Genomic DNA, 72,089 nt, shown 5'->3' with positions numbered 1-72,089 from the left:
AATAAAGGTGTAGGTGTTATTTAATAAAGTGCACGCTAGACACAAGATCACAGTGTATATGAAACACCACAGGCCTATATTTACAGCTGGCCTACTGTCACCTGTTGAAAATGTTTACATGCTAAAACAAGAATAAATGATTGAAATACACAGAGGTGTTCTCCGCAGATTGTGCATCATGTGAACAGTGAGATGATGAAATCATGATAGACGCTGATCTGATCTGTGGTCAGCCTGTCCTTCACTGCAAACATTTGATTAAACAAATCCAACTGTTAAAGATATCAACAGACCAGTGTTATTTATCACAAATAAATCCACATTCTAAAGTAAACACACACAAAAATACACTAGACTAGACTTTTCCTTTTCAGGTCAGTAAATCAAATCTAAAATCACCAATAAACACTAAACACTTCTGTGATGTCACAACAAACAGTGCGAGTTACATGACATGCATGAGTTGCCTGGCAACATTAAAAACATTATTTTCTCTGGAAATATAACAGGATCAGGGGTTCCTGTCAGTATGATGAGGGTCATATGGGACAGAAATCGAATAAAGAACAAAAGCTGGAGATAATTAAACCATATGCATGTGTGTAATGTGCTTTAAAGATCAACACAGACAGACAAACAGAAGAACAGGAACGGACGACGTTTCTCAGTTGAAACATTCCACGTAGTTGGCGGGAAGCATGCCAGATTTTCCCGTCCGCTGAACGGTTCCAAACATCCATCCCTCATCGATGGGCTGAGCGTTAATGATCACGTCACCGTCACGAAATGAAACTTCATCATGATCTTGTGCAGAGTAATCGTACAGCGCTCGATACACCCTCTGTGTGACAGACACACACACACTGTTACATCCTAAAACATCAGCATTCGATTCAGCTCTATTCTGTTCTGTCCTATTCAGGAAAGAGTTTATTGAAGCATGATCAGAGTCAGTGGTGATGAATCAGTTATCAGATTATCTTGTTTGAGCTGTGTATATAAAAAAAAGTCAAATATTGTAGAAAACGTAAGAATAGAAGTTACAGATGACACGATCCCAAGTGTTCATTATTAACACACTGTTTTGCTTTTTAACAGGTTGTGTTTATTTATTTTGTATTTAACAAACAATAGTAACAACACCAGTTGAGTTAAAAGTAAGAAAACACAGAAATGTGGATCTTCAGAAAAAAACAATCATGAAGTGATTTGATGATAACTGATGTTCTCTCACCATGTTGCTTGAGTGGGGAGATGACTGAACGCTTCGGGGGGGCTGCATGTGTCCGTATCCCTGCACATGATGCTGATAGACACCTGTCATGACAAACACACACATCACTCACTCCATCAACACAGAGAATGAATGAAGATCTGTAGACTTCAGGTGAGGTGATGAGGATGAAACGCAGGCAGCGCACATTCAGACTCAGTGCTGCTTTCTTTACTCTCACAAACACGAGTGTTTATTATCAAAGCTGTTAGAAAGAAATCTCTGAGTGTTTTCACCGCAGGGGTGAAATCCGAAACAATCGGCCCAGTTTGTGAGTTTTCACATGCAGACGTGAGGTTACTGCAGACGGATTCTCCGACAGACAGCGGAACACATCTTGCCTGAAGCCAAACGTTCGTGCAGAACAGAAGCACTGCTGCTGCACACCGAGCCACTCCGATCCGCCCAGAACTCAGATCCCAGAGAACTGCACACCGACTGCGCACGAGACGACACCGACTGCGCACACTGCTGCCTCGACTGACGACAAACACGCTCTTGTGCGCAAACACACACACAAACACGTCCAGATCAGGGATCGACACAAACACACACACACATGTGCTAATGATGATCAGAGATCAGATCAGAGAGATTGCATGACCGCCGTCTGTTCCATCAGACATAACCATCAGCTCACACATGCAGATCAAGTCTAAATATTTATTTGTTTGTTTGTGGTACCCGTCATTCTGCGCAGACTTATAGACTGAATATCATCCTCAAGTGGATCAAAATCAAAGATGGATCCTGGATCAGTTCTCCAAACCTTCAGCTCTTCAGCAAAACACAAGTGTATCAAAGACACATGAACACAACAGACATGAAGAATCTATGTACAGTTTATCAACAGAATCTGACGTTATTCACAGCCAGCAGAGAGCTGAAAGAAGAACATGAACTGACCTGTAGCTGCAGATCTGTGGTCAGTGTCCAGCACCTGCGGCTGGATGCCACGGTAACCCTCACTGCCGCCCATCTGATGGTCTCCTTGGAGACGTGTCATGTGCTGCTCATGGAGGGTGTGAGCGGCACCTCTTCCTCGTGTGCGTTCAAACTCCTCATGATACTTGACCTGTGTGACAGAGAGAGAGAGCATAAAACACACACGCATGCGCGCACACATGCACACACACCCTCACGCGCACATACAGTACACACACACGAGCAGCAGGTGAGTGTGTTAAGGTGCACTCTGGTCACTGATGAACACACACAGGAGGTTCTCTTAGCACACGCGTGTTAAACTCCACTCTCATGTTAATGCCGTGACGTCACATGCGGACGAGGAGCCACAGCTCCGCTACCATGGAAACGGAGTCCTGTGATTTCCGCACACGCCTCATTTCAGGCGTATCTAACTCAGAGCAGGAGTGACCTTTGACCTCCTGTAAACCCCGCTGATACTGCACCTGTGACACACACACAATAACAACATGAGTCAGAAGCATCATCATCTCAACTCTGGAGAGCTGCTGAAGTGTGTGTGTCGTGCCGAGCTGATGTTCTGTTGATTCTGTTTGATCCGCTCCAGCTCTGGTGTCACACCCACACTCACTGGATCAACTGCTTTCTTATACTTCACCTGTGGAACAACACACACACATAGATCAGGTATATGTGGCGTGTGGTTTTGTTGAGGTTCTGACGAACAGATGATCAGATCTGATGTACATCACTGATGTTTTCTTGGTTTCTGCGAACTCGTTCCATCTCAGGTGTGTGTGTTACTGCTGTGCCCGACCCCACACTCTCTCTGTACTGCACCTGAAGACACAAAAGGATTTACATGATGTTACTGTGATCCAGCTGTGTGTGTGTGTGTGTGTGTGTGTGTGTGAGACTCACGTCACTGATGTTTTTGGTGTTTTCTCGGGCCAGTTTGATCTCTGGAGTCTCATTGATCGCTGATGTCAGACCTCTCAACAGTTTAGAATCCCACGTGTACAACAGCTACACAACACACACACACACATATTACACTTCACAACAACGGTGTGTGAATCCTGTGAAGTTCTCAAGCATGCTGCTGAAGTGTGTGTTTTGAGTTCTTGGTACATAATACAGCAGTGGTATTTTTGGTGGGGGTTCATCTCGAGAATATACAATTTATACAAAATACACAATATATTTGATCATAATATGCATAACTACTGTATATACAATTTATTCAAAACAGGCTTACATAAAAGAACAGGATTATACTCTATTCTGGATCAAATCAATGCAGTCTTGTTGAACAGAAATGACTTTTGAACAGTAGTTTATATCCAACAGATTTATTCTAGCATAATTTACCAATGTAGTATTTACTATTATTTACTATGATGATTGACACTTTCCAAAAGATTTGTTTAAATGCAAGAAACCAGTTTATTAGATATTAAAATTACAAACTGTGACAAGAAGATCGGCTGTCAGTCAGTGTGTTAGTGTTGTGGGGAAATTTTCAAGGATTTTAGTGCAGTTTACATAGTTATCTCCAATAGGTAACAGCAAGGGACCGTTATGAGTGAGTCTGTCAGTCCAGAAGTCTGCTTTATTCACAAACTAACTATGGGTATCAATGTCAATCATAGATTTTCAAGAGTGAATCTCTGCGCTTGGGTTCTCCTTCCAATCCCTGACAGAACGAACGAGCCATTTCTGAACCCAGCAGGCAGCATGGACACAGAGGACCGTGCTAGGGAGACGCACCATCTCTTTGGCCTCCACCAGAAAGACTCGGAGACGTTTGGGTGTTCGCCCACAAGTTTCTGGTCACAGCCAAGCCACGCTGCTTCCGTGAGGAGGAGTTGAAGGTGATCTTTAACAGCTGCCTCACAGAGCCGCTCTACCGATCGGAGATGATGCTGAGGCCCCTGGGTCTTACTGATCTGGTCCGTTACGCCAGTAACCGGGATCCGCCCGGGGTCTCAGCACACCTCAACCCCACGGCTCCATTGGACCCGATTCCAGGGGGTCAAGCCCTGCAGATTGGGGTTGTGGGCATCGCCACCTCCTCCGCCTCACCTCCTATAAACTCCTCCCCACCCGCAGTCAGCCTTGGTGGCAAGCGAGGAAGACGAGAGTCCTGGGGGTCCTCTTCGGAGGCCTCCAATCCGGAGCCTGACCTGCCCTTCGTCTCCTTCCTGCAACCAACTACAGGGCGAGCGGCAAGGTTGATGAGAAAGAGGCAACGGAAGAGGGCACTGAATCAAGCCCAGCCGGTGCTGCAGCCGATGTCCAGTGCAGTGTCCAGCCCCGTGTCCGTTATGGTGCAGCAACCGGAGTCCAGTCCCGTGTCCATTCCGGTGCAGCAGCCGGAGTCCAGTCCTGTGTCCGTTCCGGTGCAGCAGCCGGAGTCCAGTCCCGTGTCCGTTCCGGTGCAGCAGCCGGAGTCCAGTCCATGTTTCCGTTCCGGTGCAGCAGCCAGTGTCCAGTTCCATGTCCAGTCCCAGTCCTGCACAGCCGCAGGCGACCAAATCCTATACCCAGTCCTGCCCAGCCGGTGTCTCAGCCGGCCTTCCAGTCAGCGCTGTCAGCCTGCCTCCCGGCCGGGGACTCAACAGTTGGATCCTACCAAGTTCCCCAGGATCCTACGCTTTCTTGAACTTTGTCCCCCACCCGTTGTACTTGTAACTCGCGTCAAGTTTAGTGTTTCGGTTCCTGTACCTGTACGTGTTTCCATGCCTTGTTCCTCAGTCGTGTCCTGCCTTGCTGTATATTACCTTCCCCTGGTTTTGATGTATTTTGTGACGTTGCGTCGTGTCTGTAGTTAGTTTATTTTTGCCCCCCATTTGGGAAGTGTTTGGTTTCTGTTTTGTATTTTAGTTTTGTCAGTGTTTTCCCCCATCGTGGGTGTTTGTTTTGTTATGTGTTATTAAAGTCTTGTTTAACCGTTTCATCGCTGCCTGAGCTTGGGTTCTCCTTCCAATCCCTGACACACAGGACCAGTTATGTCAACGATGTCCTGTGCTCTTTAGACGTGGGGCAGGGCGTTTCAAATTTAAAGTGACATGACAGCCAGCACATAAACAAACTTAATATAAATTATTGGAAATAATTAGTTCACGAAATTTACCAAATCCATTGCATGAATTTAATCACATTTGTCAATATCATTATCATTTTTACTCAAATAAAAATATCTGAGGGACCCCAAGTCTATTTTTTACATCTTATTTACTCCCTAATGCCTAATGGGGGGTCCCGGATGCCCCCAGCCCCTTTCAATTTGAGCACTGGAGTACAGTTTATACAGTATACAATCATGATATCTGTAGAATGTGTGAGTGTGCTGTCTCACTCGACTGATGTTACGCTGGTTGTTTTTCACTCTCTGGATGTCTGGGGTGTCCGACACAACAGCATATGAACCCTTCTGCCTCTCAGCATCATCACAATATTTCTTCTGTAAACACACAGACAGATAAATACTAATAAATAACATTACAAACACAGTTACAGACAGACCAGACAAGAAGTGATACAGACAGGCAGTGAGTGAGGCAGACAGACAGACAGTGAGACAGACAGAAAGGCAGTGAGACAGACAGTGAGTGAGACAGACAGACAAGCAGTGAGAGAGTGAGTGAGACAGACAGACACACAGTGAGGCAGACAGACAGGCAGTGAGACAGACAGAAAGGCAGTGAGACAGACAGTGAGTGAGACAGACAGACAAGCAGTGAGAGAGTGAGTGAGACAGACAGACACACAGTGAGGCAGACAGACAGGCAGTGAGACAGACAGAAAGGCAGTGAGACAGACAGCATTTACATTTAGTCATTTAGCAGAAGCTTTTATCCAAAGCAACTTACAGATGAGGAAACATTGGAAGCAATTATAACAACATAGGCAACAAAATACATAAGTGCATCAAACTAGTCCATTAAAGCCTAGCACAGTATAAAAAGCTAAGAATAGTGTATACTAAGAATAGACAGACAGACAGACAGTGAGACAGGCAGACCGGTGTTTGGTATGACCTGACTGTAGATGTCTTTGAGATATGCTGCGTGCAGCAGTGATGGAGTATCTGTCACTGTACCATATGAAGTTTCTCTCAGCTGAGACGACTGTCTGTACAACACCTGGACACACACGCACGCACGCACGCACGCACGCACACACACACACACACACACGTGATCTCTCCAAATTCCTGCATCTTAACATGATTGACAGATGAAGAAATTCTTACATCACTGTTGATCTCAGACGCTTTCTTTGCTCTCTGGATGTCCAGACTGTCTGATGTGAGGTCTGATCTTTTACCTCTCATCTCTTGCTCCAGATCTTTACGATATTCCTTCTGTAAACACACAAACACACTTTAGACTCAAAAGATTTATTCTTCAAACTGTGTGTGTGTGTGTGTTTGTGTTTGTGTGTACCTCACTGAGAATGTGTCCGGCGTGTCTCACTCGCTGGAGCTCTAGAGTTTCTTCAAGACCTGTGAGACCTTTACCCTTCACCTCCTGCTCCAGATCCTTACGATACTCCTTCTGTACACACACACACACACACAAACACACACACAAACGTGTGATACTTCAGCACACCTGTGTGTATTAAGTAACATTTCATGTGTGTCGTCTGTATGCTCATGAAATTCAAATCTGTTGCATGTCAATCACATGAATATGATCATGATGTCATGTGATGATCACCTGATTCATGAGAGTGCTGGCGTTACGAGCGTTGAGATACACGGGCGTCTGATCCGCCTCCAGAAAAACCTTCCCTTTCATACTGCACTCATACTCCTTACGATACTCCTTCTGTTTCAACACATCAAACAACACACACTTATCAGAACACACACGCCCGTGCGTGCGCGCACACACACACACACACACACGCCAAAATGTGGCAGCTCGAGTTCTTACACGTACAAAAAAGTATGAGCATATTAGCCCCGTTCTGTCAACCTTGCACTGGTTACCTATAAAGCATCGTATTAACTTTAAAATCTTGCTTATTACCTATAAAGCCTTGCATGGTTTAGCTCCTCACTACTTGAGAGAACTTCTAACTTTGGAACAGTCTTTCCTGCACTGTCCGGGAGTCAGACCCACTCTGTCAGTTTAAATCTAGACTAAAGACGCATCTTTTTAATCTCGCATACACTACACTATCATAATATATATATTCCGAAGGTTTAGGCTGCACTAGTTAGATCAACCGGAACCAGGAACACTTCCAATAACAACTGATGCATTTGTTGCATCAAAGAGTGCAGAACAGTACTCTACTCTCAGCCAGTCTTGTCTCATTGTTCCAAGGTTACAAGAGCGGGCAGGATGCAGTCCAAGGTTACCAGAGCGGGCAGGACGCAGTCCATACCCAGACCTGACAAATGCTGTGATGATAAAGCTGGACGAAGGATGTGGCGACTCTACAAAACTTCTGCCATTAGATTATTAATGATAATTTTAAATCTAACTTTTTTTATTTTGCCTTGTTGTGCAGCCCTGTCAAGCTTGTGCAGAGGCAGCAGTTTTTGCCAGAGGGGAACTGGAATCCCCTGGTTAGGCCTGGTTCCCTTTCTGTCGGTCTCTCGACATTGTGTCGACAGAATGGGGTTTGACTTGAGAACCTACCTTCTCTGACTGACTTGAACAGGCCAATGAAAATTGGCGAATGAAATTTGCATGCCGGACTCCGCCCCCGGATATCCGGGTATAAAAGGGAGCCGGCGTGCCGCATTCATTCACCTTTTGTTCTTCGGAGCCTTCGCATCCTGATGCTGACGACTCTGCAGATATTATCTACGTGTTGCTGGTCTTACGACGTGGTGCAGCGGACTGTCCCTTTCCCTGTGACTTCCCCTGGGCGTCTCGGCAACCTCCAAGGCATCTCTCTAAAGAGCGAGCCCTTTTCAGGGCTTAGAGTTTTTCCAGAAAGGCATGTCCCGCTGTGCTCATGGGTGCGGCGCACTCATCGAGGAAGGGGACGGACACGATGTCTGCCTCGTGTGTCTGGGACTCCAGCACGCTGAGGCAGCGTTTGTGGATACATCTTGCCCGCACTGCGGGCGGATGGTAATTCAGACGTTGCGTTCACGGATAGCTGCGTTCTTCCGAGAATCAGCCGCCACCTCGAGTGCTTCCCGTTCTGCGGCAGCAGTGGCATCAGCCCTACCGCCCGCTTCGGCGAGCACCGAGGGTGATCGGGGAATTACCGTGAGCCTCAATCCGTCAGCCATCGGCTCGCGGACCGTTCACACCCCGCCTCGCTCGTCTGACCGTCCCGGAAAAGGCGGTACGCCGCCTTGTTCCTCCGTAACGTACTCGGACACGGGGCGTGACGACGATGAGATGTCGCTCGCAGCATCGGAGGGCGACCTCTTGGCATCCGACCCCGACGAGTCCTTAGAGCTTCCCCCTCCGGGGGGTCGAGCTCAGGATGAAGCGGACGTCGAGATGTCAACCATGCTTTCCCGGGCCGCCGCGAGTATTGGGCTGCAGTGCACCGCACCGCCTCTTCCCCAACGCTCGCGGTTGGACACGTGGTATCTGGGGACCGGCCGTGACTCTAAGCCACGGTCGGCGCCGGTACCATTCTTCCCGGGAAGTGCATGAGGAGCTCAGTCGGACCTGGAACGCCCCCTTCTCGGCGCTTGCACGTCAGACTAGCTCGGTCGCCCTGACTTCCCTCGATGACGGGGCGGCTAAGGGCTACGTCGACATCCCTCAGGTGGAACGTGCAGTCGCGGTGCACCTGTGCCCGCAGACAGCTGCCACCTGGAGAGATCGACCAAGGCTCCCTTCCAAGGCTTGTAAGTTTTCGGCATCGCTGGTGTCGAGGGCTTACAACGCTGCGGGTCAAGCTGCCTCGGCTCTTCACGCCAAGGCGTTGAAAGAGTTGCACGAGGGAAAGTCCGACCCCGGGCTTATGCAGGTCCGCACTGCCACTGACCTCGCTCTTCGGGCGACGAAGGTGACGGCGCGAGCCCTGGGTCGTACGATGTCCACACTAGTGGTCCAGGAGAGACACCTTGGGTTTAACCTTGCGCAGATGCGGGACGCTGAGAAGGTTCGCTTTCTCGACGCTCCCATCGCGCAGGGTGGGGTGTTTGGTGATACGGTCGAGGGCAGCTGTTCTCGACTGTAAAGAAGCAGACGGAGGCGTATCCTGCCCTGCCGCGACCCGGCCGCCTATCGTCCGTCGAGGTCCCGCGCGGCGCCTGCTCCCCAGCAGCCCCGCCCCTCGCCGACTCAGACTCCGGCTCCAGCGCCCCCTGCACAGGCGGCCTCCCAGAGAAGGACGTCGACGAGGAGAGCACCATCCCGTCACCGACCTCCGCAGAAGCGTTCCTGACGGGGTGAACCCAGGGAGATCGAGTTCACCGGGCCCGACCCTGGCAACTACATCGCTAGAGGGTCGGACTGGGACGGTGCCTGCCCCGTCCCAGCAACACCAGCCGGGCCCTTTCCAGGGCCTGGTGCCCGCATTCTCACAAAGAGAGCTTTCTCTCTACCTGGGTCTTTCTCACAGCCGCTCTCACCCTCCGCAGGACGGTGTTCGGCAACCCCACGTTGTGTTCCGGCGAGACACACGCTTGGGTATAACTCTCAGTGGCCACCAGCACCCTCAGTCAGACGGTGCGGTATGCCGCGATGTCGCCCGGCAGGCACCTCGGCAGAGCCGCTCTCCTCCCCGGGGTCCCCCCCGCGTCGAGGGAGCCATACTGCCAGCCATCGAACCACCACCCACGGGGGCAATGAATCAGATCGAACCTTTGGTCCCCCTGTCTCGGTCCCTGGGAGCCTGGTTGGCTCTTCCCAGACCAGCACGGTGGCTAGAGAGAACGATCCGTCTCGGCTATGCGATTCAGTTCGCCAAGCGCCCACCCAAGTTTTCGGGGCATCCTCTTCACATCAGTGGGAGTAGATGCTCCCGTGCTCCGGGCCGAGGTCGCTACCCTTCTGGCGAAGGGGGTGGTCGAGCTCGTCCCTCTGGCCGAGATGTACTCCGGGTTTTACAGCCCGTATTTCATTGTCCCCAAGAAAAGTGGCGGGTTGCGCCCCATCTTGGACCTGCGTACCCTGAAAAGCACCTACACAAGCTGCCGTTCAGGATGCTAACGCAGAAGCGCGTCCGTCAGGCGTCAGGATTGGTTCATGGCGATCGACCTGAAGGACGCGTACTTCCATGTGTCCATCCTCCCTCGTCACCGGCCGTTCCTACGGTTCGCTTTCGAGGGACAGGCATATCAGTACCGCGTCCTCCCATTTGGTCTGTCCCTGTCTCCTCGAGTCTTTACGAAGGTCGTGGAGGCCGCCCTCACTCCCCTCAGGGAGCAGGTAATGCGCATACTCAACTATCTCGACGACTGGCTCATCTTGGCGCACTCGCGAGATCTGTTGTGTACACACAGGGACCTGGTGCTCCGGCACCTAGACCATTGGGGGTTACAGGTCAACCGAGAGAAGAGCAAGCACTCCCCTGTGCAGAGCATCCTTTTCCTCGGTATGGAACTCGACTCTGTCTCCATGATGGCACGTCTTTCTTCCGAGCGTGCCCAGTCGGTGCTGACCTGCCTGAGGAGCTTCAGGCAGCAGCCAGCGGTCCCCCTGAAACGTTTTCAGAGGCTCCTGGGACACATGGCGTCCTCGGCGGGGGTGGTCCCCCTCGGGTTGATGCACATGAGACCGCTACAGCACTGGCTACAGAGCAGAGTTCCTTGGAGTGCGAGGCACACCGGCAACAGGCGCGTCCCGATCACGCCCTTCTGCCGGCGCACCTTAACCCCAGGGTCTTCAATGACCTTTTTGCGGCAGGTTGCGAGGCGCGTCGTGGTGACGACAGACGGCTCCCTGCAGGGTTGGGGTGCTGTGCGCAACGGGCACGCAGTGTCGGGTCTCTGGACGGGCCCCCGCCTGCGCTGGCATATCAATTGCCTAGAGTTGTTGGCGGTGCGGCTTGCACTGAGGAGGTTCCTTCCCCTCGTGCAGGACGAGCACGTGCTGGTCCGGTCGGACAGCACGACTGCTGTGGCGTATATCAACCGACAGGGTGGTATTTGTTCACGGCAGCTATCGCAACTCGCCCGACGCCTCCTCCTGTGGAGCCAGCAGGTGACGAAGTCTCTGTAAGCCACTCACATCCCGGGCGACCTGAACCAGACAGCCGATGCGCTCTCTCGTCAGTCGACGCCCCGCGGAGAGTGGCAGCTCCACCCCCGCGCAGTCCAGCTCATTTTGGGTGCACCCTCCCTGGACACCACCCATTGCCCGCTTTGGTACTCCCTGACCGAGGGCCCCCTCGGCACGGATGCCTTGGCGCACAGCTGGCCGCGGGACAAGCGGATGTACGCCTTCCCCCCAGTGAGCCTCATTGCACACGTCTTGTGCAAAGTCAGGGAAGAGGAGCATCAAGTGCTACTAGTTGCGCCTTACTGGCCCAACCGGACTTGGTTCTCGGAGCTAATGCTCCTGACGACAACTCCCCCCTGGCCGATTCCCCTGACGAAGGACCTTCGTTCTCAGGGGAAGGGCACGTTGTGGCATCCGAGACCAGACCTCTGGAACCTCCATGTCTGGCTCCTGGACGGGACGAGGAGATCCTGAGTGGTCTACCCCCAGCGGTGGTGGATACCATTGTTCAGGCTAGGGCCCCGGCCACGAGGCGGTTATACGCATTGAAGTGGCGCCTCTTCTCGTCCTGGTGTTCTTCTCGTGGAGAAGACCCGCGGATATGCTCGATCGGGAGCGTGCGGTCCTTCCTGCAGTCGAGACTCGAGAGCAATCTCTCCCCTTCCACGCTGAAGGTGTATGTAGCCGCTATTGCCGCTCATCACGGACCAGTTAGTGGGAAGTCTCTGGGACAGCACGACCTGGTCATTAGGTTCCTGAGGGGCGCGAGGAGGCTGAATTCAGCCCGTCCGCGCTCCGTTCCCTCTTGGGACCTCAATGTGGTCCTGGCGGGCCTCCAGAGGCCCCCCGTCGAGCCCCTCGGAGATGCCGCTCTTTCTCATCTCTCGATGAAGACGGCTCTCCTAGTGGCGCTCGCCAAGAGGGTAGGGGACCTACATGCATTTTTTGTGGCCACGGATTGCCTAGAGTTCGGGCCTGGTCAATCTCACGTTATCCTGAGACCCCGGCCTGGCTACGTGCCCAAAGTTCCCACCACTCCCTTTCGGGACCAGGTGGTGAACCTGCAGGCGCTCCCTTCTGGGGAGGAAGACCCAACCCCTTCCGTGTTGTGTCCAGTGCGCGCGCTGCGCCTCTGCCTGGACCGCACGCAGAGCTTCTGAAGCTCTGAGCAGCTTTTTTGTCTGTTTTGGGAGATCAGCACAAGGGGAGGGCTGTCTCCAAACAGAGGTTGGCGCACTGGATCGTGGACGCCATCAATGGCTTACCGATTACAGGATCTCCCGTGCCCGCTTGCAGTGAGGGCACACTCCACCAGGGGTGTGGCCTCCTCGTGGGCACTGGCTCAGGTGTACTTCACCTGCTCGCGACACCATCTCGTGTCTGCATGTCTCCCACGTGCTCTCCCCTATCCGTGGAGACCGTGTGTGAGTCTCCACTAAAGCTCCTCCCTGCGGTAGGAAGTGGTCTCCGTAGCGCGTTCCCTCAGGGGGGAATGACGCTTCCCAGTGGCCTTACGGTGCCGGGCGGCTTCTCGCTGTTAAGAGAACTAGGCCGCCGTCCGTGACGGCCGGTGGAAGGGGCTCCCATCTTTTTTGAAAGCTCTGGACTCCTTCCCTTCCGCTGGAAGGTTGCAATTCATGCTAAGCGCTCACGTCTGACACGCCCAGGCCAGTCAGCGTCGCTTCGCGAGGAATTGTGACGCGGCACAGCGCTGTGGCGTTTTCCGAGGAACCCCATTCTGTCGACACAACGTCGAGAGACCGACAGAAAGGGAACGTCTCGGTTACGTATGTAACCTCCGTTCCCTGATGGAGGGAACGAGACGTTGTGTCCTTCATGCCACAACGCTGGCCGCCCGCTGCAGCAGTCGGGGCAAGATCCTCAGGCTCCCCAGCACAAAAGGTGAATGAATGCGGCACGCCGGCTCCCTTTTATACCCGGATATCCGGGGGCGGAGTCCAGCATTCAAATTTCATTCCCCAATTTTCATTGGCCTGTTCAGTCAGAGAAGGTAGGTTCTCAAGTCAAACCCCATTCTGTCGACACAACGTCTCGTTCCCTCCATCAGGGAACGGAGGTTACATACGTAACCGAGACGTTTCCCTCTGAGGTTTTTTTTCTCCTCTAATGGAGTTTTGGGTTCCTCGCCACCATTTGCATACTGTTTTTCACTGTTTGCCTGGCCGAGGGGGCTGCTAGAATTTTATAGTCTTATTTAATTAACACTGCATATAGGAATTTATAGTCTGTCTGATATTTGACCTGTGTTTTGAATTCCATAACCTTTTATGTTTTACTTATAGTCAATGTTTTCTTGTACAGCTGCATGGTAACGATGAAAATTGTAAAAAGCGCTATATAAATAAAGCTGACTTGACTTGACACACATACACACACACACACACACACACACACACACACACACACACACACACACACACACAGACACACACAGACACACACAGACACACACACACACACACACACAATGAGACCTTGCTCTGGATCTTCTGAGCTTCTTTGGACACCTTATAAGACTGTGTGTCCACAAACTCTAGCTGTGTTCTGCCTTTATTCTTCTCATGTTCTTCTTTATATTTCACCTGCACACACACGCACACACACACTGATGATGTGTCTGATTTAAAGCACAAATCCTTTTCTTCGGCTTATTTATGAGATTTATGAGAGACCTGACTGTGAAGTAGAGCGTTCTCCTTATGGTGGCGCTGTTCTGCTGTGTCTGCAGTGAAGTGATAGCGGCCTTTAGACTCCTCATACTTCCTCCTGTACTCCACCTGACAGACAGAGAGCTCAGCCAATCAGAACACAGCAGAACACATGACAGGATTGAGTGAGAGGAGTGAAGATGGTGTGTGTACGTTGCTCTGGAGTTTGCTGGCGTGAAGCGTGTGACCCAGATGAAGCAGGTTCGGTAAATCTCTGACCGTCTCAAACGTATTCTGCCTGTATTTTACCTGGAACACACACCCGAGGGATGTCACATTACTACACAACACGCTAAATGTGTGTTTGACTGTAGTGTGACACATCACACACAACAGTGTCAGCTTGTGTTTGTGTGTGATTTCTCACCTGACTGGCCAGCTCAGATGCCGTTTGTGTATGTTTGAAGCTCACACACTCTTTAGGGTTGTATTGATGCTTCTGTTCTTTAATCTCTTTTTCAAACTTCTGCTTGTAGTTCACCTGCACAAACACAAACCCCTTATATTTGAGATATTTATGATACATTTTTTGTCTGTATTATTTGTAAGACAGTGCACTGTGATCAGGCATGAGACAGGATCTTTATATGTGTAATGTACATTTGCACTGCACCACAACTTTGACCAAGAACACACAATACTGTCACTTCACTTCAACATGACTCCTCTCTCTGACTGGACTGATATATTTAGAAGAACTTCACATTATCAATGAAACGTCATGTTTCAAGGCCAGTTGTGAGTGTGTGTGTGTGTGTGTGTGTGTCTGTGTGTGTATGACTCACACCACTAGCCAGTTTTGCAGCTTGTTTTGCGTGTTGGATATCGGGTCTCTCCAGTAGCATTCGCTGGTTGAATGTGTCACATTTGCTTGTGTTCCTGTACAGCACCTGTGATGTGCATTAATAATACACACACACACACACAACGTCGGGACAGTCCATAGGCGTAATGAGTCGTATACCATACAAAAAAAATATATTTGATCCCCAACCCCTGAACCTAAAGATCGTAAAAAAACTTTACGTGCCGGTGGGGACGTAAATGTTTGTCGCCATGAGTTTGTGTATATTCAGGTTTAGGTCCCCACTTACATATAAAAACCAAGTCCATACACACACAATGAAATACACTATAGACATATGTTCATAAGATACATGTGTGTTTGATTATCATGAATGTGATGAGACTTGTTTATATTAATTCTGCCGCACCACAGCTGTCACCTGTCTATAACGTTAATCTGCGTGTGTGTGTCTCTTACAGTGTGTACAGTCAGTGTTGTGTGTGTGACTCACGTCACTGGCGAGTTTAGTGGCCCGTGTGGCATTCAGAATGTCTGGTCTGTCTGTCACTTCACTGTATTTATGAAGTTCTTCTTTCCCCTTGCGATACATCACCTATAACAACAACATTATCAAGATTATAATCTTGATTTCTATGGTGTTTGTTGACCTGTGTGTGTGTGATTCCTTTCATCACTCTGGTGTTTGTTGACCTGTGTGTGTGTGTGTGATTTCTTTCATCACTCTGGTGTTTGTTGACCTGTGTGTGTGTGTGATTTCTTTCATCACTCTGGTGTTTGTTGAGCTGTGTGTGTGTGATTTCTTTCATCACTCTGGTGTTTGTTGACCTGTGTGTGTGAGTGTGTGTGATTTCTTTCATCACTCTGGTGTTTGTTGACCTGTGTGTGTGTGTGTGTGTGTGTGTGTGTGTGTGTGTGATTTCTTTCATCACTCTGGTGTTTGTTGACCTGTGTGTGTGTGATTTCTTTCATCACTCTGGTGTTTGTTGACCTGTGTGTGTGTGATTTCTTTCATCACTCTGGTGTTTGTTGACCTGTGTGTGTGTGTGTGTGATTTCTTTCATCACTCTGGTGTTTGTTGACCTGTGTGTGTGTGTGTGATTTCTTTCATCACTCTGGTGTTTGTTGACCTGTGTGTGTGTGATTTCTTTCATCACTCTGGTGTTTGTTGACCTGTGTGTGTGTGTGTGTGATTTCTTTCATCACTCTGGTGTTTGTTGACCTGTGTGTGTGTGTGTGAGTTCTTTTATCACTCTGGTGTTTGTTGACCTGTGTGTGTGTGTGTGTGATTTCTTTCATCAATCTAGTGTTTGTTGACCTGTGTGTGTGTGATTTCTTTCATCACTCTGGTGTTTGTTGACCTGTGTGTGTGTGATTTCTTTCATCACTCTGGTGTTTGTTGACCTGTGTGTGTGTGTGATTTCTTTAATCAATCTGGTGTTTGTTGACCTGTGTGTGTGTGATTTCTTTCATCACTCTGGTGTTTGTTGACCTGTGTGTGTGTGTGTGTGATTTCTTTCATCACTCTGGTGTTTGTTGAGCTGTGTGTGTGTGATTTCTTTCATCACTCTGGTGTTTGTTGACCTGTGTGTGTGAGTGTGTGTGATTTCTTTCATCACTCTGGTGTTTGTTGACCTGTGTGTGTGTGTGTGTGTGTGTGATTTCTTTCATCACTCTGGTGTTTGTTGACCTGTGTGTGTGTGATTTCTTTCATCACTCTGGTGTTTGTTGACCTGTGTGTGTGTGATTTATTTCATCACTCTGGTGTTTGTTGACCTGTGTGTGTGTGTGTGTGTGTGATTTCTTTCATCACTCTGGTGTTTGTTGACCTGTGTGTGTGTGATTTCTTTCATCACTCTGGTGTTTGTTGACCTGTGTGTGTGTGATTTATTTCATCACTCTGGTGTTTGTTGACCTGTGTGTGTGTGATTTCTTTCATCACTCTGGTGTTTGTTGACCTGTGTGTGTGTGTGTGTGATTTCTTTCATCACTCTGGTGTTTGTTGACCTGTGTGTGTGTGTGATTTCTTTCATCAATCTAGTGTTTGTTGACCTGTGTGTGTGTGATTTCTTTCATCACTCTGGTGTTTGTTGACCTGTGTGTGTGTGATTTCTTTCATCACTCTGGTGTTTGTTGACCTGTGTGTGTGTGTGATTTCTTTAATCAATCTGGTGTTTGTTGACCTGTGTGTGTGTGATTTCTTACATCACTCTGGTGTTTGTTGACCTGTGTGTGCGTGTGTGATTTCATTCATCACTCTGGTGTTTGTTGACCTGTGCGTGTGTGATTTCTTTCATCACTCTTGTGTTTGTTGACCTGTGTGTGTGTGATTTCTTTCATCACTCTGGTGTTTGTTGACCTGTGTGTGTGTGTGATTTCTTACATCACTCTGGTGTTTGTTGACCTGTGTGTGTGTGTGTGATATCTTACATCACTCTGGTGTTTGTTGACCTGTGTGTGATTTCATTCATCACTCTGGTGTTTGTTGACCTGTGTGTGTGTGTTTGATTTCATTCATCACTCTGGTGTTTGTTGACCTGTGTGTGTGTGATTTCTTTCATCACTCTGGTGTTTGTTGACCTGTGTGTGTGTGATTTCTTTAATCAATCTAGTGTTTGTTGACCTGTGTGTGTGTGATTTCTTTCATCACTCTGGTGTTTGTTGACCTGTGTGTGTGATTTCTTACATCACTCTGGTGTTTGTTGACCTGTGTGTGTGTGTGATTTCTTTAATCAATCTAGTGTTTGTTGACCTGTGTGTGTGTGTGTGTGATTTCTTTCACCAATCTAGTGTTTGTTGACCTGTGTGTGTGTGATTTCTTTCATCACTCTGGTGTTTGTTGACCTGTGTGTGTGTGATTTCTTTCATCACTCTGGTGTTTGTTGACCTGTGTGTGTGTGTGTGTGATTTCTTTCATCACTCTGGTGTTTGTTGACCTGTGTGTGTGTGTGTGTGATTTCTTTCATCACTCTGGTGTTTGTTGACCTGTGTGTGTGTGTGATTTCTTTCATCACTATGGTGTTTGTTGACCTGTGTGTGCGTGTGTGATTTCATTCATCACTCTGGTGTTTGTTGACCTGTGTGTGTGTGTGTGATTTCTTTCATCACTCTGGTGTTTGTTGACCTGTGTGTGTGTGGTTTCTTTCATCACTCTGGTGTTTGTTGACCTGTGTGTGTGTGCGATTTCTTACATCACTCTGGTGTTTGTTGACCTGTGTGTGTGTGTGTGATTTCTTACATCACTCTGGTGTTTGTTGACCTGTGTGTGCGTGTGTGATTTCTTTCATCAATCTAGTGTTTGTTGACCTGTGTATGTGTGATTTCTTTCATCACTCTGGTGTTTGTTGACCTGTGTGTGTGATTTCTTACATCACTCTGGTGTTTGTTGACCTGTGTGTGTGTGTGTGTGATTTCTTACATCACTCTGGTGTTTGTTGACCTGTGTGTGTGTGTGTGTGTGTGTGTGATTTCTTACATCACTCTGGTGTTTGTTGACCTGTGTGTATGTGTGTGTGTGTGTGATTTCTTTAATCACTCTGGTGTTTGTTGACCTGTGTGTGATTTCTTTAATCAATCTGGTGTTTGTTGACCTGTGTGTGTGTGTGATTTCTTTAATCAATCTGGTGTTTGTTGACCTGTGTGTGTGATTTCATTCATCACTCTGGTGTTTGTTGACCTGTGTGTGTGTGATTTCTTTCATCACTCTGGTGTTTGTTGACCTGTGTGTGTGATTTCTTACATCACTCTGGTGTTTGTTGACCTGTGTGTGTGTGTGTGTGTGTGTGTGATTTATTTAATCACTCTGGTGTTTGTTGACCTGTGTGTGTGTGTGTGTGATTTCTTTCATCACTCTTGTGTTTGTTGACCTGTGTGTGTGAATTCTTACATCACTCTGGTGTTTGTTGACCTGTGTGTGTGTGTGTGATTTCTTTAATCACTCTGGTGTTTGTTGACCTGTGTGTGTGTGTGTGTGATTTCTTTCATCACTCTTGTGTTTGTTGACCTGTGTGTGTGAATTCTTACATCACTCTGGTGTTTGTTGACCTGTGTGTGTGTGTGTGATTTCTTTAATCACTCTGGTGTTTGTTGACCTGTGTGTGTGTGATTTCTTTAATCAATCTGGTGTTTGTTGACCTGTATGTGTGTGATTTATTTCATCACTCTGGTGTTTGTTGACCTGTGTGTGTGATTTATTTCATCACTCTGGTGTTTGTTGACCTGTGTGTGTGTGTGTGTGTGTGTGATTTCTTTCATCACTCTTGTGTTTGTTGACCTGTGTGTGTGTGTGTGTGTGTGTGTGATTTCTTTCATCACTCTGGTGTTTGTTGACCTGTGTGTGCGTGTGTGATTTCATTCATCACTCTGGTGTTTGTTGACCTGTGTGTGTGTGTGATTTCTTTCATCACTCTGGTGTTTGTTGACCTGTGTGTGTGTGTGATTTCTTTAATCAATCTAGTGTTTGTTGACCTGTGTGTGTGTTTGATTTCTGTAATCAATCTAGTGTTTGTTGACCTGTGTGTGTGTGATTTCTTTAATCAATCTAGTGTTTGTTGACCTGTGTGTGTGTTTGATTTCTGTAATCAATCTAGTGTTTGTTGACCTGTGTGTGTGATTTCTTTAATCAATCTAGTGTTTGTTGACCTGTGTGTGTGATTGATTTCTGTAATCAATCTAGTGTTTGTTGACCTGTGTGTGTGTTTGATTTCTGTAATCAATCTAGTGTTTGTTGACCTGTGTGTGTGTGATTTCTTTAATCAATCTAGTGTTTGTTGACCTGTGTGTGTGATTTCTTTAATCAATCTAGTGTTTGTTGACCTGTGTGTGTGTGATTTCTTTCATCACTCTGGTGTTTGTTGACCTGTGTGTGTGATTTCTTTCATCACTCTGGTGTTTGTTGACCTGTGTGTGTGTGATTTCTTTCATCACTCTGGTGTTTGTTGACCTGTGTGTGTGTGATTTCTTTCATCACTCTGGTGTTTGTTGACCTGTGTGTGTGATTTCTTTCATCACTCTGGTGTTTGTTGACCTGTGTGTGTGATTTCTTACATCACTCTGGTGTTTGTTGACCTGTGTGTGTGTGTGTGATTTCTTACATCACTCTGGTGTTTGTTGACCTGTGTGTGTGTGTGTGTGTGTGTGTGTGTGATTTCTTTAATCACTCTGGTGTTTGTTGACCTGTGTGTGTGTGTGATTTCTTTAATCAATCTGGTGTTTGTTGACCTGTGTGTGTGTGATTTATTTCATCACTCTGGTGTTTGTTGACCTGTGTGTGTGTGTGTGTGTGTGTGTGTGTGTGTGTGTGATTTCTTACATCACTCTGGTGTTTGTTGACCTGTGTGTGTGTGATTTATTTAATCAATCTAGTGTTTGTTGACCTGTGTGTGTGTTTGATTTCTTACATCACTCTGGTGTTTGTTGACCTGTGTGTGTATGATTTCTTACATCACTCTGGTGTTTGTTGACCTGTGTGTGTGTGTGATTTCTTTAATCAATCTAGTGTTTGTTGACCTGTGTGTGTGTTCGATTTCTGTAATCAATCTAGTGTTTGTTGACCTGTGTGTGTGATTTCTTTAATCAATCTAGTGTTTGTTGACCTGTGTGTGTGTGTGTGATTTCTTTCATCACTCTGGTGTTTGTTGACCTGTGTGTGTGTGTGATTTCTTTCATCACTCTGGTGTTTGTTGACCTGTGTGTGTGATTTCTTTAATCAATCTAGTGTTAGTTGACCTGTGTGTGTGTGTGTGATTTCTTTCATCACTCTGGTTTTTGTTGACCTGTGTGTGTGATTTCTTACATCACTCTGGTGTTCGTTGACCTGTGTGTGTGATTTCTTACATCACTCTGGTGTTTGTTGACCTGTGTGTGTGATTTCTTACATCACTCTGGTGTTTGTTGACCTGTGTGTGTGATTTCTTTAATCAATCTAGTTTTTGTTGACCTGTGTGTGTGTGATTTCTTTAATCACTCTGGTATTTGTTGACATGTCAAGTCAAGTCAAGTTAGCTTTATTTATATAGCGCTTTTTACAATTTTCATTGTTACAAAGCAGCTGTACAAGAAAACATTGACTATAAGTAAAACATAAAAGGTTATGGAAGTCAAAACACAGGTCAAATATCAGACACACAATAAATTCCTATATGCAGTGTTAATTAAATATGTGTGTGTGTGTGATTTCTTCCACCAATCTAGTGTTTGTTGACATGTGTGTGTGTGTGATTTCTGTAATCAATCTAGTTTGTTGACCAGTTTGTGTGATTTCTTTAATCAATCTAGTGTTTGTTGACCTGTGTGTGTGTGATTTCTTTCATCACTCTGGTGTTTGTTGACCTGTGTGTGTGTGATTTCTTACATCACTCTGGTGTTTGTTGACCTGTGTGTGCGTGTGTGATTTCATTCATCACTCTGGTGTTTGTTGACCTGTGTGTGTGTGTGTGTGTGTGATTTCTTTCATCACTCTGGTGTTTGTTGACCTGTGTGTGTTTTCTTTCATCACTCTGGTGTTTGTTGACCTGTGTGTGTGTGATTTCTTACATCACTCTGGTGTTTGTTGACCTGTGTGTGTGTGATTTCTTACATCACTCTGGTGTTTGTTGACCTGTGTAGCGTGTGTCACGTCAGGCAGATTCTTCATGTGTGTGTAGTTTGATTTGCCTTTCTCAGATTCAAACTTCTCTTTATATGCTTTCTACAAAAACACAAGATTAACACAATGACTAACACAAACTCAGCCAGCTGTGTTGTTGTTGTTGTTTATGTGCGATGTTCACTCACATTGCTCTGATGTTTAGACACTTCTTTAGCAAACACCGTCTCAATGGTTTGAGGCATCTGAGTGTACAGACACGATTGTGTTTCCACTTTCCCCGTGTTTGTGTAACTCTTCTGTCATTCAAACACACATGAAACTTGTGTCATCAGCTGAATCAACGCATATGAAATGTAACGGATGAATATTTACTCAATAATCCACAGTTTTTGTTGGTAAAATTTGTTGGTGTAAATTTCCACATGAAGTTTGCACATGAGGTAACATTGAGACCCTTAGAAGTGCTTTGTACTTTTCATATTCATGACTTTGTTAATAATTTTAGTATCAAATAATTATTATCAAAACATTTACCTCTGGTTGACCCAAATTAACGTGTTGGTTACGTATGTAACCTCCGTTCCCTGATGGAATCGAATAAAATTTGCATGCTGGACTCCGCCCCCCGGATATCTGGGTATAAAAGGGAGACGGCGTGCTGCATTCATTCACCTTTAGTGCTGAGGAGCCTGAGAGCATCTCTTGACTGCTGCAGCGGGCGGCAAGTATTGTGGCATGAGGGACACAACGTGTCGTTCCCTCCATCACGGAACGGAGGTTACATACGTAACCGATGGGGTTCCTATGGAAAACGGCACAGCACTTTGCCGCGTCACAATCTCTAGCGAAGCGACGGTGACTGGCCTAGGCGTGTCAGACGCGAGTGCTAGCGCGGAATTGTAACCATCCAGTGGGTTTGGCAGGGCGTCCCAGAGCTTTGGAAAAGATGAGAGGCACCTGCCCTCGGCCACCACAGACGGAGGCCTTGTATCTCTAATGGCGAGAAGCCGTCCAGTACCGTAGGGAGGAATATAGTGGCGACACCAACATGGTCTCGCCCGCAGGGGAGAACTCATGGGAGGTAAGCGCGGACTAAGGTACCGCTAGGTGGATGTCCACCTGGAGGAGGTCATTGGTCACCACGAGGGAGACTATCTCATGAGGAAAACGTCAGACGGAACAACCCTGTTTGGGGGTTACAACATGTGGGGCACTAGGTCCGGTTAGAGCTATGTGATAACTCAGCTGATACCCGGCCATAGGAGGCAGGGCTGCTCTGCACAGTCCGCCGCCATGGAGTGCTTAGTGATGGATGGAATGCCTGTTCTTCGCCCGAGGGGAAAGAAGTGAGGCTGAATTAGCGCACTGACCCACCCGGAAAGGGGGGGAAGGTGCTTTCGCAGGCGTACACCCTACCGGCCGCCGGTCTCACGTGCTGGCACCATGCAAGACTCGGGCTGACACCAGTTCTACACGGAGGTTATAGAACCTCGCAAAGGCATAGCCCAACCTGCAGCTCTACAAATATCTGCCAGAGAGGCGCCCTGAGCCAGTGCCCATGAGGAGACCACACCCCGAGTGGAGTGTGCCCTCACTGCCGGCGGGCACGGGCAGTCCTGTGATCGGTATGCCGTCATAACAGCGTCTACGATCCAGTGCACCAAGCTCTGTTTGGAGACAGCCCTCCTATGCTGACCTCCGAAACAGATAAAGAGCTGCTCAGAGCTCTGAAGCTCTGGGTGCGGTTTAGGTAGACGCAACACGCGTGCCGGACACAACACAGACAGGGTTGGGTCTTCCTCCCCAGTGGGGAGCGCCTGCAAGTTCACCACCTGGTCGCGAAAGGGAGTGGTGGGAACATTGGGCACGTAGCCAGGCCGGGGTCTCTGGATCACGTGAGAGTTACCGGGTCCAAATTTAAGGCAATCGGTGGATACGGAAAATGCTTGTAGGTCCCCTACCCTCTTGATGGAAGCGAGCGCCAGCAGGAGGACCGTCTTCATCGAGAGGTGAGGAAGAGCGGCCTCCTAGGGGCTCGAAGGGGGGCCTCTGAAGGCCCGCCAGGACCACATTGAGGTCCCAAGAGGGAACGGAGCACGGACTGGCCGGATTCAGCCTTCTTGTGCCCCTCAGGAACCTAATGACCAGGTCATGCTGCCCCAGGGGCTTGCCAGCAACTGGTTCGTGATGAGCGGCAATTGCGGCTACATACACTTTCAGTGTGGACGGGGAGAGTTTCCTCTCCAGCCTCTCCTGTAGGAAGGACAGTACCCGATCGAGCATTTCCGTGGGTCTTCTCCGCGAGAAGAACACCAGGACGAGAAGAGGCGCCACTCGTGGCCGGGGCCCTTGCCTGTGTAATGGTCTCTACCACCGCAGGGGGCAGACCACTCAGGGTCTCCTCGTCCCATCCAGAAGCCAGACATGGAGGTCCCAGAGGTCTGGTCTCGGATGCCACAATGTACCCTTCCCCTGCAACGTCAGAGGAATCGGCCATGGGGGAGTTGTCGTCAAGAGCGAGAACCAAGTCCGGTTGGGCGAGAAAGGCGCAACTACTCAGACTTGATGCTCCTCTTCCCTGACCTTGCACAGGACCTGTGCAATGAGGCTCACTGGGGGAAGGCGTACTTCTGCTTGTCCCGCGGACACCCTGGCGGTCGCTACGGCAGTAGTACTGTCCGACCTGACCAGCACCTACTGGCCCTGCACCAGGGGCGCAAGTAGAACAGCAAACAACTCTTGGCAATTGAATGCCAGTGCAGGCGGGGGCCCGTCCACCGACCCGATACTGCGTGCCCGTTGCACACCGCACCCCAAGGGTTAGGATGAATGGCAGAGAGGCGTGATGACGATACGCCTGCTGCCTGTGTGCCACGCTCTCCAGGGAACTCGTCTCTGTAGCCAGTGCTGAAGCGGTCTCATGTGCATCAACCCGAGGGGGACCACCCCCGCTGAGGATGCCATGTGCCCCAGGAGCCTCTGAAATAATTTCAGGGGGACCGCTGGTTGCTGTTTGAGAAGGCTCAAACAGTTCAGCACTGACTGTGCGCGCTCTAGGGTGAGTCGTGCCATCATGGAGACAGAGTCGAGTTCCATACCGAGAAAAAAGGGAGCTCTGCGCACCGTCGAGGTGAGAGTGCTGAGGGCTGGCTATGTTTATACTCTGCACTGCGCGTCACCGCGACGCAATGTCGAGTCACTGAACACCGTCCGCAGAGGGTGAGAGCCGCTGTCAGAAAGACCCAGGGGGAATGAAAGCTCTTGTGAACATGTGGGCACCAGGCCCCCGAAGGAGCCCGGCAGAAACCATCCCAGTCCGACCCGGAAGCGATGGAATGGCTGGGGTCGGGCCCAATCTTGTTCTCCTTGGGTTCACCTCATCAGGAGCGCTTGTGCTTCCGCGGCGGCTGCTGATGAGACGGCGGACCTTTCCTTGACGTCTTCCTCCCCGGGGCCGCCTGAGGAGGGGGCGCCGGAACCGGGGATGACGACAAAGGCGGCCGGGGCTGTTTAGGAGCAGACCACGAACGGGACCTCGACAGCCGGAAGGCGGCAGGCCCGCGGCGGGGCTCACCAAACAGCCCACCCTGCGAGATGGGAGCATCGAGAAAGCGGACATTCTCGGCGTCCCGCATCTTGCCAAGGTTGAGCCAGAGGTGCCTCTCCCGGACCACAATCGTGGACATCGTCCGACCCAGTCACCCAGTCGGTGGTGGCGCAGAGTTCCTGCATTACCTTTGGGTCGGTCTTCCCTCGTGTAACTCTTTCACTGATGGACCTACAGGACGGCCATGGTGTGAAGAGCGGGGGCAGCCTGGTCCGCGGCACTGCAAGCTCCCGACACAAGTGCACCGCGACGGCACACGCCACCCGGAGTACGTCGACGTAGCCCCTAGCTGCCCCCCCATCGAGGGAAGAGGAAGTGCCCGCGGCAGGGTGCCTTTTTCAGAACAGCGAGACATGCTGCGCTGTAGGAATTTGCTCTTTTAGAGAGAAAAACACCTCCGGAACCGCTGAGACGCCAGGGAAGTCACTGATGACAGACAGTCCGCTGCACCACGTCGAGAAATCAGCTCTTTTAGAAGGATTGTCATCAGATGCGAAGGCTCCGAAGAACAAAACGTGAATTAATGCAGCACGCCGTGTCCCTTTTATACCCGGATATCCGGGGCGGAGTCCGGCATGCAAATTTCATTCGCCAATTTCATTGGCCTTTTCAAAATAGTCAGAAGATGATAGGTTCTCAAGTCAAACCCCATCTGTCGGTTCGACACAACGTCGAGAGACCAACAGAAAGGGAACCCATGGTATGTACACAACTGATCAATGTGTGTGCGAGTGTGTGTGTGTGCACCTGACTGTAGAGTTGTGTCATTGCTTTGGCATGTTGTGTTTCAGTAGTTTGGGGCAGTTGTGAGTACAGGCAGTTCTCCATCATCTTTTTTCCTTCTTCTTTGTATTTTATCTACACACAAACATTGGTTAAATATGATGAATAAAAACACCTAAGAGAAAACTGAGTGTTGATGATGATTACCTGACTGATGAGCGGCGTGACGTCTTTCACAAACTGTGTATGAAGTGTTCCAGGCAGCTGTGAGTACAGACAGTCTGATAATTCCTCCTGACCCTCTCTCCTGTACTCATTCTACACAACACAACACAACACAATACTGGGAATAAAGTACATCTGATCACAACAATCACATTTATTACAACGCACACACACACATACAACACTCTGGAGTTGCGTCATCTGTTTGGCAAACTTCATCTCTTGTGTGTCTGTCAGCTGTGAGTAAACACTTTTACAAATTTCTTGTTTGACCTTCTGTTTGTATTTATTCTGAAAGAAACAAATCACACAGTGAGAACACGACACAACACAACACCAGACACACACACACACACACACACAGACCTGACTGAGCTGTTCAGAGATGTTTTTGTTGTGTTGAGTCTGTGTTGTCTCGGGCAGTCGAGCGTACAGACTGTCTGAAATCTCTTTCTTCGCTTGCGCTTTATATTTACTCTGAAATCACAGTAAATGTTGATTGACATGTGTGGGATTTAAGATCAATATAGATCAATAGAAAAATACATTTGGTGATTAATGTTGTTTTAAGCAAATGTATTTTTCTATTGATCTATATTGATCTTAAATCCCACACATGACATGTTTATCATTACAAATGTGATACACACACACACACACCTCACTCAGCAGTTGTGTTATCTCTCGTGTGTGTTGTGTTTCCATCGTCTCGGGCAGCAGAGAATATAAAGCACTGGTCATCTGCTTCTTACCTGCAGCTTTATAGTTCACCTGAAACACACAAACACATGAAACATGACTGTAAGAGAGCTCTGACGTGTGTTTGTGATGTTTGTTAATGTGTGTCACTCACATAACTCTGCAGTTCAGTCATTGTCTTAACAAACTGTGTGTCTGTCGTCTCGGCCAGTTGTGAATAAACACTCGTTCTCAGTGCTTTTCTGCCCTCCTCTCTGTATTTATCCTAAGGAATATGAGGCAACACATCAGGTGTCACTGTTGACATGTGTTTTTGTGTGTATGATTTGTGTTGTTGTAATACTGTACATCACTCTGAAGCCTCGACACTGTAACAGCGAATTCAGTCTGAGGTGTTTGGGTCAGCTGTGAGTAAACACTGGACGACAGATCCATCTTTCCTTCTTTATATTTGATCTGATGAAGAGAGTGACATCATCAATCAGGTGCTCATTGAATCATTATTGATTGTTAGTGATATTACAGTTCCCTTTCTGTCGGTCTCTCGACGTTGTGTTGAACCGACAGATGGGGTTTGACTTGAGAACCTATCATCTTCTGACTAGTTTTGAAAATTCCAATGAAATTTGCATCCCGGACTCCGCCCATGGATATCCAGGTATAAAGGGGATAAGATGTGCTGCATTCAATCACCTTCGGAGCCTTTGCATCTGTTGACAATCTTCAAATTGCTGGATTCTACAACGCGTTGCAGCATAGGGAGTGACTTCCCCTGGGCGTCTCGGCAGTTCAAGAGGTGTTTTTCTAGAGGAGCTAATTTCCTCAGCATGGCATCGCCCGCTACTCTCATGGATGCAATACACTCATTGAGGACGGGGATGGACATGATGTTTGCCGCAGGTCTTCAGGGGTACAACACTCTAAGGGCAGCCTTCGTGGATACGACTTGCCCGCACTGCAGGCGGATGGCGATTCAGATGTTGCTGTCACGGGTGGCTGTGTTCTGCCAAGATCCAGCCATAACCTCATCTGCTTCCCGTTCTGGGACCGCAGTGGCTACGGCCCTGCCGTCTGCGACGGCGAGCAACAAGGGTGATATGGAGATTATGCCCTGTCTCGCTCATCTGGCCATTCCCCAAAAGACAGTCCTACGCCTTCTTGCTCCCCCCGGCCTTCTTCGGTGTCGACTCCGGTTCCGGTTCCCCTTCTTAGGTGGCCCCCCGGAAGAAGACATTGGGGAAAGGACCACCCAGAGAGATCAATACCATCGTGCCCGACCCCAGCCGTATCTTCGGTCGAACATGCATAGTCAGTGCTGAACTTTCTTAGGCAGCAGCCAGCGGTCTGCCTGAAATTTTTTTCAGAGGCTCCTGGGACACATGGCGTCCTCGACGGGGCTGGTCCCCCTCGGGTTGATGCACATGAAACCGCTCCAGCACTGGCTACAGAGACGACTTCTCTGGAGAGCGTGGCACACCGGCCACCGGGGTCCCTTGGACAGGTCTCGACATACGCCTCCCTACGGGGTTGGGGTGCTGTGTGCAACGGGTCGGGCCCCCACCTTCGCTGGCACATCAGCTGACTGGAATGGTTAGCTGTTCTACTCGCACTGAGGAGACTACGGCCTCTCGGGTAGGACCAGCACGTGCTGCAAAGTCTCTGCATGCCACATGCAAACCGGGCAATTTGAACCAGACAGCTACACGCTCTCTTGTCAGTCGACACCTCGTGGAGAGTGGCAACTCCACTCCGCGCAATCCGGCTGTTTTGGGTGCAGTTCAGGCGGGCAGAGGGGGACCTGTTCCCCTCCTGGGACACCCATTGACCACTGTGGTACTCCCTGACCGAGGTCCCCTTCGACAAGCATGACCTAGTGAACAGCTGACTGCGGGACATGTGGAAGTACGCCCCAGTGAACCTCATTGCACAGGTCCTGTGCAAGGTCTGGGAAGAGGAGCATCAAGTGCTGCTAGTTGCGCCTTACTGGCCCAACCACACTTGGTCCTCAGAACTAATGCTCCTGATGACAAGTCACGCCTGGCCGATTCCCCCGACGAAGGACCTTTTCTCGCAGGGGAAGGGCACGTTGTGGCATCCGAAACCAGACCTCTGGAACCTCCATGTCTGGCTCCTTGTGCTGTCCTGCAGCAGACTGGAAAAAATCTCTCCCCTTCCACACTGGAGTGTATAATAATAATAATAATAATAATAATTATAACTTTATCTGATATAACGCCTTTACATGCAGCATCTCAAAGCGCTTTACATAGAAAAAGGAACAAAGTAAACAGACATTCAAATAAAATAAAATTTAGGAAAACAGTAACGGAAAAACTAAATTTCATTCCGATAAGGCACCTCATACAAAAGCTACACCAAAAAAAGTTGTTTTGAGCAATGATTTAAAAATATTAAGAGACTCAGCATTTCTTATCTCGGTGGGGAGTTCAATAATTTTGGAGCAAGAGAGGAAAAAGCCTTATCCCCCATGGTTTTCAAGCGTGTTGCCTGGACATTTAGGAGACCAGCTTCAGTGGAACGGAGAGTGCGTGCTGGGGTGTAGAGTACTAAAAGGTCTGACAAATATTGAGGGGCCAAATTATTTAAGGCCTTGTAAGAGAGCATAAGGATTTTAAAATCAATACGATGAGCGCCATCGCGGCTCATCATGAACCAGTTGCTGGTAAGCCTATAGGGCAGCGTGACCTGATCATTAGGTTTCTTAGGGGCGAGAGAAGGCTAAATCCGCTTCATCCAAGACTCCGTACCCTCTTGGGACCTCGAGGTGGGCCTTCAGTGGCCCCCTTTTGAGACCCTCGGAGAGCCCACTCTTCCTCATCTTACGATAAAGATGGCTCCCCTGCTGGCGGTCGCGTCCATCCAGAGGGTGAGGTATCTGCAAGCATTTCCGTGTCCACTGATTGCCTAAATTTCGGGCCTGATGACTCTCATGTGATGCTGAGACCCCGGCCTGCATACGTGCCCAAAGTTCCTGCCACTCCCCTTCGGGGACCAGGTGGTGAACTTGCAGGCGCTCCCCACCTGGGAGGAAGACCTAACCTCGTCTGCGTTGTGTCCCGTACGCGCACTGCACCTCTACCTCAACCGCACGGAGAGCTTAAGGCGCTCTGAGCAGCTCTTTATCTCTTTCGGAGGTCAGCAAAGGGGAGGACTGTCTCCAAAAAGAGGTTGGCACACTGGATCGTGGTGGTCCCAGGCCTGTGTCCATTGGTAGTGAGGGCACACTCCACTCGGGGTATAGCCTCCTCGTGAGCGTTGGCTCAGGGCGCCTCTCTGGCAGACATCTTCAAAGTTGCGGGTTGGGCTACGGCCAACACCTTCGCGAGGTTTTACTACCTCTGCATGGAACCGGTGTAAGCTCGAGTCTTGTATGGTACCAATAGGTGAGACTGGCTGCCGGTAGGGTGTACACCTGCGAAAGCACCTTCCCCCCTTCTTAGGTGGGTCAGTGCGCTATTTCCGCCTCCCTTCTTCCCCCTTGGGTGAAGAATATGCATTCCATCCATCACTAAGCACTCGTGGCGGCCGAAGCCCTGCCTCCTCTGGCCGGGTATCAGCTGAGTTATACACGTATAGCTCTAACCAGACCTAGTGCCCCACACGTAGTAACCCCCCAACAGGGTGGTTCCGTTTGATGTATCCTCATGAGATGGTTCCCTCGTGCCAACCCATGACCTCCTCCAGGTGGACATCCAGCTTGCGGCACTTCAGTCCGCACATACCTCCCATGAGTTCTCCTCTACCGGCGAGACCATTTTGTTGTCTCCACATACGGCGGGAAGTGGTCTCCGTAGCGCACATCCCCATTGAGGGAACGGCGCTTACCCAGTGGCCCTACGGTACCGGACGGCTTCTCGCCATTAGAGAAACTATCTTTGCCAAAGCTCTGGGACACCATGCCTGTCCACTGGCTGGTTAAAATTTTGCGGTAGCGCTCATGTCTGACATGCTCAGGCCAGTCAGCATCGCTTTGCTAGAGATTGTGACGCGGTACAGTGATGTGGCGTTTTCCATAGGAGCCCCATCTGTCAGTTCGACACAACGTCGCTCATGGCACAACACTTGCCGTCCACTGCAGCAGTCGAGAGATGCTCTCAAGGTCCTCAGCACAAAAGGTGAATGAATGCAGCACGCCGTCTCCACCTTTATACCCGGATATCCAGGGGCGGAGTCCGGCATGCAAATTTAAAACCTTTTCAAAACTAGTCAGAAGATGATAGGTCCTATTAAAGGAAGACGGCGTGCTGCATTCAATCACCTTTTGTTCTTCAGAGCCTTCGCATCTGATGCTGATGACTCCATGTTCTAATACTGCTGGATTTCTATCGTTCTCCAACGATTTCTTGGAGCACCCTACCTCTGGAGGTCAAGCCCAGGAGGAAGTGGACATCAAGATGTCAGCCATGCTCTCCCGGGCCGCCGCGAGCATTGGGCTGCAGTGCACCGCACCAACTCCCAACACTTGCGGTTTGATACTTTGTTTCTTCATGGCCTCGGTGCCATTTTTCCCGGGAGTACATGAGGAGCTTAGTAAGACCTGGAGCGCCCCCTTCTTGGCACCTTCAAGGCCTGTAAGTTTTTGACATCCCTTGTGTCGAAGGCTTACACTGCTGCGAGTCAAGCTGCCTTGGCTCTGCACGTCATGGCCATCTTGGAGGTCCACCCTCCAGGTGACCAAGGTGACGGTGCGGGCCCTGGGTCGTACGGTGTCCACACTATGGACCACCATAATAGACACCTCTGGCTTAACCTTGTGCAGATGCGTGATGCCGAGAAGGTTTGTTTTCTCAACGCCCCCATCTCGCAGGGTGGGCTGTCTGGTGATACAGTCGATGACTTCTCCCAGCAGTTCTTGACGATAAAGAAGCAGACAGAGGTGATCAAGCACATCCTGCCCTGCTACTACCTGGCCGTCGAGGTCCTGTGCAGCGTCTGCTCCCCAGCAGCCCCACCCCTCTTCGACACCGACAGCATAATTTCCAGCAGCCATCAGCACTCTCAGTTCGACGATGCGATGAGCTGCACTTTCGTTGGGCAGGTTAGTCAGCAGAGCCGTTCTCCTATCGGGGGGCCTCCCCACGGTGAAGCAGATCGAACCCCTAGTCTCCCGTCTCGGTCCCTGCGAGCCTGGTTGGCAGTGTGTGATACTAGCGATTACCTCTGACATGACCAGGCCAGTCAGCGTTTCTTCGCTAGAGATTGTGACGCAGCACAGCGCCGTGGTGTTTTTGTAGGAACCCCATTCAGTCAACACAATGTTGAGAGACCGACAGAAAGGGAATGTCTCGGTTACGTATGTAATCTCCTTTCCCTGATGAGGGGAACGAGACATGGTTTCCTTCATGCCACAACTCTTATACCCGGATTTAATTCTGCAATTTCATTGGCCTTTTCTAGTCAGTCAGAGATGATAGGTTCAAGTTAAACCCCATACTGGCTACACAACATCTCGTTCCCTCCATCAGGGAACGGAGGTTACATACGTAACCGAGACGATTATTGAGGTTAAAAAGTAATCAATGCTTTCGAGTTGCAATTGAAGACGTCACCTGGCTCTGTATGTCTGAAGCATCTCGGGCGTGTTGTGTTGCTTTGGTTTCTAGCAGTGTGTGATACAAAGCCGTGCTCATCTCCTTCTTAGCCAATGCTTGATATTTGATCTAAAACATTCAAGGGTTAGAAAAAATCTGATCAATTCACACCCGAATCTACATGGAATGAGGTCTGAAACACTTGATCTAAACATCATCATTTTTAAAATGAATTTAGCAAATGCACATTTGGATTTTGTTGTAGTTTCTGTAAGATGTGTCTTTTTGTTTAATAAGAGTTCTTTGTGGCTCTGACAGACCGAATGTGATGTGTTCTCTCATAAATAAAAACGGATGAACTTCAAGACTTTACGGCACTGAGACATTAAAATAAGAAATTAAATAAGTGTGTGTGTGTGTGTGTGTAGATCACCTGACTGATGAGCGGCGTGACGTCTTTCACAAACTGTGTATGAAGTGTTTCAGGCAGCTGTGAGTACAGACAGTCTGATAATTCCTCCTGACCCTCTCTCCTGTACTCATTCTACACAACACAACACAACAGACGCCTAATTAATAACACATGAAGACATTTATCCTCACACAGAAAATGAATACATTCCTCCAAACGTTGTTCACAGAGAAGCAGACATGACAATATTTACTAGAGGCGTAGTGAGCATTACCTCACTCAGTAGTGCACACTGTTGTTTGGCATGTTGTGTGTCTGGAGTGTCGGGCATCAGAGAGTAAAGAGAAGATGAGATGTTTCTCCTCCCGTCCTCTTTATATCTGATCTGAAATCACAACTTCATCAAACACCAGTCGCTGTGCAATAATATCACGTTCTGTGTGAACTGTTTTTACTAATTTTCAAAATGAACAACAGAAATGTTTATTCATGGACTGTCCACGCTGTACAGAAGATCCTGTATTCACACAGACAAATGATAAGATGTACCTGACTGTAAAGATCAGACTTTTCTCTGGCCATTTGGGTCTCTGGTGTATCGGTCAGTCGGGAATAAAGTGATGAGGAATCTTCTTTCTGATGTCTCTCTTTATACTTCACCTACAGTAACACAACAAAGAAACACACACGTGTGAAATTTAACCTTCTCAGTTAGAATCAGGAGACTCTGGAGATGTGTCAAACAGAAAAACACAACAAACATAATGTGTGTGTTTGTGACAGATACCTGACTCTGGAGCTGTGAAGCTTCTCTCGCGTGTTGAGTTTCGAGAGTTTCAGGCAGTTGATGGTACAGAGATCTGCTCATCTGATCTTTAACACCTGATTTATATTTCACCTGAATCATCAGATTCAAACAAACATCATCACACGCGACTGTCAGAAGAGAGTGTGTACTGTATGTGTGATTTTGTGTAACTCACATCGCTCTGAAGTTCAGTCACAGTCTTCACAAACTCAATATCTGGAGTTTCAGGCAGATGTGAATAACCACACGAGCTGATGTTCTTCTGACTGTCTCTCTTATATTTCACCTGAAACCCAACAACGCAAGTCTTCAGCCGGTGCTGATGCTCTGTGTGTGTTTAAGGTGGATTATTGATACCTGACTGTGAAGTGTGTTAAGATCTTTGGCTCGCTGTATCTCTGGTGTGTTGGCCATGTGAGAATATAAAGATGAAGGCAGATCTTTCTTCACAGTCTCTCTGTACTTCAGCTGAGAGAGAAACACATGCATCAGCTCTCATGTCAGTCTGATCTCAGGTCAGTGTTGATGGATGTCTGATGTCTTACCTCACTCTGTATCTCGCTGGCGTGTTTAGCGTGTTCAGTGTCTCGTGTCTCGGGCAGATGAGCATAAAGAGACACATCTGTTCCCTGATTCTCTTTATATTTAACCTAAACACACATCAGGTGAATACACACACACACACATTTAGAGAGAGATTTTTACTCAAATTTGAAATGTTTTTACAGTCCTCTCAGACAAACAATAAAAGTCACTGACTTCACACACACACACACACAGACTCACATGACTCTGCAGCTCATACGTGTGTTTAGCGTGTTGAGTTTGAAGTGTCTCTGGCATTAGACTGTATAAATTACTCTCTGCCTCCTTCTTACCGTCCTGTTTGTACTGAAGCTGAAATCAAACAAAAACCTCTTCATCTGTATAAACACGTTCACTTATTTAACTCTCATTACACAGACAGACAGACACATGAGAGAATGAGAGAGACAGAAGCGTGTTACCGTGCTCTGGATGTCACTCATGTGTTTGGCCAGATGTATTTCTAAGGTCTCTGGCATCAGTGAATATAAGCTCTTCTGATCATCTTTCTGTCTGACCTGAGATCAGAACATCCTCATTAATAACTGTGATGAACATGAGTGACGTGTGTAACATGGGTGTAACGTGTCTACCTCTCTGTGTGTGTCAGAAATGTGTTGTTGTGTTTGCGTGTGCGGTTTATCAGACAGTTCTGTGAAGAGAGGTCTGGACAAACTCTGCTTTCCCTCCCGCTTATATTTCACCTGCAGCACACAAAATAAAACCGTGTTAAGAAACAACAGAGTATATAAAGATGGAAAAATGGAGAAGTGTGATGTTTGAATGACCTCACTGATGACATCAGTAACGTGTTTAGCATGTTGTGTGTCCATTGTCTCTGACAGGGTGGAATACAGCGTGTTGTTTGCGTTCTCAAACTTCTTATATTTCACCTGAATGAAAAAACACACAGTTCATTCACAGATTTACTGACATTTCTAAACTCAAAAGAACAATAAACAGCACAGTACCATCGTTCCTTGTGTGGTGTGTTTTTATGATGATTTGTGTTTTGTTAACCTCGCTCTGAAGTTCAGTGACGGATCTCACAAACTGAGTCTCCGGCGTCTCTGGCATCTGTGAATAAACGCTGAAAGAGAGACTTTTCTTTCCTTCCTCACGATACTCGATCTGAAAAAACATCACAACAACATACAGTAAACAACAAATCTACACTATGCTGGTGTTGTGAAGGAAGGTGAGTCTTTACCTCGCTGATAACATGTTGAACGTCCTGAACAAACTTCATCTCAACTGAATCTGGAACCGCAGTGAAGGTGGAACCCGAGAAATCGCCCTTCCTCACACCTTTATATGACAACTGTATACATCACATATACAAACATACATCAGACGATGACATCACAGCCCGACACGGTCACGTAAACAAACATCAGACGATGACATAACAGCCGGACACATTCATGTAAACATACATCATACGATGACATCAGACCCAGACATGTTCACGTAAACAAACATCATACGATGAAATCACAGCAGGACACGTTCATGTAAACATACATCAGACGATGACATCACAGCCATACACATTCATGTAAACATACATCAGACAATGACATAACAGCCGGACATGTTCATGTAAACATATATCAGACGATGACATCATCACAGCCGGACATGTTCACGTAAACATATATCAGACGATGACATCACAGCCATACACATTCATGTAAACATACATCAGACAATGACATAACAGCCGGACATGTTCACGTAAACATATATCAGACGATGACATCACAGCCGGACACATTCATGTAAACCAGCGTTTCTCAAACTGTGGGGCGCGCCCCACTGGTGGGGAATAGAGACGTGACAGGTGGGGCACGCCAAACGGGAGGAAATGTTCCTTTTTATGCCTTATATGGAAACGTGAGATCAAATCTTCCTGAATTTTGTATTCATGGTTACAAATGAAATTGTAGTGAGGTAGGCGGGGCGAGAGCCGGGATTCGAGGCCGGTGCATGAATGATTACAAGCGTCAGCTGTACGCGCATCGGTTTGGTATCACGGAGGAGATTGTGAAGCATAAGTGAGAAGCAATTTAGCAGCAGAAGCGTACAGAACTGTGTAAGTGTATTTTAATTGTGTCTTGTTGAGTTTGAGTACTGTGTTAAACTGAGAAATCGCTTTGTATTTACTTCCGCTCTGTCACGTGGTGAAACCGCGTGTAGTATCGTTCCTTCGTTCGTTCTTGGGCTAGTTTAATTTGTTTGCTTTGTGTGCGCGTGTCATACGAGGGCGGGGCCTGTTGAATTTAAGTAATTAGACGCGTATTTAAAAAGTGTCTACCCACCGCGGCATCGGTCGCGTGCAGCCCTCATCACGTGAAGACCGAAGAGAGTAAAGACATCGACTCTACCTGCGCGCGACTCCACCGAGCCCGGGACACATTATCAGGGCACTTGAGTATTGCCTTTTTTTGTTTTGTATCAACACTTGCACTTTTTGTCTTACTTGTTTTCACTAATACTTATTCCTTTATTGTTATCTTTAATGTTTCTCCCTATTTTCTTTCTGCTTCTCTTAAATATGTATTTTACAATCCTTTCTGTTATCAAAACACGTAAATCATCTGCCGCATGCCGAAGGCGACGCAATGCTAATAATCTTCACAATGTATCACTGCTAGAAACTGCCCCTTCTACTTTCCCAATAGGATTGTGGAACTGCCAATCTGCTGTGAACAAAGCTGATTTCATTACAGCTTTTGTTAAACATTCTGGTCTTTCCATTGTAGCACTTACAGAAACATGGATCAAACCAGAGGACTCTGCCACTCCCGCTGCCCACACTTTCTCCCACAGCCCTCGCATCACAGGAAGGGGTGGAGGCACCGGTCTACTCATCCCCAAAGACTGGAACTTCAATCAGCTAACACCAATATGTGACAACAGCTCCTTCGAGTTTCATGCTGTTACTATCACCCACCCTGTTAAAAGTCATTTTGTTGTTATATATCGTCCCCCAGGTCAGCTTGGATATTTCTTGGAGGAGCTGGATGTGCTTCTTTCATCCTTCAGAGGATGGTACTCCCCTGGTGGTACTAGGCTTCAACATCCACATTGGAAAGCCACAGGCTGCTGACTTCGTCGACCTGACTGCATCATTTCTCCTCGAGCAGGTTTCCACATCAGCAACCCACAAGTCTGGAAACCATCTAGATCTGATCTTCACATGGTACTGCTCCACTCATCACTCTCAGGTCACCCCGCTGCACACGTCTGATCACTTCTTCGTCACCCTCGACCTCACTGCTCCGGATATCGCAGTTGTCTTACCGATGGTCACCTTCCGGCACAACCTGCGGTCTCTCCCTCCCTCCTGTTTTTCCTCTGCTGTCTTCTCTGCACTCCCCCCCTCTGATGAGCTCTCTCTTTTGAATACAGACAATGCCACAGACACTATGTGTTCCACGCTTTCATCCTGCTTGGACAACCTATGCCCTCTTGCATCTGGACCAGCCCGTGCACCCCCGTCGGCTCCCTGGTTATCGGATGTACTGCATGGCCATCGCGCCAGCCTCCGGTCAGCTGAGAGAAAATGGCTCAAGTCAAAAGACCCAGCAGACCTCTTTCTCTACCAATCTCTTCTCTCTTCTTTCTCTGTAGATGTCACCTCTGCAAAAACAGATTACTAACACTCGAGGATCTGTAACTCTCCGGACTCTTGCAGGCTCTTCAAAACCCTCTCTGCTCTCCTCTGTCCGCCTGCTCCCGCACCTTTATCTGAGTTAACAGCTGCTGATTTTGCATCGTTCTTCGTAAAGAAAACTACTGCCATCAGCAGCCAGTTCTCTACGCCACCACCTGTCGAACCCGCCCACATCCCTGACACGTGTGTGCTCCCCGCCTTTTCTCCTCTGTCTGAAGCTGATGTCTCCAAGGTCATTGGCTCCAACCACCCTACCACCTGCCCACTGGATCCCATCCCCACCAATCTCCTCCAGGCCATCTCTCCAACGGTTGTGCCTGCTCTGACCCACATCATCAACTCTTCGCTCACCACTGGGACATTTCCCACAGCGTTCAAAGAGGCCCGCATCACAACGCTTCTAGAGAAACCCACCCTGGACCCTACACTGCTAGAAAACTACAGGCCTGTCTCCCTTCTTCCCTTCATCGCCAAAGCCCTGGAGCGAGTTGTGTTCAACCAGCTCTCCTCCTTTCTCATGCAAAACAACCTCCTAGACAGCAATCAGTCTGGGTTCAAGACCGGTCATTCCACAGAGACTGCACTTCTCTCAGTCATCGAAGCCCTGAGACTGGCAAAAGCATCATCCATGTCATCTGTGCTCATCCTACTGGATCTGTCTGCTGCCTTTGTCACGGTCAATCATCACATCCTCATGTCTTCTCTCAGTGCTATGGGTGTCTCTGGAATGGAGTTGCAATGGTTTGAGTCCTACCTGTCGGGTAGGTCATTCAGAGTATCCTGGAGAGATGAGGTCTCCGCGTCCCAACAGCTCAACACGGGGGTGCCACAGAGCTCAGTGCTTGGACCGTTACTCTTCTCCATTTACATGACATCCCTCGGCTCGGTCATTCAGAAGCATGGCTTCTCCTATCACTGCTATGCCGACGACACTCAACTCTACTTGTCATTTCAACCGGACGATCCATCGGTCGCTGCTCGCATCGCGGCATGCCTGAGTGACATCTCGCTTTGGATGAAGGATCATCACCTGCAGCTAAACCTTGCAAAAACGGAACTGCTTGTGATCCCGGCCAACCCAAAGATTCACACAACCTTGCTATTCAACTAGGCTCATCAACGATTACACCGTCCAGCACAGCCAGAAACCTGGGAGTGGTAATCGATGATCGGCTTGACCTCACAAGTCATGTTGCCAGCACCACCCGGTCCTGTAGATTCATCCTCTACAACATTAGGAAAATTAGACCTTTCCTATCGGAGCACTCTACGCAAGTCCTAGTCCAGGCTCTTGTCCTGTCCAAACTGGATTATTGCAATGCGCTTCTGGCTGGACTTCCTGCTTGCACAATCAAACCTCTCCAGATGATCCAGAATGCGGCGGCAAGAGTGGTCTTCAATGAACCGAAGAGAGCGCATGTAACTCCGCTCTTCATCAGGTTACACTGGCTCCCTGTTGCCGCCCGCATAAAGTTCAAAGCTTTGCTCCTGGCCTACAAGACCAACACCGGATCTGCACCATCGTATCTCCACTCGCTAATGCAGATCTATGTTCCTGCCAGATCACTGCGGTCTGCAAAGGAACAACGACTAGTGGTACCATCCCAAAAAGGAAAAAAGTCACTCTCCCGTACCTTCTCTGGATCTGTTCCACATTGGTGGAATGATCTACCAGCTGCTACAAGATCAGCAGACTCGGTTGCCATCTTTAAAAAACGCATCTCTTCCGTCAACACGTCGCTGATTGATTTTTCCTAATTCTCTTCCCTTTCCTTCTTTATAAAAAATACCTTCTAGCCTCACTATTCTCAGCTTTTTATACTGTGCTAGACTTTAATGGACTATTTTTTTGCACTTATGTATTTTGTGGCCTATGTTTTTACAATTGCTTCTAATGTTTCCTCATCTGTAAGTCGCTTTGGATAAAAGCGTCTGCTAAATGACTAAATGTAATGTAAATGTAAGTGGATGAGCGACCGGACCGTCAGTGAGAGAGGACCGGGCCTGGAAATTGTGTTTGTGTTTTGTCTTTTACGTTTTACGTCCTTGTTTATTTGATTTGATTAAAGATGTTAAATGTTTGCCGGTTCCCGCCTCCTTCCTTCCTTCCCTCCCTTCATGGAACTTTGTTACACTGGTGCCGAAACCCAATAGTACGGTGCACGTACAGCTGACGCTCGTTATCATTTACGCACCGGCCTCGAATCCTGGCTCTCGTCCCGCCTACCTCGCAACAGAAATTTTTAACCTTTTGAGCGGTATCCGGTTTGGTCCCATATATGGGATATTATTTCCGTGCCCCTGAGAATACGGTCCCAGATATGAGATTTAGAATGTTCAGTGACTGCCAGATTCAAATTGTGCTTTCGCGCGTTGGTTTGCGCTGAGCCAGAGACGGACGAGCTCAGCGCTGTCATATATCACAACTATGCAGTGTTTTCAACCTAATAATGTTTATTTTAGGTTTCAGCCATTTAAATACACATAAGCACTAGTAGAACAATACATTTGGAGTTTGTAAGATACACACTCATGTCTGTGGAAGCAGCAATAACAATCTATTCAAATATAATTTGATGACGTGTGTTATTCACATCAGACAGACATAGTGGAATTAACTATAAAGTTTACAAGAGTTAAAGTTCTCGGAGTTCACCGGCCACTTTCTTGCATGTATTTCGGGAGAAACTGATGACAGACAAAACTCTCTGAACTGCGTCGCAAAGAAACATGGTGGCACCCGTCTCACGTATAGATCAAGATTATTTATAAATGACCTAACACACACAATTACACATTTTTGAGAATCGGAATATCAGATAGTTGATGACATCGTAAGCGAGTTTTTGAATATTTTGAAATAAAAAAGGAAATTAAGGTGATCTGTCATAAGGTGTGGCTGCGGTGTGTCACGTGACAAATATGACGCGTCGCCATGGAAACATTAAGGGGTAATCATTACTAGTCTATATTAAAAGAACATTAGATATGAGACCCCGAGAAAAATATAACGTGGAACCGAAGTGCCAAAATAACATGACATCGGCATATTAATTGTAACGGAACAAACTTTCGCGGCCATATTTAAAAATTTTTTTTACAGATTTCAAAATGGCACTTTCATATCTTTTCTATTTTTGAAATTAGTAGTGCACAGCTGCACTTTTATTTTCTCTATTTTTTCTCTATGAAAGTTATTATGACAGACGATGAAATCACAGCTGGACATGTTCACGTAAACATATATCAGACGATGACATCACAGCCGGACATGTTCATGTAAACATATATCAGACGATGACATCACAGCCGGACATGTTCATGTAAACTTACATCAGACAACAGTGACAGATACCTGACTCTGGAGCTGTGAAGCTTCTTTCGCGTGTTGAGTTTCGAGGGTTTCAGGCAGTTGATGGTACAGAGATCTGCTCGTCTGATCTTTAACACCTGATTTATATTTCACCTGAATCATAAACACATGAAAAACACTGACTCACACACACAACACTCTCATCATGGACTGTGATAAATGAATAGCTGTGTGTCGTACGTACGTCACTCTGTATTTCACCCGTGTGTTTGGCAAACTTTGTGTCCAGTGTTTCAGGCATGAGAGAGTAAAGATTACTGCAGTTCTCCTTCAAATCTTCTTTATATTTAATCTGAAACAAACACCACATTTAGACAAATTAAACATTAAGAAGGAAAATAAACTGTCACACACCTAAGGCACTTTTTTCAGCCAAAACTCAAAGTTCTGTCATCATTTATTCAATCTCATGTGTTTGTATGTGACTCTTCAGTAGAGCACAAAATCATATATTTTGAGTAGGGCAGCAAATAAAGTTTTTTTGATAATCAGTATGTTGGGCGATTAATCAAATAACAAGTTTAATTAGATCTTTTGCTTAAAATAACTTAATGAGAGATGGGAAAAGTACTGAACTGGACTGTTGCCTGTTGTTAGTTAAGATTATTTGAGCTTGTTTATTTAATTACTCGTTGACTGAGTGATAAGGTGTTAGCGTTTGTTGTTCCTTTTGAGTACTGTGTTACTGTAGTCACATTAAGTTGCCGTTAGCTTTCGTTTTGGCTAGACATTATCGTTTTTCACTTAAAAGCACGGAGCTAGATGATCGCTGTTTGATCCGTGGCCAATTCAAGTAATTCAGGCTTTGTTTTACTAATCGAGAAGGGGTGTTAAACTCTTTTCTGTTCGCGATCATCTCAACAAATACTTAAGCAGTGCCTCTGTGCTGGCGCGGTAAGCGTCAGCGGTAGCATCAGCCCTCGTGTGCAGCCCTCCTTGTGTGAAGACCGACGAGAGTAAAGACCTGCGACTCTACCTGCGCGACTCCACCGAGCAAAGACACCGGCAAGTCACATCAGTATATTTAACATACCATTTGTTTATATTTTAATTGTATACTAACATCATGTTAGTCCTTGACGCACTTCCCACATCTTTTTTCAAAAGTGTGTTAAACTGTTTAGAAGCAGATCTCCTAGATGTGGTAAATGCCTCATTTCTCTCTGGAAGTTTCCCAAACTCCCAGAAAACTGCTGTTGTCAAACCCCTCCTGAAAAAGAGCAATCTGGATAAGACCATATTTAACAACTATTGACCGATCTCAAATCTTCCCTTCATAGGCAAGATCATTGAAAAAGTTGTCTTCAACCAGCTGAACAAATTCTTAAGCTCTTAAACTAAATTCTTAATGTGAAGTCACACCTCTTCACATTTCTGACCACTTCTTCATCACTTTCAACATGCTCCTCTTTACATGCCCTACACCAACACCACCAGCTGTTTATTTAAGATGGAACCTTTGCTCTCTCTCCCCTAGCACCCTCTCTGCTTAAGTGAGATCCTCTCTTCCAACTTTGCATCTCTAGATGCTGACTCTGCCACCGACACCTAACGCTCTTCCCTTACATCCTGTCTAGATAATCTCTGTCCTCTGTCCTTCAGACCAGACGTGCCACCCCCTCCTGCCCTTGGCGGTCTGACATCCTCCGTGAAGAACGGAGTACACTCAGGGCTGCTGAAAGGAAATGGCACAAGACCAAGAATCCTGCTGACCTAAGGGACTACCAGTCACTACTCTCCTCTTTCTCTGCTAGTGTTACGACAGCGAAAATATATTTTTATACCACCAAGGTGAGCAATGCACCTAACACTCGGCAGCTTTTCAAGACCTTTAACTCTCTTATTTGCCCACTCCTCCCCAGCCCACTACCTCTTTGACTGCTGAGGACTTCGCAGTTTTTTTCACTGAGAAAACATCAGCCATCAGCAAACAATTCTCAGCACTGCAGACCTCGGAACACACTACCCCCACTTCAAACATCGAACTCTCCTCTTTCACCCCACTGACTGACTCTGAAGTCACCAGACTTCTCTCTCGCCACCCCACCCCCTGTCCGCTTGACCCAATCCCCTCCCATCTCCTTCAGGCCATATCCAGCACACTCACACCTGCACTCACACACATCATCAACACCTCCCTGCTCATCGGCACTTTTCCATCCACATTCAAACAGGCTCAGGTCACTCCCCTACTTAAGAAACCCACATTGGACAGTTACAGACCTGTCTCTCTCCTCTATTTTATTGCTAAATCTCTTGAAAGGTCAGTTTTCAAACAAGTTTCTTCATACCTATCCTGACACGGTCAATCACCAGATACTGCTAGCAACCCTGTCATCTTTAGGAATCTCAGTCTCCCCTCTCCGCTGGTTCCAATCCTATCTCTCTGGCAGATCCTTCAAGGTGGCATGGAGGGGCTATCTGTCCTCTGCTCACTACATGATCACTGGGGTCCCTCAGGGATTGGTGCTTGGACCCCTGCTTTTTTCCATTTACCAGAACTTTTCCAGCAAGACTGAAACCAATTGAACCTTTCCATCTCTCCAAGCGCAATACGGATACAGATCTAGCACAGAGCTAAGATCAGTTTGTATTTCATATAAGAGAGCACTGCAGATGTTTTACATAATTTTAGCAAATGCTCTGAGTTTAGTTAAATGCTGTTACGACAGAGAGACACGGAGAACAGAAGTCTGAAACACAATAGGGTTTATTAACAAATAAACTTAAGACCTCACGGAGGAGGATTAGGAAGGTGCAAAACAGGAACCAGGGAGGACACCGGAGACAGGAGACGAGGAGGATGACGAGAAGGAGGATGACGAGAAGGAGGATGACGAGGAAGACGAGGAGATACACAAGAGCCTTGGAAGCAGGTTTGTTGTTTGTAGGAGTCCTTGACATTACGTGTAGCGTTAACGAGACCGGACAGGGAGTGAGGGAATCTGTGGTGCTTAAGTGCAGGCATTGATGAGGTGCTGATGAGTTGCAGGTGAGCGTGATCAGAATTCGAGAGAGTTTGCTCGTGATGCTTGGGTGGAGCCTGGCGTGTTCGTAACAAATGCATTGTAAACGCAAAACTCCGCAGGTTGACTTTAGTTTGACATGGTCTATTATTCTAAATAAGTATTTGTCTAGTGTAGGCTACATTGATATTAGGACTAGATTGAATTTGCAGAAATGCTTGTCTCTTCTGTGTTTGTCTATTCTTTAGTCTCTGTGTGTATACTGCAAAGATATCATATTAAAATATTGGCGTTAATATTTATTACATGAATAGATACAAAAGTAACTAAGTAACTAGCTACCTGAGAAGTTTTTTCATTGCATGCTTTTTTTTACTTTTACTAAGTAATTTGTAAAATAGTGAACTTTACTTTTATTTGAGTAACGATTTCTTTTGTTAATTGTACATTTACTTGAGTAAAGATTTTGGCTACTCTTCTCACCTCTGTTTATAACTGCACAGCTCGCCAGTGACGTCACAGACCAACTAATTGATAATGAAATTAGTTGAAAACTATTTTCATTATCGATTATTATCAATTTATCGATTTGATGTTGCAGCCCTAATTCTGAGAATTGTCTCTGTTTTGTGGTTGTGGTCATACAATGGAAGTCAATGGAGTTGTTTGGATATCAATGAACTAATAAAAAAATGACTGAATGTGTCACCTGACTCTGCAGCTCCATCTGATGTTTGACAAACTCATTTTGTGGCGATTGTGACATCAGTGAATATAAACTTGTATCCATCTGCTCTTTATGGCTCTCTCTGTACTTCAGCTGAACACACAACAATACACAAATACAAATATCTGCTCAGTGTGCGTCTGTGTCATGAATATGTGTGTGACAGATACCTGACTCTGGAGCTGTGAAGCTTCTTTCGCGTGTTGAGTTTCTAAAGTTTCAGGCAGTTGATGGTACAGAGATCTGCTCATCTGATCTTTAACACCTGATTTATATTTCACCTGAGAGAGAATCATTCATTCATTCATCATCAGTGTGTGTGTGTGTGTGTGTGTGTTACAGGTGCACATGTGAAGTTTATTTGTGTACCTCACTCTGAAGATCACTGACGCTTCTGCTGAACTCACTGTCAGATGTCACAGGAAGCTGAGAGTAAACACTGCTGCTCATACTCCTCCTGCCCTGCTCGCGGTACTTATTCTACACACACACACACAGTGAGTGATTGTGCAGTATATAGTTATGTTGACAGATACAGTATGTAAAGTGTTTGTTTTACCTCACTGATGGTGTCGGTCATCTCTCTGGCAAACTGTATGTCTTGAGTGTCAGGTAGTGTAGAGAACAAAGAGCTGTTCACACACAACTGTCCTTCCTTATACTTTATCTGAAAAAACACACACAAACACACACAATCACTTTCTCTACTAAACAACATGTTTCACATCTCTGGTGTGATGTCTTTGTGTGTGTGTTTGTGTGTACCTCACTCTGAAGCAGGTAGGCATCTCTGGCGTGTTGTGTCTCAAGTGTTTCTGGCAACTGTGAATACAGACATTTGGAAATGTCTTTCCTGCAGGCCTCTTTATATTTATTCTGACAACACACACAGACACACAAACATAAAAGAGCTGAACTCATATGCTGAAACATCTGACTGGATTGTGTACAGTAGAGTGGTTATGTTACATCACTCTGTAGATCCGTCATTAGTTTAGCGTGTTGAGTTTCAATGGTGTCGGGCAGCTGTGAGTACAAACTATAACAGAGATTCTTCTTTCCTTCAGCTTTATATTTCATCTGTAACACAACAATAACAACAACAAGAGAAACAGATAAGACAGAGATGAGAAAGAGTCGAGTGCTCCTGACTCTACAGGTGAGAAACAGATGAGAAAGAGTTGAGGGCTCCTGACTGTACAGATTAGAAAGAGAGGAGACAGTGATTAGAACGAGTCAAGCGCTCCTGACTCTATGGATGAGAAACAGTTAAGACAGAGATGAGAATGAGTCGAGCGCTCCTGACTGTACAGATGAGAAACAGAAATGAGAAAGAGTTGACACTCCTGACTGTACAGAGTAGAAAGAGATGAGAATGAGTCCAGCGCTCCTGATCCTACAGGTGAGAAACAGATGAGACAGAGATGAGAAAGAGTCGAGCGCTCCTGACTGTACAGATGAGAAACAGATGAGAATGAGTTGACACTCCTGAATGTACAGATGAGAATGAGTCGAGCGCTCCTGATGAGAGACATATGAGAAAATGCGGAGTACTCCAGACTCTACAGTTGAGAAACAGATGAGACAGATATGAGAATGATTTGAGCGCTCCTGACTCTACAGATGAGAATGAAATGAGAATGAGTCGACACTCCTGACTGTACAGATGAGAAAGAGATGAGAATGAGTTGAGCGCTCCTGATGAGAGACAGGTGAGAAACAGAAGAGACAGATATGAGAAAGAGTTGAGCGCTCCTGACTGTACAGATGAGAAAGAGATGAGAATGAGTCGAGCACTCTTGACTGTACAGATGAGAAAGAGATGAGACAGAGATGAGAATGAGTCGAGCACTCTTGACTGTACAGATGAGAATGAGTCGAGCGCTCCTGACTGTACAGATGAGAATGAGTCAAGCGCTTGTGACTGTACAGATGAGAAAGAGATGAGACAGAGATGAGAATGAGTCGAGCACTCCTGACTGTACAGATGAGAATGAGTCAAGCACTCTTGACTGTACAGATGAGAAAGAGATGAGACAGAGATGAGAATGAGTCGAGCACTCCTGACTGTACAGATGAGAATGAGTCGAGCGCTCTTGACTGTACAGATGAGAAAGAGATGAGACAGAGATGAGAATGAGTTGAGCGCTCCTGATGAGAGACAGGTGAGAAACAGAAGAGACAGATATGAGAAAGAGTTGAGCGCTCCTGACTGTACAGATGAGAAAGAGATGAGAATGAGTCGAGCACTCTTGACTGTACAGATGAGAAAGAGATGAGACAGAGATGAGAATGAGTCGAGCACTCTTGACTGTACAGATGAGAATGAGTCGAGCGCTCCTGACTGTACAGATGAGAATGAGTCAAGCGCTTGTGACTGTACAGATGAGAAAGAGATGAGACAGAGATGAGAATGAGTCGAGCACTCCTGACTGTACAGATGAGAATGAGTCAAGCACTCTTGACTGTACAGATGAGAAAGAGATGAGACAGAGATGAGAATGAGTCGAGCACTCCTGACTGTACAGATGAGAATGAGTCGAGCGCTCTTGACTGTACAGATGAGAAAGAGATGAGACAGAGATGAGAATGAGTCGAGCACTCCTGACTGTACAGATGAGAATGAGTCGAGCGCTCTTGACTGTACAGATGAGAAAGAGATGAGACAGAGATGAGAATGAGTCGAGCACTCCTGACTGTACAGATGAGAATGAGTCGAGCGCTCTTGACTGTACAGATGAGAAAGAGATGAGACAGAGATGAGAAAGAGTTGAGCGCTCCTGACTGTACAGATGAGAAAGAGATGAGAATGAGTCGAGCACTCTTGACTGTACAGATGAGAATGAGTCGAGCGCTCTTGACTGTACAGATGAGAATGAGTCAAGCGCTCTTGACTGTACAGATGAGAAAGAGATGAGACAGAGATGAGAATGAGTCGAGCACTCCTGACTGTACAGATGAGAATGAGTCGAGCACTCCTGACTGTACAGATGAGAAAGAGATGAGACAGAGATGAGAATGAGTCGAGCACTCCTGACTGTACAGATGAGAATGAGTCAAGCGCTCTTGACTGTACAGATGAGAATGAGTCGAGCGCTCTTGACTGTACAGATGAGAAAGAGATGAGACAGAGATGAGAATGAGTCGAGCACTCCTGACTGTACAGATGAGAATGAGTCGAGCACTCCTGACTGTACAGATGAGAATGAGTCGAGCACTCCTGACTGTACAGATGAGAAAGAGATGAGACAGAGATGAGAATGAGTCGAGCACTCCTGACTGTACAGATGAGAATGAGTCGAGCACTCCTGACTGTACAGATGAGAATGAGTCGAGCGCTCTTGACTGTACAGATGAGAAAGAGATGAGACAGAGATGAGAATGAGTCGAGCACTCCTGACTGTACAGATGAGAATGAGTCGAGCGCTCTTGACTGTACAGATGAGAAAGAGATGAGACAGAGATGAGAAAGAGTTGAGCGCTCCTGACTGTACAGATGAGAAAGAGATGAGAATGAGTCGAGCACTCTTGACTGTACAGATGAGAATGAGTCGAGCGCTCTTGACTGTACAGATGAGAATGAGTCAAGCGCTCTTGACTGTACAGATGAGAAAGAGATGAGACAGAGATGAGAATGAGTCGAGCACTCCTGACTGTACAGATGAGAATGAGTCGAGCACTCCTGACTGTACAGATGAGAAAGAGATGAGACAGAGATGAGAATGAGTCGAGCACTCCTGACTGTACAGATGAGAATGAGTCAAGCGCTCTTGACTGTACAGATGAGAATGAGTCGAGCACTCCTGACTGTACAGATGAGAAAGAGATGAGACAGAGATGAGAATGAGTCGAGCACTCCTGACTGTACAGATGAGAATGAGTCAAGCGCTCTTGACTGTACAGATGAGAATGAGTCGAGCGCTCTTGACTGTACAGATGAGAATGAGTCGAGCGCTCTTGACTGTACAGATGAGAAAGAGATGAGACAGAGATGAGAATGGTCGAGCACTCCTGACTGTACAGATGAGAATGAGTCAAGCGCTCTTGACTGTACAGATGAGAAAGAGATGAGACAGAGATGAGAATGCGTCGAGCGTTCCTGATGAGATGTGGGTGTTGTACCTGACTCTGAATGTCTGACATCTCTCGAGCAAACTGAATTTCTTGTGTGTCAGGCAGCAGTGAGTAGAGATTGACACACAAATCTCTCCGGCCCTCCTCTCTGTACTGTCTCTATACAAAACACACAACACACGCAGTATAAGAGCAAACACACATTACACACTTACAGTCTTGTCTGTGCTGATGTCTCACCTCACTGTAAAGTTGTGAGTTTTCTCCAGCGTGTTGAATGTCTGTTTCAGGAACACATGGCTGTGAACTCTTCACAAGCTTCTTTCTGCTGTTTTCATACGGCTTCTGTTAAAGATAATGAAACATAACACAAGTCTACTCACACTCATCTGCTGGGAAGTTATGAGTTCACAGCACCTCACTGTATACACATCTGAATGGGAAATCATCTGATTGTACCTCAGGAGGTGTTGACATGTCCCCATCTGTCTGTGTGTCCTACAAGAATACATTCAGAATAAAGGATGTAAGCGTGAGTATGACGTGAGAAGCGTTCAGGACATTCATCTGGTGCTCTGTGACGTCTTCAGTGAGATTAAAATGCTCACCTCACTGAGAACATCACAGAACACAGAATCTCCTAAAAAAAATCAACATTCAGACAGAAGCAAGATAATACACTTCAAATCATGAAACAGGAAAATTAATCTGGATAAAAAACATGAGTGAACGCCGCCATACATGACTGAATGATTTCATTGATGTCATTCTGAAAGAACAGAAATACTGTATGTTCAAATTGAAAAAACATGAATTCTAAGGTCTCAGTTCTGTTTTGTATTCTGTAGAAGCTGAATAACAAGAGCTGATGGGTTTCATCCATTGAGACGTTCAGAACATCTGGACTCTGTGAGGCTCAGTTTCATGACATAATGACACACAAGCAGAAGGGCTGTTCTACTGAACATCAACACGCATGCTGTGATCCTTTCATATCCAGTCTTCACATTATCAGCAGCTCTTTTATTTGTGCTTCATCAATAAAACAGAACAGAAGTGTATGCGACCAACACAGACAGACATTATATATATCTTTTTTCCCTTTCTTATTTCTACACTCTTCTACAATGTGTTTTACTGTAAAGCTCACACATATGCACTGAAGCAGAGGATTCACAGACACACACCTGATGGGTAATGAAGCTCGGCTTATGCTGGTCTGGATCCCTCTGGTCTGCCTCGAGCACATCTGAATTAAGCTGGTCTGGATCATGCAGGTCTAGATCACGCTGGTCTGGCTCACACACATCTAAATGAAGCTGGTCTGAATCACGCTGGTCTGGCTCAAACACATCTGAATTAAAATGGTCTTCATTATGCACGTCTAGATCACGCTGGTCTGGCTCAAGCACATCTGAATTAAGCTGGTCTGGATCATGCAGGTCTAGATCACACTGGTCTGGCTCACACACATCTAAATGAAGCTGGTCTGAATCACGCTGGTCTGGCTCAAACACTTCTGAATTAAAATGGTCTTCATTATGCACGTCTAGATTACGCTGGTCTGGCTCAAGCACATCTGAATTAAGCTGGTCTGGATCATGCAGGTCTAGATCACACTGGTCTGCCTCGAGCACATCTGAATTAAGCTGGTCTGGATCATGCCGGTCTAGATCACGCTGGTCTGGCTCACACACATCTAAATGAAGCTGGTCTGAATCATGCAGGTCTAGATCACGCTGGTCTGGCTCAAGCACATCTGAATTAAGCTGGTCTGGATCATGCAGGTCTAGATCACGCTGGTCTGGCTCAAGCACATCTGAATTAAGCTGGTCTGGATCATGCAGGTCTAGATCACGCTGGTCTGGCTCAAGCACATCTGAATTAAGCTGGTCTGGATCATGCAGGTCTAGATCACACTGGTCTGGCTCAAACACATCTGAATTAAGCTGGTCTGGATCATACAGGTCTAGATCACGCTGGTCTGGAAAACCTGTGATGGGTTTCTGAAGGTCCTGTGAAAAAGAGACACAGATTTGATGTCATCGGTGTGTAAAGGTCATCTGCGATATGAGCTCTGATCTCACCTGTGTGTTTGGATCAACACCTCCATCTGTGTGAGCAGCTTCTTCTACATCAGACATCATAAAAACGTATGAAACCCCACACAAACTGAGAGACTGAGAGCGCTGCACTGAAACACAGCCGACGGGACACACCACTGTGACTTTCTGAAGACTTTCCCCTCATCACTGCTTCTTATCACAGCAGCGGCCACATTTAGAAACTCTTGAGCTTATCACAGGAATGTCCCAACGCTTCACATGCCCTCTTTCACTGATAACACACACGTGAACACACATGTGAAATAATGCTGTCATACTTTCATTTAAAACACAGTTAAATAAACACAAATGTTTAATGAAACATCTGAAGTGACTGGTAGCTCTGAAGTCTTCCACACGTCTCATCTCAGTCACTGCCAATAACATCACACAGTTGTTCATGTGTTTTGTAGGTTGACTCTCCTCACATGAAACCAAACGTCTTTGACAGTGCCAGAAACTTCTGGTGGTGCACAAATAGAGACGCCATAAGACACGAACACGAAAGATTTCTCAACACAAAATACAGAGAAAACAATCAGTTAAAATACAACATAAGTCAGATGGGAACATGAGTGTCAGAAAACACTTTCAGTGGCTCATGTTCTGTTCATTGATTTATCAAAGATCAGTTTGACTTCATTTATAATGATAAATATGAACAGACACTGCACTTCTATTACTGTGAATGTGCCAACACTGCTGTGAGTCCCGCCTTCCAGTCGAAAAAGCCAATAATCATTGACCACAGTAACGGCATCAGCACTCGTCTCTTTATAAACTCACAGGATCGTCTCCGCTTCACTCCCCACTTAACTAGAAAGAGCGATGAGATCTGAATGACAGACATTCAGAGGAGAGAGAGAGAGGTTAGTGATCACATGAGCATATGAATTAAACATGTTATAAGAGAAGGTCTCACCTGTAGCGCATCACAGAACATACATGGCACATTCTTGTCGATTCCATTGAGCAATTGTTAACACTCAAAATAAAAGAACTGTTGAGTGTTTTTTATCAGTGACCAATTTGCACACGCACACACACACACGCGCGAATGCGTGCACACACACAGTGATTGTAAGGTGACCATACGTTGCTGATGTGTTCTTGTGTTTGTTTAAGTCTTTGTTGTTCAGGTGTGTCTGTGACGATACTGAATCCCCGTCCCTTACTCTCCTCAAAGTCTCGCTTATATCTCACCTGAAACACACATGTACACACACACACAGCCACAAAATTGCTTAGACACTAAAACTGTTACTTGAGGCCCATTTAGTGAAACAGTTCACTAATATACCTAATCTTTACACCTTTACAGTCTGCAAAACCCAAAACACATGACATGCTTTAAACTCAGTTTGCTATTGTAAATCAAACTTTTTGCAAAACTCTAAACACAGGTCTTTACCTCAGACACAACATTTAAAACTAATAGCACATGTGTAACATTGGGAAAATACTACACTCATTTACAGAAGTGGAGGAGGTGTCGGGCGAGTTGTGACATCTGCCGTAACCGTATGCTGCCCTGGTCATTGATGTACGCCACAGCAGACTTGCTGTCCAACCGGACCAGCACCTGTTTGTCCTGCAAGAGGGATTAGAACCTCCTCAGTGCAAACAGGACAGCAAACACCTCTTGGAAATTGATATGCCACCGCAGCCAGGGACCCGTCCACAGGCAGTAACGGTTTTAGGCAGGGGTGAACCGGACAGTCATATGGGGGGCGGCACCGGCACAAGCAGTAAAAAAAAACTCTGGGCCGAAGCGGTTTTTTTATTATCTATCATTCATTCATTGTGTGTAGAATTGCCAAATTGGCGCCCCTGCATGCTGAGAAGGTGCCGTGTGTTAAGAGAAAAGGGGAGGGGCGCGCAGGGGATAGTTCACCTCTGGGTGTTCACACCGATCGTGATTTACATGTTAAGTCAATGCAAAGACGCAATGACCTACTTGCGGTGCGATTCGGGGTTCACGAATGAGGCGGCGCGAATTACGCGAATTGAGCGTTCACGTGGTTCGCGCGAGTAGAAAAATCTGAACTTTGGCGAAAATTCGCGCCGTGTTTACCAATCAGGAGCTTGCTCTAGTAGGGCCGTGATTATTACATAGCGAGCGGCAGAAGCCCCTCCCATGACGCATATTCAATTAGTGGGCTAAAGTCAGTCACACACCACCTCGACTTTTTTCCAAATAACGCACATTTTATTCATAATGTAATGAATACATGCCTATAGTTACTGCACATTTTTGATTTTCTGAATTGTGTGAAATGGCTAATAAAAAATAAGTAATACAAAACGATTATGTGTCACCTCACCAAGGTGAATTGGTTTAGTCTTTCTGGCCATGACTCGTTTCGTGACGTGAGTGACAATGTTGGGGGGGGGATGGGAAATCTGTTGATTGTCGAGTGCCCAGGTGATCTCGCCCCGGGTGCAATTCAATGTACAACCGCCACTGTCTGCAGGGAGGCGTCTTTCGTAACCACAACACAAATTCCATACCGAGATAAGAGGAGCTCTGCGCTGGGGAGAGCTTGCTCTTTTCTCGGTTGACCCAAAGGCTCAGTCGGTCAAGGTGCCAGAGCACGAGGTCCCTGTGCGTACACAACACGTGAGTGAGCCAAGATAAGCCAGACATTGAGATAGTTGAGTATCCGCACGCCTTGCTCCCTGAGGGGAGCTAAGGCAGCATCCACGAGTTTGGTTAAAACCCGGGGATACAGGAATGGCTGGTGTTGAGGGAGGATGGAAAAGTACCTGTCCTTCAGATCGATTGCCAAGAACCAATCTTGGTGCCTAACTGACTCCAAGGTGCGCTTCTGCATCAGCATCCTGAACTGCAGCTTGTGCAGGTGCCTGTTCAGGAGGAGAACTGTTGTGATTCGTCCTCCATGGTGTTGCCGAATAGCCCGGCTTGCAACTTGGGCGCATCCAGAAGGCAGGCCCGTGGACCGTGCCCACTATGGAACGGTCCATAGCCGCCCATCGGGGACATGCCAGATGAGTGTGCTGGGGTATGGGTGGTCCGCGGAGCCGAAGCTGACGGTGCGACATTCATAGGAACCCCCAAAATCACCCCGACTGCTCTTCAAAGCGGTTGACCTCGCCGAAGCGGCAGTCAACTCAACCTGAGAAGCAGGCGTGGTGGCGGATGCGCTCACAAAGAACGAAGCCAGCCGTGACCGCAACACCGTTATCAGCAGGTTCTTGTGTATGGAAGATGCCGGATCAACAAACCCTGTCTCTGCATGCTTGAGCCCCAAGCATGTGACGCAGGTGTCATGCCCATCTGACTTGGGGATGGGACTGTCACACCCTATAACAAACCCACAGCTGCGAGAAATTTGATCTTTTAGGTCTGTAGCTCGCTGCCAAGACACCCACGGGAAGTACGCAACTGAGAAGGAGAAATCCGCTGCACAGCGTCGTAAATCCAGCAGTCTGGAAGATAAGGTCAGACATGTCTGATAGTTGGTCACCATGTTTGCACAAGTGTCAGGATACATTGGAGTCCACTCATCTGTGAATCTTTAAGGTTTCTTGGCTGTCACTCAGCAGATTGGAGGTTTAGTCTCCTTCACAGATGTTCTATAGGATGAGGGTCTAGAGACTGGCTAGGACATTTATTGTCAAATAAACCTATCATAACAATTATAGACCCTTTATTACTTTGGGAGCAGGCAAACTATCAAAATCAGCAGGGATCAAATAATATTTTCCTAACTGCATATACATTTACATTGAGTCCTTTAGCAGACGCTTTTATCCAAAGCGACATACAAAAGAGTTCGGGTAGCAATAAGCGCTATGTCATAAAAGAGCAATAGTACGATAGGTGCTAATGCAAAGTTACTAGTTTCAACAAAAGCTAGACCACTACCTGTTGAGAGAAAAGAGAGGGTTAGTGTATTTATTTTTCTTCTTTTTCTTAATTTCTTCGTCTGTCAAGAATTCACAGAAGAGATGGTTTTAAGTAGTTTTTTGAAGGTTGTGAGAGATGTGTTTGACTGGAGTTAGGAAAGAATGTTCCACTAGGAAGGAGTTGTGAAGGAGAATGAGCGGGAAAGCGATTTAATGCTCTTATGAGAAGGCATTACAAGATGCCGCTGGTTTGCTGAACGCAGGGATCTTGATGGAGTGTAGGAGGGTCTGAAATATACAGTGTGTATGTGTAAATATAGTGTGAGTGCTCTTCAAAGCACACTGGAAAACACACAGGAGAGAAGTGCTTTACATCTGGGTGTAGTTTGGTGTGTACGTGGCTAATCATTTTATGTTTATGTGCATAGTTAATACGCAAAAAGATTTTTTTTAGAGTGTTTGCTTTTGCAAGATGTAGCATTTTGTTTGTGTGTGTGTGTTAAGTGGTATTGTGTGTAGAGTTTTGAGAAATGGAGCCATAGTTTCAAAATTGTGTGTGATCAATTTGTATACACACACACAGTTCCCTTTCTGTCGATCTCTCGACGTTGTGTCGACAGAATGGGGTTTGACTTGAGAACCTATCATCTCTGACTGACTTGAACAGGCCAATGAAAAATTGGTGAATGATGAAATTTGCATGCCGGTCCGGATATCCGGGTATAAAAGGGAGTCGGCGTGCTGCATTCATTCACCTTTTGTTCTTCGGAGCCTTCGCATCGATGCTGACGACTTCGTGGTTCTACTACTGTTGCTGGTCTTAAGACATGGTGCAGCGGACTGTCCCTTCTCCTGTGACTTCCCCTGGGCGTCTCGGCAACTTCCAAAGCTTCTCTCTAAAAGAGCTAATTTCTTCAGCGTGGCATGTCCCGCTGTGCTCGTGGGTGCAACGCACTCATCGAGGAGGGGGACGGACACGATGTCTGCCTCAAGTGTCTGGGACTCCGGCACTCTGAGGCAGTGTTTGTGGATTCGTCATGCCCGCACTGCGGGCGAATGATGATACAGACGTTGCGGTCACGGGTGGCTCTGTTCTTTCGGGAATCAGCCACCACCTCGAATGCTTCCCGTCCCGCGACAGCAGTGGCATCAGCCCTGCCGTCCGCCTCGGCGAGCAACGAGGGTGATAGGGGGATCACCGTGAGCCTCAATTCGTCAGCCCCTGGCTCACGGACCATTCATGCCCCGCCTCGCTCGTCTGACCGTCCCGGAAAAGGAGGTACGCCGCCTTGCTCCTCAGTCACGCACTCGGACACAGGGCGTGACGACAATGAGATGTCGCTTGCAGCATCGTAGGGCGACCTCTTGGCATCCGACCCCGACGACTCCTTGGAGCTCACATGTCAACCATGCTTTCCCGGGCCGCCGCGAGTATTGGGCTGCAGTGCACCCAGCACTCGCGGCTGGATACATGGTTTCTCGGCGCCGGCCGCGACTCTAAGCCGTGGTCGGCCCCGGTGCCATTTTTCCCGGAAGTGCATGATGAGCTCAGTCGGACCTGGAACGCCCCCTTCTCGGCGCGTGCACATCAGACTAGCTCGGTCGCCCTGACCTCCCTCGATGACGGGGCAGCTAAGGGCTATGTCGATATTCCCCAGGTGGAACGTGCAGTCGCGGTACACTTGTGCCCGCAGACAGCTGCCACCTGGAGATATCGACCAAGGCTCCCTTCCAAGGTGTGTAAGTTTTCGGCATCGCTGGTGTCGAAGGCTTACAACGCTGCGGGTCAAGCTGCCTCGGCCCTTCACGCTAAGGCCATCCTGCAGGTCCACCAGACCAAGGCATTGAAGGAGTTGCACGAGGGAAGGACTGACCCAGGTCTTATGCAGAAACTCCGCACTGCCACTGACCTCGCTCTCCGGGCGACGAAGGTGACGGCGCGGGCCCTGGGTCGGACGATGTCCACACTAGTGGTCCAGGAGAGACACCTTTGGTTGAACCTTTGACCAGATGCGGGACACTGAGAAGGTTCACTTTCTCGACGCTTCCATCGTGCAGGGTGGGCTGTTTGGTGACACGGTCAAGGACTTCTCCCAGCAGTTCTCGACTGTGAAGAAGCAGATGGAGGCGATCAAGCACATCCTGCCCCGCCGCAACCCGGATTTCGCCCGTCGAGGTCCCGCGCGGCGTCTGCTCCCCAGCAGCCCTGCCCCACTACGACTCAGACTCCGGCTGGAGCGCCCCCTGCACAGGCGGCCTCCCGGAGAAGGACGTTGAAGAGGAGAGCACCATCCCGTCAACCAACCTCCGCGGAAGCAGAAGCGTTCCTGACGGGATGAACCCAGGGAGATCGAGTTCACCAGGCCCGACCCAAGCAACTACATCGCTAGGCCGCCGCAACACCAGCCTTTTCAGGGCCTGGTGCCCACATTCTCACAAAAAGAGCTATCTCTCTCCCTGGGTCTTCCTCACAGCCGCATCCGCAGGACGGTGCTCGGCAACCCCACGTTGTGTCCCGGCGAGACACACGGGCGGGTGTAACCCTCAGTGGCCACCAGCACCCTCAGTCAGACAGTGCGGTGTGCCACGGTATCGCCAGGCAGGCATCTAGGCAGAGCCGCTCTCCTCCCCGGGGTCTCCCCCACGGCGAGGGAGCCGTACTGCCAGCCATCGAACCACCCCCTGCGGGGGCAATGAAGCAGATCGAACCTCTGGTCCCCTTGTCTCGGTCCCTGGGAGCCTGGCTGGCTCTTCCCAGAACAGCACGGTGGCTAGAGAGGACGATCCGTCTCGGCTATGCGATTCAGTTCGCCAAGCGCCCACCCAAGTTTTGGGGCATCCTCTTCACTTCAGTGGGAGGGGTCGATGCTCCCGTGAGTCGGGCAGAGGTCGCTACCCTTCTGGCTCGTCCCTCTGGCCGAGATGTACTCCGGGTTTTACAGCCCGTATTTCATTGTCCCCAAGAAGAGCGGTGGGCTGCGCCCCATCCTGGACCTGCGTACCCTGAACAAGCACCTACACAAGCTGCCGTTCAGGATGCTAACGCAGAAGCGCATCCTGGCGTCCGTCAGTCGTCAGGATTGGTTCATGGCAATCGACCTGAAGGACGCTTACTTCCATGTGTCCATCCTCCCTCGTCACCGGCCGTTCCTGCGGTTCGCGTTCGAGGGACAGGCATATCAGTATTGCGTCCTCCCATTCGGTCTGTCCCTGTCTCCACGAGTCTTTACGAAGGTCGTGGAGGCCGCCCTCACTCCACTCAGGGAGCAGGGGGTGCGCATACTCAACTATCTCGACGACTGGCTCATCTTGGCGCACTCGCGAGATCTGTTGTGTACACACAGGGACCTGGTGCTCCCCCGTGCAGAGCATCCCCTTCTTCGGTATGGAACTCGACTCTGTCTCCATGACTGCACGCCTTTCTACCGAGCGTGCCCAGTCGGTGCTGAGCTGCCTGAGGAACTTCAGGCAGCAAGCAGCGGTCCCCCTGAAACTATTTCAGAGGCTCCTGGGACACATGGCCTTCTCGGCGGGGGTGGTCCCCCTCCGGTTGATGCACATGAGACCGCAATAGCCCTGGCTACAGAGCAGAGTTCCCTGGAGTGCGTGGCACACCGGCAGCAGGCGTGTTGCTATCACGCCCTTCTGCCGGCGCACCCTAACCACGTGGTCTTCAATTACCTTTTTACGGACAGGGGTCCCTCTTGGACAGGTATCGAGGCGCGTCGTGGTGACGGCGGACGCCTCCCTGCAGGGTTGGGGTGCTGTGTGCAACGGGCACGCAGTGTCGGGTCTGTGGACGGGCCCCCGCCTGCGCTGGCATATCAATCGCCTAGAGTTGTTGGCGGTGCTACTTGCACTGAGGAGGTTTCAACCCCTCGTGCAGGACAAGCACGTGCTGGTCCGGTCGTATATCAACCGACAGGGTGGTATCCGTTCGCGGCAGTTATCACAACTCGCCCGACGCCTCCTCCTTTGGAGACAGCAGGTGACGAAGTCCCTTAGCCACTCACATCCCGGGCGACCTGAACCAGACAGCCGACGCGCTCTCTCGTCAGTCGACGCCCCGCAGAGAGTGGCGGCTCCACCCCCGGCCTGTTTTTGAACTCTAGCAGTGGCTCTAACAAGGCCTAGTGCTCCACACGTAGTAACCCCCCACAGGGCGGTTCCGTCTGATGTCTTCTCATGAATGGCTCTCACACGATGGCCCATGACCTCTCCCAGGTGTACTTCCACCTGCTCGCGACACCCTCTCGTGTCCGCATGTCTCCCACGTGCTCTCCCCTATCCGGCGAGACCGTGTGTGGATCTCGACTAAGCTCCTCCCTGCGGTAGGAAGTGGTCTCCGTAGCACGTTCCCTCAGGGGGGAATGGCGCTCCCCAGTGGCCCTTACGGTGCCGGGCGGCTTCTCGTTGTTAAGAGAACTAGGACTCCGTCCATGACGGCCGGTGGAAGGGGCTCCCATCTTTTTAAGAAAGCTCTGGACTCCTTCCCTTCCACTGGAAGGTTACAATTCACGCTAGCGCTCAAGTCTGACACGCCCAGGCCAGTCAGCGTCGCTTCGCGGGAGATTGTGACGCGGCACAGTGTTGTGGCGTTTTCCGAGGAACCCCATTCTGTCGACACAACGTCGAGAGACCGACAGAAAGGGAACGTCTCGATTACGTATGTAACCTCCGTTCCCTGATGGAGGGAACGAGACGTTGTGTCCTACATTTACATTTACATTTATTCATTTGGCAGACGCTTTTATCCAAAGCGACTTACAAGTAGTTTTATACAGTGGAACATTACTGCAGAGCAATCAGGGGTAAGGTGCCTTGCTCAAGGGCCCTTCAGTCATGACCTGCTGGCACTGAGATTAGAACAGGCAACCTTCTGATCACAAGCCCAACTCTCTAACCATTAGGCCACAACCTGACCCTTCATGCCACAACGCTGGCCGAATGAATGAATGCAGCACGCCGGCTCCCTTTTATACCTGGATATCCGGGGCGGGGACCGGCATGCAAATTTAATTCGCCTATTTTTCATTGGCCTGTTCAAGTCAGTCAGAGATGATAGGTTCTCAAGTCAAACCCCATTCTGTCGACACAACGTCTCGTTCCCTCCATCAGGGAACGGAGGTTACATACGTAACCGAGACGTTTTGACACATGCACGCACGAGGATCTCAGCTGATGTGTTGTACATTCTCACCTGACTCTGTAACTCACTCTGCTGTTTCAGCCGAAGATTTTCAGGTGTGTCCGTCACAATGGTGAACGATGTCTTTGGATAGTGACTGAAAAAAGAAAATGAACAGAATCATTATTTACATGTACATGTCTTTAACAATTTCACTACTGTAAGATATATTCCAGTGAACATGTGCTGTTTTAACACACTATTAATCATCTCTTCAAACAGTAAAACAATCGGTTTACTTCATAGTGTGATAAAAATAAATGAGCAGAATGTTTCCTTGGCAACCCCTGACTCCACCTCTCCACACATTCCTGAGCAAATATAACATCAGCTTTCAGTCTGATTATGACTTGAATATGAATATGATGTTCAGGTTCAACAAATTTCACACAAAAAATATCATCACCACTGTATAACAGACATCTATAGCAGGACCACACAAACATACAACAACAAAACGTCTTGGTTACGGATGTAACCTCGGTTCCCTAATGGTGGGTTTTGAAAACCTATCAACTCTGATTGTACTTTTTAAAAGGCCAATAAAATTGGCGAATGGCGAATTTATTCACCTTTTGGGCTGAGGAACCTGAGAAGGATAGGGTTCGCTGCAACGGGCGAAGCGTTGTGGCATAAAGGACACAACGTCTCATTCCCTCCATCAGGGAACCGAGGTAACATCTGTAACCAAGATGTTCCCTTTCTGTTGGTCTCTCGCCGTTGTGTCGAACCGGCAGATGGGGTTCCAATACGAAACGCCACTGAGCTTCTGCGTATCACAACCACAAGCAGCGCGACCCTGACCGGCCTAGGCGAGTCACGGGTGAGCACTGCTGCGAATCATGATCTCTCAGTGAAAAAGTAAGGCAGCACTTGAATAAGGGTGAGTGCTCTAACCAACGGCACAGGCTTTCCTTCCTACTCTAGATACGAGATGGCCGCCTGGCACCGTGGGGGACACTGAGTAGCTCAGGAACCTTGAGAGAGGAGCCTGTTCTACGGAGGCCATATCCTAACGACTGGAAGGTGATGGAAAATGGAATATGGAAATTACACACACAGTCCCGCCAAATGGGGAGAACTCATGGGAGAATGGTGCACGACCCCAACAGGGGTGCATGGAACGGTGGAGTCCACCGTGGAGAGGTCACAGGTTCACCTGCGGGTAAACAAGAGTGAGGAATACGTCAGACGGAACAACCCATTCGGGGAGTCACTACGTGTGGAGCATCAGACTATCACACACAGACTATCACACACACACAAACATATGCCGCACTCGAGAACGGTCTCCCATCCCCAGATCCATCGCCTCCGTTGCTTTGACCCGCCAGCCTGACAAGCGGGTCTGTGAACGGTGCTGTAATTGCACTGGACCGGATGGCTGCTTGCCGGAACTGGATTACTTCTCCCTGTTGCAAGTCTTGTCTATGGTGTATTGTGTACATGGTTTTCTCCTCACCTTCCCCATGCTATGCTTTATTTTTCTTCTTAAATACATTTCGTTACACGGTACTTGTATGTTTGTAATGAAAATAAATTGAATACAATCCAATCAGCTCAAGTAATAGGGGTTCACCTCGAGGGGGAAACTCGCCTCTACCGAACTTGTATATGAGCCCCTCCACCCGACTCGTAACCAGAAGGGATGCTTAGTGATGGATAGAATGCCTGTACTTCACCCAGTGGGGAAAGGAGGGAGGCGGAAGAGTGCACTGACTCACCTGGAGAAGGAGAGAAGGCGCTTTGCAGCCGTACGCCCATCCGTCCGTCGCAAAAAGTGTTGGGTGTAGCCCAACCCACAGCTTCTACTGATGTCTGCCAAAGAGGCGCCCTGATCCAGGGAGAAAAGTGATGGCGTCCACCACCCAGTGCGCCAATCTCTGTTTGGGGACAGCTCTCCCTCTGCCGTGCTCCAAAACAGACAAAGAGCTGCTCAGAGCTACCGAAGCTCTGCGTGTGGTTCAAGAAGAGGCGCAAGGTGCGTACTGAACACCACACGGTAGGGTTTGGGTCTTCCTCCCAAAGGGGGAGCACTTCCAAGTTCACCACCTGGTCCCAAAGAGTGATAGTTTTCCCGACCTGGGTGCAGGTCACTCAGGATCTCCTCGTCCCATCCAGAAGCCAGACATGGAGGTTCCAGAGGTCTGGTCTTGCAAATAACACTCAGTTATTTATTTAGTTTTGGGTATTAATATATTCTGATATAAAAGTAATTCTATATTTCATATTAGTTTAATATTCTTCATTATTATATTTTGTGAGTTTATTTTGCACTCTTAGTTATTTCACCTATAGAGACCATTATTCTGAAAAGGCGGCTTGCCGGAAAGAGAACTGATCGCTCGCGCAGAGAGTGCGCGCAGATTGATTGCTGACGGAGACACGGAACCATGCGGTCACGGATTCACTGATCTGATTTATACTATTAAGGTCACCTTAAAGTGAATTTAGGCATCTAGAAGCTCTTTCATTTATTATTTTGTGGTATTTGTTTTGTGTTCGTTTGTTTAGCACCTGGCTGGAAAGGAGTACAAGGTATATTTCATGTATATTTATATGCACTTGTATAATGCTACATAGCATATCTTGTCTTTATGATTGTTTTATGTTTTGTTTGATTTATAATTTAAGGTTGTTTATGATACATGTTAGTTTTAATTTCGTAATTTTGTTGCTTTAGACTACTGTTTTTGTTTCATTTATATGTACGTGAATTATTCACATAATTCCAACAATGTTAATTCATCTGTTCTAGCTCTTACGGTGTTGTGATGGCATTGTAAAGATATTAAGGAAAATAAACAGACAACATCAGTGAGAGAGCAAATTTCTTTATTCAACCGGGCTGCTACAGGTCTTGGATGCCACAACACGCCCTTCCCCTGCAAAAGAAGGTCCTTCGTCAGGGGAATCGGCCAGGGGGGAGTTGTCGTCAGAAGCATTAGCTCTGAGAACCAAGTCCGGTTGGGCCAGTAAGGCGCAACTAGTAGCACTTGATGCTCCTCTTCCCTGACCTTGCACAAGACGTGTGCAATGAGACTCACTGGGCCAGCTGTGCGCCAAGGCATCCGTGCCAAAGGGGGCCTCAGTCAGGGAGTACCAAAGCGGGCAATGGGTGGTGTCCAGGGAGGCGAACAGGTCCACCTGTGCCTGCCCAAACTGCACCCAAATGAGCTGAACTGCGCGGGGATGGAGCCGCCACTCTCCGCGGGGCGTCGACTGACGAGAGAGCACGTCGGCTGTCTGGTTCAGGTCGCCCGGGATGTGAGTGGCTAACATAGACTTCGTCACCTGCTGGCTCCACAGGAGGACGCGTCGGGCGAGTTGTGATAACTGTTGCGAACGAATACCACCCTGACAGTTGATATACACCACAGCAGTCGTGCTGTCTGACCGGACCAGCAATGTGCTTGTCCTGCACGAGAGGTTGGAACCTCCTCAGTGCAAGTAGCACCGCCAACAACTCTAGGCAATTGATATGCCTCCAGGAGGCCACCTGGACAGGGAGTCAGAGTCGTAGAGGAGCTGGGCTGTTGGGAAGCAGACGCCGCGCAGGACAGGATTTGCTTGATCGCCTCCGTTTGCTTCTTTACCTTCGAGAGCTGATGGGAGAAGTCCTCGACTGTATCACCAAACAACCCGACTTGCGAGATGGGAGTGAGCGTTGGGGGAGGGGCGGCCCGGGAGAGAATGGTTGACTTCTCAACGTCTGCTTCTTCCTGAGCTCGACCTCCCGGGGGATGCCGTCGGGGTCGGATGCCAAGCGGTCGCCCTCCAATGCTGCAAGCGACATCTCATCTTCGTCACGCCTTCGTCCCTTTTATACCCGGATCAGCCTTGAGTGTTTTGGGAAGGCAGTGCGGTGCACTGCAACCCGACTCTCGCGGCAGCCCGGGCAAGCATGACTTACACTTCCGCGTCAGACTCGTCCTGGGCTCGACCGGCCGAAGTCGGGTCCTCAATGGAGTCTTCCGCGTCTGGTGCCAAAAATTGAAATTGCCATTCGATGGCGCATCAAAAATCTCATACTCATCAGCCTCTTGTCCACTATGGGTCGGTCAGTGCCGCCCATCGGAAACGCGTATTGGGGTATGAATTGTTTGCGGCGGATTAATGCATATCAGCTCCACCGCTCGCTGCTGCAGACGGCTCAGAAGCTGCAACGGGCTGGAAGCAGGCGATGTTGTGGCGATGTTGTGGCTATGTCCTACAACTATGTCTTACATCGAAAAGCCTGAGGGGAGTCGTATACAGGAGGCGATTCTGCTGATATGCATTGTATGGTCCAGTAGGTAAGTACAGAGTGATTAATTGCTTGGCATAAAGATGATGCTTTGCAAGTTCCCCAATTAAAAAGTACAATCAGACTAGATACGTTTTCAAGATCAAACCCACACAATTTTGAGAGACAGATAGAAAGGGAACTCTGTGTGTTTGTATTAAAACTGTGTGTGTCTGTGTGTGTGTGTGTGTGTGTGTGTGTGTGTGTGTAGTATTAGTGTGTCTCCAGTAGCAACTGCTCTCATTTATTTTGTTCGAGTTGAGAAACAAAGACCTGCCTGTGAGACACTGAAGTTCTGCCACAACACAAACCTGAAAAAACACTCCATACAGCTGCACTACAAACAACATTCACACAATCCCATTTGTGTTCATACATTTCTGTAAGAACACTCAGAGTGTTGTGTAGTCTGTTGGTTTTCTCTGCTCACTGTTCACATTGTTGTTCATCGTGTAGAGAGGGATTGTGGGTAAACAGATGCCCGGAGCGCTTCAGCCCTCACACTTGACCCGTGTAGGTGCATGAGCACATCGCTTCACTCCTCTCTCTCTCTCTCTCTCGCTCTCTTAATAGCTTATCTTACATTTATCTTGCATTTCTGTCAAGCTCCTAAAACACCTGAACACAATAACAACACTGAATCTGTACAAACAAACACACGTGTATTTATTTACACATAATATTTTACAGTGAGTCTAAATGTTTGTCTGATTTTCTGCCCATGGAGACCTCAATTTTGGTTCCCACGGTGACATGATTCCCCATGAGTTGGTGTGCATTCAGATTTAGGTCCCCACCGGGATATAAAAACAAGACCACAGACACAAAAGATAAATTAAATCAAAATGTGTGTGTGTGTGAGAGAGAAACTATTTAAAAAAAGAAAGGTCACAACACACTGACATTTAAACACACAATCAACAGCAAATAATGAAAAGGCCACACGACAATGTGCTTCTGATATTAAATGTGTTTTATAAGAGCAGCTGTCACATTCACTCGTTCACACTCAATAAACTACACACATGAACAGTTAACAACACACACACATGTGACTTCCCGACACATCAATAAATGACAGACACACACATGACCTCAGGAAACGTTAATAAACTACAGACACTGTAGACAAGATGAACACGTGATGACAGCATGTTATTTACACGTGTCAATCGATTCAGGATCAGATCAGAGCCTTGTGTAAAAGAGGTCATGTTAACAACCTCACCAAGAAATTATGTTTAACAAAGTTCGGGAGGAACCTAAGCATATAAATCAGCCCGATGTTCCATCAGCAGCAATCTCCTATCAGCCAAGCATGCAATCTCATCTTAATTATCTCGGCTGGTTCATCATCAGCAATCACTGTATCTACCCTATCAGCTCCCGCAAGCTCTATCATAAATAGACGAACAATCTTACCTGATGCATCTCGCCAGATAAGCATCTTCCAGTTTTCGCTACGATGTCAGAGACTCCCGTTGCATCCATGGTAGCTATTGTTCCAGATCTTTCGGCGCCATCATGCGCACCCCAGCTTTCCAGCTCAGGGTCGGATTATACAGACGATTCCCAATCTTCACCTCGGGGACGCCAGCCCCGCTGCTCTGAACGGCGTGCACCTAAGCGGAAGGGTTCGTCATCGCTCCCACCGGCGCGATCTCCACCTCCTTCACCAGCGTCATCATACGCCTCTGCGCTCCCCAAGATTCCCGCATTCAGCAAGTGGATGGTCCAGAGCCTTTGTCTGGCCCTTGCCAACATTGATGTCCCAATCAGCAGGTGGATGTCGAAACCAGAGCTCTACACCCTCTACATGTCGTCCCAGGCTGACGTCCCATTGCTGAGGTCGGCCCGACCTGCTGACAAGGACGAGTCAGGCTTGGCTCGGGGTCATGTCCATTCCAGGCACGGGCAATCTACCTCCTCGGCTCGGCATGGCCTCCCTCACTCGAGCCGCCGCAGCAGGCCTTTGGTGAGTCTTGGTAGCGTTCCAGTTGCGCTGGAAGCCACAGATATCCCGGCCGAGCACCTGCGGCATCACAGCTCGATGCGCAGGGCACCACCTAGACTGCAGCTGACCACCGGCAACTTTCAGGAGCCCCGGTTCACCCATACGTCTATAGCATGAGGCTGCCTCCGCTGGGGACACAAGCGCTGGTCTCCGGACCATATTTCTTCGGCGCCGGCGCTAGCGCAAGCCTGTCTGCATTAGACGCACAAGCGGCCGCTGTTAGATTCGCCTTTCCCGGACGGGCTCTTGCCTCTCCAGCGTGAGGCTGCCTCCGCTGGGGTTTCAGAAGCATCTCAAAGCCGTCCTGCTCCAATCTGGCATCCCAGCAGACAACTTTTCCGATCGCTCCTTCCGCATAGGCGTTAGGGTTAGCCCTAGGCCGATGATCATCAGAGGCTTTTAGTCGCTCATCGGGGAAGCAGCAGCAGCAGCAGACACCACCAGCAATGAAGCCACCATTATAGTAGCGACCACCCCCACAGGGGCCCGAGCTTCCAACAAGTGCTCTGCAGCAGCAGACACCACTCGCCAGGAACCCAGTATCGTAACAGCGACCGCCCCCACAGGGGCACGTGTTTCCAACTCTTGCTATGCCACAGCAGATACTACCCACATGAAGCCAGTATCGCAGCAGCGACAGCCCCAGCGGGGCCCTCATCTTCTCGTTTTTTACAAAATTTCGGGTTGCATCACCGGTAACGCCCATCATGGCATATTTGGGGGGGTGTAGGCTGTCCAGCTCTATCTGCATTTGAGGGGTGTGTTCTGGGCTCGAGCAGGTTCCGAGCCCGGCGCACTTGCCCTCACCATGGTAGAATGCTCCGGGTTTGGATAGATCCGGTGAGCTCGGAGCCCACTCCCTACACAACACGCCAAATATGCATAACCTTCATGCCCATTCTTTACCAATCTATCCTAGCAAGGAGCTGTTTTTTCGGCGAGGGCGAACTCGTGAAAAGCCTTTGTGTGACTTTGACTTGAATGTAGACACTTACAGTGAGACAGTAAGCACACTTACGCACTGCAGTACGGTTTCTTCTCGTAGCCTTTATAGTTCTTCATGTTGAGAGTCATCTTACACACTTCACATTGAAAACAGCTCTTGTGCCAGTTCTGAAAAACAAAGCATATTTCATCTGTATGCATGGTTTACTGTACACGTTACATAACACATACTGAATGTCAAATGCAATATTGTATTAATTCTACTAAATATTTATGTGTTTCTGTAGAACTTTTGAAAATGTTGCCTTGTCGCAAACCAGTTTACATTACACTGTTTCACTGTCTGTGTCAAACTCTCTGATTTACCATAATTTTGTGTTTTTGTCACGCTAATATTATATAACACACAATGTTTTGAATGACAGGATACCCTTCAAAGGTTATCTGGAGGTACAGTGACGCTTTCATGAGATTTATGGAGCTTGAATGAATAGTAGATTCATATATAATATTGTGTGTTTTTCTTGTGAGTGGATAAACATCTTATGATTGAGTGTTTATCACACAGTTTCAACTTCAAGTGTTTCTAAATGCCACTGACACTACAAAACACGTTTTATTTCCTCCAAGTTTAATATAACAAATTGTCATTCTGTAGCATTTTTAACCCATTTTCGTTTTGTATTACTTACACCTTACCGCATTTCACCATAGTTTTTTTCCTTTTTGCATTACCATAATTTGACTACAACAACATGGTTAGCCTAAGTTGCTGCAGTAAAAGCATGTTTAATTTGGGTTTTGTGTTTAAGCACGGTTCATTTTCGTAAGGGTTTATTAAACATTTTAGGGTAAGATTATAAATGACATATAAGCTTCATTATGTAAGAAACAAACAAGAATTTAGAGAAACAAATATATAAGATGATAAAAATGATCATCACAGTAAAGTTTGTGTTACATGTGATCTACAAGCTGCTGATGTTGACTTTACATAATGGATTTATTCGGTGATCACCAAAGCATTTAAACATGCATAAGATAAACTTAAGACAGATTCGTGTTTGTTTATCGTGTGAATGTTGTGTAAATAAACTCTTTTCACGCACCTTATCGAGGCAGTTGATTTTTTCTGTCGGATAAACGATTTTTCCACAGCGCGCGCACGGAGGATTCATCTTCAGTGCTGCAGTTTTGAGCTTCTCACAATAATAAAAGTGTCGCACATCACATAAGAGCGCAGATGTGAGTGTGGAGCTCTTCACTGGCCGCAGATGAGAGTGTGGAGCTCTTCACTGACCGCAGATGAGAGTGTGGAGCTCTTCACTGGCCGCAGATGAGAGTGTGGAGCTCTTCACTGACCGCAGATGAGAGTGTGGAGCTCTTCACTGGCCGCAGATGTGAGTGTGGAGCTCTTCACTGACCGCAGATGAGAGTGTGGAGCTCTTCACTGGCCGCAGATGAGAGTGTGGAGCTCTTCACTGACCGTCTGTGGACAATACAAGTGCTAAAGCGCGCTCGCGCGTGTGTGAGGGGAGGTGCTCAATGCTCAATCAATACTAAATCATCTCTCATGCGAACGCCATGCGAACAGGAAAACAACATTATACCTTTGTGTCTCAAAAATCATAGAGAACCACTAGTCAGCATTCAATGAACTTAAAGTAAGTTTATTCTAACAGGCGTCATAAAATCCCACGAGCGCGATTCCCTCAAATACTGTCTAGATAGGCAGCTCGCTAGAGTTTCACACATATCTGTGTGTATGTGTGTGTGTGTGTGTGCGTGCGTGCGTGCGTGTGAACAGCGCAGTTAAGAGACAGAGACCCACTGCGCAAAGACACGTCTAAAAGACGTCTTTTGTACGTCATTTTTGCACGTCCATTTTGGGTTGCGTCCAGATGACGTCTTTTTTTCAACGTCTACTGAACGTCCAGTATTGACGTACACAGGACCTCTATATATGGTCTAGATATAGTCCAAATGTGGTTGTTGTGGGGTTTTTTTCAACATAAAATTCAAACTTATTTTAGAGGCATAAACGAAGCTACGGTAAGTTAACTGGTGCAAGAAACAGGTCCTCCACCTTCTTGAAACATATGACTAGTCATACACAGAGGTTTACAAAAAACAATTCAATCACCACTCATTTATTTTAATCTTTATTTAACTGGGACTGATAAAGACGCCTTTAAAAAGACGTCCGTTTTAAGACTAAATTTGGTCAAGGTAAAGTCGTGGTATTTTTTAGACTTGAATTAAGCATAAATTCATTATTTCATCATACATTATTATAATTCTAAAGTAAGACAACTGACAAAAAAATAAGCAACAACAAAACATTTATTATTATTACATACAAATAATTGTAAATCGATTATAAACCAAAATAAATACAACCGCCAGATCATCAGGGGCATGTTTAAGGTCTCCCACGGCTTTGGTTATCGTGTGTTCGGCAGCCTTGCTGTCCCACAGACTGCATCTGTAATGACAAAGATACACTTGTGTTGTTTTCACTGCATAAAAGTAATTAGAGTTGATACATGGTTTATTTCTACGTAGTAGCCAATACAATAAATGTCTTTATCCTCTGTTTCAGTTAAAAGTAAGCCGCGACTTCCATCAACTCACAATATAAGCTGTTTTACTTTCCTGTTTTGTTATTTTGTGGAACACTGTCTCGTATTTTAAATAAATAGAGAAATTGAAACAATTAATGCCGTTTTGACTTCACTATCTTCTGCATCCAGTGGCGGTTCTACATTGAATTGCGCCCCCCCTCAAAAAAACTAAATTATGTCATATTTTTCTTGACCTAAACTACAGTGGTACAAATTGAATTTGTCATTAAAATGTAATTGTACCACTGTAGTTGAGGTCAAGAAAAGTATACATGACATTGTCAAATTGTTTTATAACAGAGTGTTAACACTTAATGATATTTTACTGACATTCAATTTGTACCACTGGAAAAAAGGTGGTCAGAAAAAGATTCATGACAGTTATAATGGCCTCACGACAGCCAATGTCAAAACCAATATGACAGTTAACCCAGCTGTTGTCAGGGAACTGGTAAGGGAAGAACCCAGGTGCAAGCAGACACGGGATGAAGGGGTTAACAAAAGACTTTAATAAATAATAAAACAGAAAACAAACACCCACGAGGGGGTAAAAGACAGTACACAATAACGAACACTACAAACTGAAGACTAACACTCGACAGGACTAGCAAATACAAACACTAAGACTTGACTTGAGACGGCTTCAGGTACACGGTAACAAGACTGGCATATGAGTACATCCCAGGAAACACGTACCACATACAATGAACGAGCACAGGACAATGAACACGAGGATGTTTTATAGGGAGACAGACAAAGGATAATTAACAATGGGCAGGTGTGGGTAATGAGACACAGGAGGAAAGCAATACTAGGAACGAGAGGGGCGGGGCCAATGACGAGACTGGAGAGAACACATATCATGTCCTGATTGAACGTATGTTTCTCTCCACATAAAACACGTGGGTCTGTCATGATTCTGCCCCTAGACCAGAAAACCAAGACAAGATTAGGCAGAATCATGACAGCTGTAGTGGCCTTAATTCATTTATCTTCTTATTGGTTATTTGTAATCACGTGTTTTGTTGTGTTCACTTCCGGTTCCTTTATATCCGGTGTGTTATATTGTTTGTCGTGGTTGGTAGGGGGTGAGCGATGGGATGGCCAACTTTCTGTTGACCGTACAAGTAAAATGTTTGTTCTGTCAAACAAAACAACTGTGACACGTACAGAAGTGTCTCTAAGGCAATATGGTTAGATTCCGAAACACCAGCTAAGTAGTGTCTTACATTCAATTATTAATCTGCTATGTCATGTTTTTATGACAATTATGACAGGTTAAGATGTATTGGTTAATGTAAAGTTGTCAACAAAGAACTCAAACAAACAATATTTGCATTAAAAATGTCATAATTGAGCGAATGACACTTAATGACAGTTGTCATAAACATGCATAAAACCTTCATATTCATGACATGTGTGATGTAGCAAATAAATAGCAAAGGTTATGTTCGTCTTAGAAACTAGCTACAGATTGGAAAATTCTGTTTGCTCATTACGGGACCTTACGTTAACCAAACTGATGGAAATACATAATAATAACTGAACTTGTAACAGTTTTGTTGCAAAGCACAATATTATGGTGAAATTAGATCTCGTGTTTGTTGACTTAAAACCAAATTTGTTGTATAAGTGCTGTCGGTTCTACCTGCCCTGCACGGGCCTCGAACCGGCATCTGTCCGAATGAGAGTCGGGCGCTCTAACGACTAGGCTAAACACCGCAGTGTCTTTTCACACAACATGGCAACATGGGTACAGTAATCATAACACAGAGAGAACATTATAGTTGCATACCTTTATCTTTTCATCATACAGGGGCGCCAATTTGCCAATTCCCCACACAATGAATGATAGATAATAGATAACCGATTTGCGGCGGCCCAGAGTTTCTTTTACTGCTCGTGCCGGTGCCTCCCCCCACGTGACATGAAAAAATGCCGCCCCGGGCGACTGCCCGGTTCGCCCGTGCCTAAAACCGCCACTGTCTGCATCTTTTAGGCATATTAGAAATAAACTGGAGAGCAGCAGTGTTAGTGTCGATTTTTAGTTAGGCTATTTAAAACATGCGAAACAGACTTTTGTACATAATATGTTATTTGTTTAGTTGTGGGCTCATGTTTTAGAATGAATTTAAATAAAGTAAAAA

Source organism: Barbatula barbatula, assembly GCF_947034865.1.
Source record: "Barbatula barbatula genome assembly, chromosome: 23".
NCBI lineage: Eukaryota > Metazoa > Chordata > Actinopteri > Cypriniformes > Nemacheilidae > Barbatula > Barbatula barbatula.
The sequence above is the reverse complement of the archived record's forward strand: the minus strand, read 5'-3'. Positions refer to the sequence as shown.